The 70842-nt window shown below is 34.6% G+C and overlaps 6 protein-coding genes, 1 long non-coding RNA gene and 1 other non-coding gene across 13 annotated transcripts; 6 read left to right on the top strand and 2 right to left on the bottom strand.

The window, feature by feature from the left end:
* Nucleotides 1–11827: 11827 nt before the first annotated feature.
* On the top strand, nucleotides 11828–14697 carry LOC116028347 (annexin D4). The gene is made up of 6 exons (XM_031270036.1): nucleotides 11828–11963; nucleotides 12080–12252; nucleotides 13199–13414; nucleotides 13567–13791; nucleotides 14174–14242; nucleotides 14317–14697. Exons 1-6 carry the CDS (start codon nucleotides 11867–11869, stop codon nucleotides 14524–14526), a joined length of 990 nt encoding a protein of 329 aa, XP_031125896.1. The 5' UTR covers nucleotides 11828–11866; the 3' UTR covers nucleotides 14527–14697.
* A 17130-nt stretch (nucleotides 14698–31827) lies between these two features.
* LOC116029066 (protein LNK2-like) lies at nucleotides 31828–35593 on the top strand. Of its 2 annotated transcripts, XR_004100271.1 has the most exons (7): nucleotides 31828–32086; nucleotides 32444–32750; nucleotides 32835–32934; nucleotides 33054–33204; nucleotides 33352–34107; nucleotides 34184–35003; nucleotides 35210–35593. XR_004100271.1 is itself a non-coding variant. In XM_031270950.1 (6 exons), exons 1-6 carry the CDS (start codon nucleotides 31907–31909, stop codon nucleotides 34448–34450), a joined length of 1761 nt encoding a protein of 586 aa, XP_031126810.1. In that variant the 5' UTR covers nucleotides 31828–31906; the 3' UTR covers nucleotides 34451–35593. The 2 variants fall into 2 exon arrangements, 1 of the variants encoding a protein (XP_031126810.1); XM_031270950.1 differs by having other exon boundaries at nucleotides 34184–35593.
* Nucleotides 33178–33650, bottom strand: LOC116029068. Its single transcript, XR_004100272.1, has 2 exons — nucleotides 33566–33650; nucleotides 33178–33460 (listed from the first exon to the last, which is right to left on the bottom strand). It is a non-coding gene; the product is annotated as an uncharacterized LOC116029068 (long non-coding RNA).
* LOC116029067 (DNA-directed RNA polymerase V subunit 5C) lies at nucleotides 34764–37650 on the bottom strand. Its single transcript, XM_031270951.1, has 4 exons — nucleotides 37382–37650; nucleotides 36588–36764; nucleotides 35180–35293; nucleotides 34764–35081 (listed from the first exon to the last, which is right to left on the bottom strand). The coding sequence occupies exons 1-4, from the start codon at nucleotides 37640–37642 to the stop codon at nucleotides 34956–34958; spliced, it is 678 nt and encodes a 225-aa protein (XP_031126811.1). The 5' UTR covers nucleotides 37643–37650; the 3' UTR covers nucleotides 34764–34955.
* Nucleotides 37651–47566: 9916 nt separating this feature from the next.
* Nucleotides 47567–50783, top strand: LOC116028552 (60S ribosomal protein L17-2). 2 transcript variants are annotated; one of them, XM_031270287.1, is made up of 8 exons: nucleotides 47567–47668; nucleotides 48613–48667; nucleotides 48776–48812; nucleotides 48954–48994; nucleotides 49807–50037; nucleotides 50140–50242; nucleotides 50328–50395; nucleotides 50539–50783. In XM_031270287.1, exons 2-8 carry the CDS (start codon nucleotides 48665–48667, stop codon nucleotides 50578–50580), a joined length of 525 nt encoding a protein of 174 aa, XP_031126147.1. In that variant the 5' UTR covers nucleotides 47567–47668; nucleotides 48613–48664; the 3' UTR covers nucleotides 50581–50783. The 2 variants fall into 2 exon arrangements, with proteins under 2 accessions (XP_031126147.1, XP_031126148.1); XM_031270288.1 differs by having other exon boundaries at nucleotides 47623–47682.
* On the top strand, nucleotides 49529–49663 carry LOC116031102. Its single transcript, XR_004100535.1, has one exon. It is a non-coding gene; the product is annotated as a small nucleolar RNA snoR135 (small nucleolar RNA).
* Nucleotides 50784–57468: 6685 nt separating the features above from the next.
* LOC116030541 (probable ADP-ribosylation factor GTPase-activating protein AGD11) lies at nucleotides 57469–62043 on the top strand. 4 transcript variants are annotated; one of them, XM_031272823.1, is made up of 10 exons: nucleotides 57469–57693; nucleotides 57800–57955; nucleotides 58588–58674; nucleotides 59062–59146; nucleotides 59587–59662; nucleotides 60206–60369; nucleotides 60446–60644; nucleotides 61038–61154; nucleotides 61243–61338; nucleotides 61473–61749. In XM_031272823.1, exons 2-10 carry the CDS (start codon nucleotides 57889–57891, stop codon nucleotides 61617–61619), a joined length of 1038 nt encoding a protein of 345 aa, XP_031128683.1. In that variant the 5' UTR covers nucleotides 57469–57693; nucleotides 57800–57888; the 3' UTR covers nucleotides 61620–61749. The 4 variants fall into 4 exon arrangements, with proteins under 4 accessions (XP_031128683.1, XP_031128680.1, XP_031128681.1 ...); XM_031272820.1 differs by having other exon boundaries at nucleotides 57471–57693; nucleotides 57805–57955; nucleotides 61442–61738; XM_031272821.1 differs by having other exon boundaries at nucleotides 57473–57693; nucleotides 61442–62043.
* Nucleotides 62044–64958: 2915 nt separating this feature from the next.
* Nucleotides 64959–69144, top strand: LOC116030579 (3-phosphoshikimate 1-carboxyvinyltransferase 2-like). The gene is made up of 8 exons (XM_031272880.1): nucleotides 64959–65445; nucleotides 65912–66156; nucleotides 66359–66512; nucleotides 66668–66882; nucleotides 67400–67517; nucleotides 67651–67861; nucleotides 68505–68566; nucleotides 68659–69144. Exons 1-8 carry the CDS (start codon nucleotides 65125–65127, stop codon nucleotides 68875–68877), a joined length of 1545 nt encoding a protein of 514 aa, XP_031128740.1. The 5' UTR covers nucleotides 64959–65124; the 3' UTR covers nucleotides 68878–69144.
* Nucleotides 69145–70842: the final 1698 nt, after the last annotated feature.

Genomic DNA, 70842 nt, shown 5'->3' with positions numbered 1-70842 from the left:
CTCCCCTTTTGTAGTTGTGTTCATACACAACAATTTTTTTCACATGTTTGCGAGAGAGATTGTATTTAATGACTGAAGGACAATATGAGAGTAAAATAGTGTTGTTTTCAAAAGCTAATTGACAACGCTGAATCGCTGATATTTGTAGCATTTTTAAAATTGGCCATTTGTGGCAAATTACTTAACAAACATGTGTGTTTGGAAATTTGAAAAATAATTTCTAAAAATTATTTATTTTTTATTTTTTATTTTTTATTTTTTTTAATTTTTATTTCAAAAAAAAATTATTTTTTTTTAAAGTTTTTAGTGTTTGACAAGACTTAAAAAATTAAAGTAATGAAAAATCAATTCTAGTCAAAGAGGAAAATACCTTGTTTCCTAGAAAACAACTTTTCCATTTTTTTGAGGGGAAGTCATTTACCAGGCCTCTTTCGCTTCTCCGGACATTCTTCCTCGGTGACAATCTAATAAACTCTGAATACAAAATTGATGACAATCTAGTCAATTTTGAATACAAAATCTAGTCAATTCTGAATACAAAATCGGCGACTGCCGATGGCTCGATCGCCAATCGCTTTCTACAAGAGAAGGTGACTAGTTGGTCGCTTTTTTCGACGGAAGGTGACCAACTGGTCACCTACCATTGGAGAAGGCGAACAGTTGGTCACCTTCTCCGATGGAAGGCGACCCGTTGGTCGCTTTTCGCTGGAGAAGGATGGAAGGCGATCCGTTGGTCGCTTTTTACTGGAGAAGGCGACCAGTTGGTGGCCTTCCATTAGAGAAGGCGAACAGTTCGTCTTCTCTAATGGAAGGTGACCAACCGGTCACGTTCTATCTCTGGTAGAACGCGACTAATGACGGTTTAGCCGTCGCTGGTCGTCGATTTTTTCTTCAGAGTTGACCGGATAAAGTTTAGGGTATTTAACCCTTTTTTCTGCTCATTTTCTGAAAAATGAACCAAATACACCAAGACAGTTTTCTAGAATGCAACCAAACACTAGAAATGAAAATGTTTTTTGAAAAATAACTTATTTTCTAAAAGTCATTTTCTTGGTTTCCAAACAAACCCCAAGTCAAATAGTTAAAATTGTCAAATAACTACAAATTATTCTCAATAGTTGTTTACTAATTAAATGAGCCTAAAATTTGGATTGACTTTGTGTGAAACCGACTTATGTGAAATGAATTTCAAATATATAATACTTTTTATTGAAATATAATACTTTGCTATAAGTCAATGTGCATCACATTTTTGTTAAAAAGGTATTACTTTTTTTTTTTGAAAAATATTAATAAAAATGTAATATTTATTAATCATTAAAAGTTTTAGATTTTTTCTAAAAAAATTACATATTCGAGACTTATTTCATGTAAAAAGGTATCACACAAATTTTTGTATAATAATTTTATTTAATGTTTATATTTTAAATTAATATTACCAAGACCAAATTAATCAATTTTATAATATATGAAGTAAATAATTTTTTTTACAATTATATATATATATATATATATATATATATATATATATATATATATATATAAAAGGACCAGTGAAAGACTAAACCTAATATTAATTCGAAATTTATGAACAATGCACATTGAATTTTAAAATGTTACATACTAAGTTGAATATTACACATTTAGTTTGTGAATAGCGAGGATTATGTATTTATTTATAAATATTTGTTGTTTTTTGTTATTCTTAAGAAACACAATTTTACCAATAACACATTTTTAAATTCAGTTTTGGACTTTCAATTATTATCCTTTAAAAAAAATCTGGTCTACGCCTTTTTAATTGGGACAAATTCGGTCCAATCATGTGTGGACCAAAAATAAAAAGTACATTATTTTTGTATTGAATGTACATTATTTTTGTACTGAAAGTACATTATACCTACAGTACAAAAATAATGTACTTTTTATTTTTGGTCTACAGAGCTGTGTGGACCATGATCCATGCAATAATTTGCCAATTCGGTCCCTCAATTGTTTAAAGTATTGTTAATTCAACTCTTCATATAGTATAATACACCCGAACTCTATTAGTATATAAGTGTTTGAATTTATTCTTGATTATAAATATGGTTACTAACAAAATATGAAAGTATGATGCCATATGGGACATAATTTACAATATTTTGGACAACTAAGAATCTCATTATCCCTATAATATTCTCTCACTTTCAAAAATTTCACATTATCAAATTTATAATTCTTTTACTATTTTTTTACACCCCTGCAATGCTCTATATATTTCTTTAAAAAAGGGTTACACTTTCGCATCACATCAAAAAAAATATTTAAAAAATAAACAATATTAAAAAATAAAAGTACAAAAGGCTACTGTAATCGTTGCAGCAGCCTTTTGTCAGGTTTAGTAAACTTGTTGCAGTAGCAAGTTTACTAACCATGGCATCGTATAAAAAATTACTTTTTTAATGTGTCACATCATCTAGCAAGAAAAAAATTGACTGAGATAAGTATATCCTAAGAAATCAAATTTATCCAAATCGAAATACATGAATCAAAATTTATCACTGTCACCAATTAAAAAAAAATACGGAGTAATAAAAAGTGCATTTTACCTCGTATTTTGTTAGATTAATATTTTATTACTTTCATGTTTCATGCCAATCATGCACTAGGTCATAGCTAGCAAACACTTTTGTACGTCAAATTGAACTGAAAAATTATTTAAAATTAATAAATTCACACATTTTTTTATGAAAAAGAAAATTGGCTGTTGAGCTATCAATTGATAATATTGTCTGATCTAATAATGGTACGATGCCACTATATTTTGCCCTATAATATCGCGACACATGAAATCTAATTTTCTCCTACTATACGACCGATCACATAAAACTACAATGTTTATTAGTTGGATCATAGTCCACACACGGCTATTTAGAACATGCGTATGATATATTATTTATATATAAAATGTTAATTATTTATATTCATAACGTTCATTATTTGAGACGGTACAAAATGATTGAAAATTGATTATTTAAGCATGTATATTATAGTCTTATTTATGTTGCACATGAGATTTATTATTTGTAGAACATAGCAGAGCTTATTCAGCACACCTCACCCCTTTACTTAGAAATCTAATATTCGTTTGCACGATCTTAGCTTAGTGGTTTAATATACAGTTTTGGGAGAAGAAATCAAAGTTTGAAACACGACAACTACAATGTGGGGAGTGGGACCATGCCCAAAGTGGACAGATCCCTTGTACGCATAAGCATTTGACATTGTTTGCTGAGCCACTAAGTTACCACGATTTACTTCCTCACGCATGCTTTGTTAAGCTAGAGCGTGAGGGTCCTTAAGATTAAGAATTCAACCTTTGGAAGAAGAAGAAATTTAATATTCAATAAATTAAAATTTATTATTTGTATTCATAAAGTGTACTATTTTTGTGAATGGATATTGATGCATGTTACACAATAAAATTTGTCATAAAATGATTTTTTTTTTTTAATGCGATTGCCACATACGCATAATGTTTGTTAATTATTAGTAGGTCAAAACAGTGGCATTTCGATCTCCCACATTGATGATATACGAGGAGTTGGTACGCTTGTCTGCCCATTTCTTCTTTTACGGTCTCACGCCTATTCCCACTCAACACCTAAACAGTCATAAAGTAAGTACTCCGTAACTCCTAATTAATTTTTAAGGACACGGGTTTCACGTTTCTGACCAGCAACCAAATTCTTTTTAATTTACGAAAAAATTCAATAAGGTCCCAGGCCCGTTGCTATTTGAAAATGTACTTTAGATGAAACTCGTTTTTATAATTTTAGTCGGTAATAATCATAAAGAGATAATTTAATTTAATTTATGTATAATTGATCGGTTCAAATTAAGCATGACATTCTGACCAACCTAATTTTGGATTGCTCTGAATTCTACTACATAGACTCCTAATTATGACTCCCTCTTTTTTTTTTTTCGTATGATGTGACAATAAATGATAAGTTATCTTCATCATGTGGAGCACAAGGAAGATATTGGTCATGCTTGATAACACAGTTAGCTTATTAGTCAATTTTGACTTGTTTGACCACTATTGGTTGTTTTACTTGGTTAAACAATTAATATGAGTGTTTGATTAATTAGCTTTTTGTAACAACTTATTGCTCCAAAACGCTAAATTTCAAAAAGTTGCTCAAAACAACTTTTTTGATAAGCTTTTTGATAAAGTTATTTGTATGTAATCATCTATCAACTAATAACTAATTTATCAAACATCTTTCTACAATTAGTTAATGCTATTAACTAGTCAAACCCATTAAAACAATCATCTAACAATTATTTATCAAACATTTCATTATCAAAATTTTAAATGGAAAATATAAGTAATAAGTTGAGGATATAATTTGAGAGTACCTTTAAATATTACGGAGTGAAAAGCAACTTTAAAAAGGTAACTTGTGTACGACATGCATACAAACCAAGGGAAAATGAGGCCAACATATCCCAACCTACAAAACGTTTGTCTCTATTTCTTTATTAATAAAGCAAATATAATGATTAGGTATGAATTTAATTTTTCGTGATATCATTAAACAGTCAATTTTGTTTTATTTTATTTTTCTAGTTGATTTCGTTCTTATATTAACAATATTTTCAGTTAATATGATTATTTTGTTATCAAGATGAACCATTTATATATAGAAATTTAACTTATTTATTTATTTAGTTTAACTCTTCAATATAATATGATGTAACCATTTTAACATGCAACATTTAAATATATAAAATGAAAAAAAAAAAAAAACTACTTTCAACTTTGTGAGAGGTAAAAGAAATGCAATGGATTGTGTGTTGGATCAAATGAGAACAACTCCTTAGAAGAGAAATAGAACCAATCTCAGCCTTACATATGAAAAATCGAATGGATCAATCATTTTTTTTAAATGCGGTGACATTTTCATAATTATCACTAACTTTACTATGCAAGCTTGAACACTAAAATATGCAATTTTCAGACTTTTTCAAGTTTGCACATTTAGTATTAACATTTTGCATATTTACTATTTAGTATTAAAATATTGCACCTGCAAAAATGCGAAAGTACATTATATTGCACTTAGGGTTTCAATTTTAGAGTGTATGACTGAGTTTTTAATTTTATTTGGTTTAGTGGTTCACTTTTTATTGTTAAAGGTCTTTTTAGATTTAAAATTTAGCTTTTTGTTGATTTTATAAAATTTACCACATTTGCATATTTAGTTGCTAAAGATTGCATATGTATGTAAGTATTTAAGTTTGAATAGTGAAGCTGATGATATATAATTATGAAAATGCTACCATATTTTTTTTAATCTGATCAGATCCGTCAAATTTTGATAGATGTAATTGAGATTGGTTCATATTTATCTCTTATTGGTAAATGACTTTTCTTAGCAGTGAAATTTGAAGATCATAACTAAGGGTGTGTTTGGTTGAAATGTTTAGCTATTATGAATGGATATCAAAGTTATTGTTATTGTTTGGTTGACAGGTTTTTAGAACACTACTATGAGGTTTGATTATCCCCTTAATTGCAAAAATCATTCACTAGTAAAATAAGGGTTTCACCCCTTCCTCCTCCGCTTCCCCAACTATTAATAATCATTCTCACTACATCCTACTACCAAACATGCAAACTACTTTCACCAAAACCCATTACAAGGTCATTACCAAGTATTTGATACATATTCCGATTCCCATGTATGTGCGAACCAAACACACCCTAAATTTATAGTCAAACATTCATCAGGTGAGAAGATTATTTAGGTTACTTTTAACCGTTTCTGTTGGGCGGAGGCCGATAAAGGGCCAAGTGCCCAAGTCTATCAATTGTGCTTACGGGGATTGTTGGGTGGAGGTCGATAAAGGGTCAAGTGCAATACCATGCCTTGTCTCTAAAAAATGTAATAACGGTTTATAAAGAAATAAAATTACTTCTTCATTACTAGCTATAACTTTTGACGTAGTGATAAACACTTATCGTAACAAGTGGTAACAAATTCAGCTCAAAACTACATTTGAATCCCAACAATAGCTTTTTGCGTAATAGTACTAACAATTTCAATTTCAACAACTGAATAGAAGATTAATATCTCAAATACCATGCTTGTAAATGTATAATTTTATTTTTTTAAAAAAATTTGTGTTAAAAAATTATATTAGAAAATTGTAGGATATGATGCATGTGTACAAATGTCACTTTTCCCCTTTTACTCGTAACAAAGTGAAAGACATAATAAGTAAAAACGAGTCAAGCTATATCTTAAAAAAAAAAATAATAATAATAATAATAATAAAATGAGTCAAAGTTATTACCCGTAACAAAGCGAGAACATAATAAGTAAAAATAAGTCAAATTATACAAGGAAACCCTAATGCTGCCTCCCTTTTCTCTCTAAAACAAAAAGCTTTTCTCTGCTGCTCAACTTCGGCTTCCACCGACGGCCTCTGGCCGGAGCTCTAATGGAGCTTTGAGCCGGCGGTTTTGGTCACCTTCTACGTTTACTCTCGCTCTTCTTCCGCTCCGACCACCGTCGCAGCTCCGTCCGCCTCCGACCACCGCTACAGATCTTCTTCTTCCGTTTTCTTTCCCTTTGAATAAAATAATAGTAGGTAGGTATTGGGGTTTGTGTTGGTAGTCTTGAACTCCCAACCCTACTTTGGCTTTACCACTTTTTATTTTCTCTATTATTGTGTTTTCCTCTCGTTACTTTCACGGGCTTTTTTCTCTCGTTACTTTCACGAGCTTTTCATTATCATTAGCATAAATCGTTTAGTTTGGTTTCGGCAAGTGTTGATCTTATCCTGGGCGAGCAAAAAAGAATGATGATGAAGACCCAGATCTTTGATGAAGCTTTAAGCTCCTTGAAGGAACATAGCTTCCTAGTTATGAAACAGTCTGCGATTCAAGTTTTCTATAGCATAGTTAGAAAAGTTGTTTCTATGTCTGACGGTAAGAAATGGTTTACCATTTCATTGATCGTTGATGTAAACGTTTTATGTTATGAATTAATGGAATAGCTACGTTTATCTTTAAAAAAAAATCAGATTATTGGTCTAAAAAAACAAATTATACTATACAACTTCATACTGTTAGGGATAAGATTTAGACATAGCTAGCATGCCAGGTCAGTTATCACATGATATAATTTTGTTAAGGAACATATCATACCCCACAGCGTATTCACACTCAACAGCTTTGTTAAATAAAAACAATTGAAAGAAACATATGATGATATGGATAGTCCAAATTTAAATCATTTGGACCTAGATTGATATGATGTTGATTAAATGATTAAGACGTGCTTTATCTGGACCAGAGAAAAAAAAAATCTTCTTTTTTCAAATCAAGGATGTGAACAAAATAAATTGAAATTATTTAATAATAGATTATGATATCATAAAAATATTAAAAATCATTATATATTATTGGACTTAGTGACAGTGTGAGAATTATATCCAAAGTCAGCTAAGCTCATGCAATGATTCAACGTTTTGGGAGCGGCAACGGGAGCGTGGAAATTATGCTCAAAATCATTATTATTATTATATATAATATCTTCTTCTTGTTCTTCTTTTTTCAAATCAAGATTCGAATCTCGACAGTGGCAGTGTGAGAATTATGCCCAAAGTGAGCAGATCCCCCGTGCGCACATGGATTTGGCCATGTCTACTCAGTCATTGAGTCATCGTGATTTACATCATTCCAAATACTTTGTTAGGCCAGGGTGTGGGACCATTGGGATTGGAGATTCAACATTTTGGGAGAAGGAATTATATTTTTAATATTCTATTAATGAAAAAATTAAATATTAAGTTCTTAATTTTAAAATAATTAAGATCGATTTCATTGAATCCTCAATGACAACCAAAATGACAAATACAAAATGCAAATAATATTTAAGCAAATAAGAACACAAATACATAATTACAAAATATCAACACATCCGATCCCATATTTGAATACCGTACCATAAATAGTAATGACAACAATTATATTTTAAAAGAAAAAAAAAATCAAGGGCACCGTTCTCGTTGAGGTTGAGACCAGAGAACTCTATTAAATTAGATAAAGATTTTATTTATCTAAAATATTCCTTTTAATTGTTTTTAAGATATCAAATCAACAATTGTGTGTTTATGACTTTAAACAATCAAAATTTTTAGTTAAATATTACCTAAGTGATACTATATTGTAAATTAGGACTATAAAACAATAATTATAGTTCAAAAGTAAACGATAACAATAGATTTATTAAACACACTTTGCCACGATCTTCACGTACAAGATCAGAGCATCAATTTACAATGCCACGTTGAAGAGATTGATTAAACTACAAGAACTTTATCTTTTAAAATAATCATAATTTTCTTGTTATTTAAGTAATAGATAAGGCCATATACATGAAAAACGTGGTTAATTTAATAGAGATGTCGCGTCATTTTCTTGTCCAATCTTATCTTCTAACATGATGACAGGGACCCATGGCCATAATGACAGCTTGATTAGTTGTAGCCTGCAGTCCTGCATGGCTTAATTCACCGATTTAGTAAGGCTCTGATTGGTAGAGCTTATTTAGGAGCTTATAGCTTATTTTAAGCTACTAATAAGCTATAAGTTCTGTTTGGTAATGTCCCTAAAATAAGCTAATAGCTTAAAATAAGAGCTTATTTTTTAACGCTACGTTAGGTAACTTTTTAAAATAAGCTAGTAGCTTCCTAACATTTTTTCCATATTTAACCTTATTATTTTAAAGAAATGACATCATTTACTCTTCCCAATTAAAACATTTTTGGTTAAACCTTTTTTTACTCTTTCTCTTCAATATGTTTGGTTGTAATTTCAATTTGACATTTGTGTTTGAACATTGATTTTTGTATGAAATAATCTTATGAATTATAAGCATTTTGTTTTACTTTATATGTTTTCAAATATATGTTATTAATTTATATTTTATTAAAATATATTGATTTCACTATTTTATATTTTAATATATAAACAAACCTATTTAAATTGTATGAAGATGTCCCATTTAGTCTTTCTACATTTATCAGCTTATCAAAAAGTTAATTTTACCAAACACTTTTAAGCATAACACAGCTAGCTTAACAGCTTTTCAGATTTCAGCTTCGAGCTTATAGCTTTTCAGTTTTCAGCTACTTTTCAGCTTTCAGCTACCTTTTTAGCTAGGTTTGCCAAACATAGCCTAAGTAGTATTTAGGAGAAAAAATTAAAGTCCGAATTTCAACAGCAACAATATGAGAATTATGTTTAAAGTAAGCAAATTTCTTGTGAGCACCAGTATTTGGCCATGACTGTTGAGTTATTGAGTCACTGTGATTTATATCTTTCCAAATGTTCTATCAAGTCATGATATGAAGGGCCATTGAAATCAGGTATTCAATCTTTTGGGAGAAGCTTGGTTAGTTGTAACGTTTGAAGTATGTACAAAAATCATAGAGAGAATTTTTACAATAGCATTTACTGTTTGCCAAAAAATAAAATGTGAGATATTTTTGTTGCATGCTGTGCTTTTTGTTTGGACCTAATTAATATTATCAAAATACAATCTTTTTTCATCATTTTAGAATTTCCAATGTTATTTTATTGAAATGGTGAGTATATAATTTAGGAAAAATATTATTTTTGGTCTCTGAATTATTTCAATTTTGAAATTTTGATCCTTGTAAATTTATTCAAACAAATTTACTCCCTTAATTGTTTAAAATGTTGCACTTTTAACCCCTAATGTTATATAATTGTCATTTGTCAAACTTCATTAATATATGTGGTTGTTTTTTTTTGTTTTTTTTTATAAAAAATTTAGACTTAATATTCACTATTAAAAATAATGTTCCCATAGAGAGAGAGTAAAACTTTGACCATTGATATTGATTCTAGCTAAATGGTAAAATTAACTTCATAAAAAAGAGTTTGCTAATGGAATTTGATAATTGTATAACAATAGGGATTTAAAAGTGTAACATAATCAACAATTAAGGGACTAAATATGTTCAAATCAATTAATAGTGACCAAATTTTCAAAAGTGAAATAATTCAAGGACCAAAAATGTTGTTTTCCCTATAATTTTTTATAATTATAATATCAACTAGTAACAAATATGACCTCCAATGCATTAATACAACTACTTCATAATATTTTTGTTGGGTGCCACCGAGAGACCTTAAAAGGTGACCCTTACAATTTTATCATCTGTGACAAAGTGGCAATAGCATCAAGAGGGAGAAGGTTCTTCATATTATCTGAAGATTGATCAATCTCAATTCTCAACAATCCCCAAACTGTTAGTTTGATCAAGATTAGCTAGGAAATCAACACATTTATTTTCTCCTCTCAAGACTAGTGGAACCTTTGTAATTCTCATTTGATATCAAATATCTTTACAATTCACTTCATAATATAATTTCACATATTATATTGTGAAACTTTTACTACCTAGGGTTTTCCCCTATTAGACTATTCTTTTAGGATGAATTCTTCTTTTTGACTCAATGGAAATATCAACTATTGTATATCAAAAAAGAATTACTTGAAAGAGAATTATTTAGTGAAAAGAATGCCCAAAATGAAAATTACCTAGAATATTTTTCAATTAATAAGAACTTAAAATGATCATCCAATATAATTTGTTTGTTTAATTTGTTTTTTTTTAATGTACTAAAAATGTACTAAAAACATATAAAATCACAGAAACCCAAGAAAAGCCATCGACAAAAACCAAAACCTTGGAACGACCACATGGAAACTTTACTAGTTGGCATTGACTACCAAATTAGACCATCTTGTACTTTAATAATATTTTTTTAAAAAAATACAATGTAATCACTAGTCCAGCTGTTATAAATTATTTATTTATAGATACAATTTATAAAATACATAAAATCAAATTTGGCTATGAAGAAATTAATTAGATAATAGAATCATTTATTGATGTCAACTATAGATGAATCATGCGTATTTATTTTTTTATTAAGGCAAATCCCATCCAGACATCCATCCACACATGATAATTATCACATTTATAGTGATTTTTATTGTCTTTTAATTATTATTTCTTTATCATATGTTGTAAAGTAACAGTTGCATTGTTATTAGAATATATATATATATATATATATATATATATAGTTAAAATTGAAATAATAAAAAGTTTATACGCATTAAATATTATGGACTCCAAGCAACACGTGGACTATAGACTTTTTTGTACGGATGACGCAGAGTTTTGAACCCCATGACCTTTTGCATGGCTCTAATACCAAATTAAAGCATGTGCTCCATCTCAACTAAAAGCCTAAGTTGATAGTTGGACTGCACATTTATGTTTATATTATATTTATGCTCACACTTATGACCAATTTATGGGATTATGATATAGTCCAACGCAACTAGAAAATGTGGGTTATAAAACAAAAAGGAAAAAGAAGAAAAGAAAAGAATGATGTTAGATATACTTACAGTATGTTACATACAATATCATCCTTTATCACGGTTTCAAAAAGAGAATTAATTATAAATAATGAAAGACGAATAAACTGACATAATTTTCATTTAATTAAACATGCCCTTTTTCCAGTTCATCAAGAAAAAAAAAAATTATATACACCGAACTTATTAAATTCATTGATTGAAAGAGGACGCAGGTGTCAGTTTCGGTTTTCATAGGGCTATTACAGTCATTCCGTCGATTTAAAAAAACGGTATTGTTAATTATAGCGAGTCAAATGACGGGAATACCCTTACCATGATTGTATATATACAGCGGGGCTTTGAATGGTCTCTCCCCACAAAGGCGTTCTCGACAGCCATATATGTCTGTATCTATCACTGCCCCCACTAAAAACTCCGCGAACGGTTTAACAATGGCTGTCTCTGATGACCAAAAAATTCTCACAAAAGCTTTCTCAGGTGGATTTCGTTTTCTTTTCTAAGCGTATCCTTGTTTATGATCCGAGGTTGTTCGTTTGAGATTGGAATGAAAATTGTATTTGTTTATAATCCGAGGTTGTCTGTGGTGTTTTCAGGGCTGGGTGTGGATGAGAAGGCGTTTGTGTCGGTGCTGGCGAAATGGAATCCGAAGCACAGGCAATCCTACAGGAAGAGCACTCATCAATTCTTCAGGGATGATGAGAGGCAATTCGAGAGGTGGGATGATCATCATGTCCTCCAGCTCCGACAAGAGTTCTTACGTCTCAAGGTACCGGGATTTCTACCTTGAAAAGTTTAAGGTTGTGAGTAAATCTAGCACTCAAGTTGTTTGTTCTTATGCCAGAATGTGAATTCCACAGTTGTTATGTCTGCAAGTTTTAGGCGACCACTTACTTGTCAACATTTGCCTGTCTCAATTCACTTTACTTGCTAAGTTTAGAATTGAAGGTGTTTGTTCTTATGCAAATGTGTTGGGCGGAGTCTGGGGCCAAGTACATCACCATGTGACTAGGGAATTGTTGGGTGAAGGCGGGTAAAGAGTCAAGTCCAGCTTGATTAGCGAGTCCCAACAAGAGCAATTAAATTTGACTGGGCTGGGAGGGATTTGTTGGGCGGAGGCCAGTAAAAGCCAAGTCCAGCATCATGTGGCTAGGGGATTATTGGGTCGAGGCAGGGGATTGTTGCCCCGAAACCGGTAAGAGCCAAATCCAACACCATGTGACTAGGGGATTGTTGTGTGGAGGCCGGTAAGGGCCAAGTCCAGCACCATGTAGCTAGGGGATTGTTGGGCTGAGGTCAATAAAGGGTCAAATCTAGCACCCTGGCCTGGAAAATGTGTGGCGGTATAAGGAAATAAAATTGTGCCGTCCCTACAAGTTATAATTTTGGTGTAGTGGTAAGCACTTGACCTTAACAAAATGCGAATTCATGAGTTTCACCTAGATTAGGTTACAAGATTTTTCTTGCAGAAATCGAAACATGTTACCACTAGTCATCTTGTGTATTGAGTTCAGGGCATTTCTTCTATCAGCATATGCATTAAATTTGGCAGTTAATTTCTGTAAATCAACCACTGCACACTAATAATGTTGGATCCTTAGTAAACAAGACCATCTTAGCTTTTGACTTAGTACTTTGTCTGCCTGTGTTTCTTGTTGCGAGATCAACTGTATTAGTACAGTGTAATTAGTTATGTGATTGATTGATCATTTCAGGATGCAGTGGTGCTATATATGATGCACCCCTGGGAACGCGATGCACGCTTATTCAAGGAAGCATTGCTGAAAGAACCTCAATTCGATTTGCTTATAGAGACGGCCTGCACTAGGCCATCTGAGGAGCTCTTGGGAGCAAGAAGAGCCTATCATTCCCTGTTTGATCACTCCATTGAGGAAGATATAGCCTTCCACATCCAAACCCCTGAAAGAAAGGTATTAATTGTCTGATCTGACACAGACATTGTTTAGTATTAGTACTAGTACTAGGTTTGTGTGTGTCAATTTCAGTAGCTTATACTTTGCAGGCTTTGGGATTGATTTGTGTTTTGGTAACAATTAATCAGCTCTGGTTTATGCATTAACAGCTTCTGGTTGCACTTGTGAGCTCGTATCGCTATGAGGGACCAAAGGTACACGAAGACGTCGCAAAGTCTGAGGCTAAGGCCCTGGCTAATGCCATAAAACATGCTGGTAACAAGAATCTTGTTGATGATGAGGAGATTGTGAGAATACTGTCAACAAGAAGCAAGTTGCATCTCATGGCACTGTACAAACATTACAAGGAAATCACTGGCAAATTCTTGGATGAGGTAACATAACCAATGCTGTAGAAGGTGTCAGGCGCTAGTCGGGCACCGCCTGGGCGGACAAGTAATAATAGTAATAAAAACACATCAGTGTAAACATTGCACACCTAAAGAAAAAAAAATGCTAGGCCGAGTTGGGCACCGAGTTGACCGACTCGGGCTCCTAGTTAGCTGACTCGAGCGCCTAGACTGCCTAGTCAGCAGGCCGACTAATGTCCACCTAAGGGTAAAATCTCCTCAGCTTAGGGGCACCTAGGCAGCCGCCTTAGCTGATTTTTGCAACAGTGATCATAACGCACAACTTCAACATTGATTAAACAAACAAACAAACAAACAAAACCAACAACGTTTGCACTTCATCATACCTCTGTCTCACTGTCTGCAGGATCTTCATGCTCCCCTTTTGAAGCAAACCGTGCAATGCCTTTGCATGCCACAAGTGTATTTCAGCAAGGTCAGATACAACTGTTAAGCATATAATATATAAAATATAAACACGTAGTCTCACTATCAGCTTTTTATATACAGATTTTGGATGCGTCGTTGAGACTGGGGGTGGACGAGGCGGCTAGAGATTCGGTGACTCGGGTGATTGTTACCCGAGCAGATGAGGACATGAAACACATCAAACATGAATTTAAGACCAAGTACGGAGTTGCTCTGTCCGACAGGATTGGAGAAGTTGCCAATGGCAGCTACAAGGAACTGCTGCTCACTTTAGTTGCAAAGTCCGAATGATTCAGTGAACATTTTGAATTGAGTTTGGCCATTAATCTGATTTCCTCCATATATGTTTTTCTTTTCCCTGATAATCCACCTTCCTACTTTAATTTGCGGCTTTTGTATGATTTCTGTACTTTCAATTTAATGATCAATAAATAATAAATAATATTGATGAGTTATTACTAATTTACTTTTTTTTTTAGTCCTTCTAAATGGTGTAGAGCATCTCTATTAGTTTAGTTTTTACACAACTTTTCAAGTGCCAACTAGATGGGTAAAGTGGAAGGAAAAAAATGAAAAGCGAAAAAACGAAAAGGAAAACAATTAACAACAAGCGACCATTGGGCGTTGTTGGTGCACTTTTTTTTTCTTCTTTTTTTTCTTTTGAGCCCACAATAGGAGACAAGAATCAGTTCCTCCTGCACCATTTTTTTTTCTCTCCTCACACTCTTTCCTTAACATAAGCTTGACTTCCTCAAAGTCCACACCTAAAATCACATTTGGGGATGCACTTATTACTTTTGAATTTTGATTGATACTCAATATAGTTATCAATCAAATTAGAGATTTTTATTTAGGGTGTGTTTGGAAGCCCGGAAAATGACTTCCAGAAATCATTTTCCGGACATTGGCTGTTTGGCTACCATTGGAAAACCCAGTCAACGAAAATTGACTAGGGAAAATCACCCCAAAAGGACGGAAAATGACTTCCGCCCAATCATTTTCCGCCCTTTCACTGCACTTTGTTTACGTATGGTATGGTTTCCGCCGGAAACCAGAAAAATGCTCTGGTTTCCGGCGGACGGAAACCAGTCCTGCTAGGCATGCGGAAACCATATTTGGTTTCCGCCGGAAACGGGGGGAGGGGGGAGTTTTTTTTTTTTTTTTTTAAATAAATATTTATAATTAAAATATTATTTTTAATAATATTATAAATATTTTAATATTTTAAATAAAATAATAAAAATATATAATTCTAAAATTCTATTCATTTTCCAGAAAATGAACCAAACACATAAAAGACAGTTTTCCAGAATACATCCAAACACCGGAAATGAACCTATTTTCTGGAAAATGACTCATTTTCCAGAAAACATTTTCCAGAAGTCATTTTCTTGTTTTCCAAAGACACCCTTAGGTAAATCTTAATGTATTAAGTAGATGTGGTTAACTGGTTACCGTCTAAGTCAAATTTTTACCCCCAAGTTAATGGAAACTAAAATATGTTGATTTATATCTATGTAATTTTACTAGGTTGCAATTTAATCTTGATATATAACGTATTAAGTAAAGGTAGTTGAAGGTAAAAACAATTTGGTCCCTAAGGGAAGATCAGGACCAACCATGTACCCTATATCAATTCAGGACAAGTTTGGTGTTGTCATAACTCATAAAGCAAGCGTTTTTTTTTTTTTTAATCGTACAATTTCTACCAATAGCTATTTTATAAATCATAACAGAAGTTTTCAAAAAAAAAATAATAATAAATCATAACAGAAAAATAAAAACACTCAAGTCCAAGAATGAAATCGACATAGCATATATAGGCAAATTATTGTGTGGACACAGTGTTGTGTCGATCATAACAAAAAAAAAATATTTTTAATATAATAACAGTACATTATTCATATATTGTACTTCCCTAAATATAATGTACATTTTTAATATACTTAAAGTACATTATTTGTGTATTCAATGCACATTGTTTGATAATATGGTTCACATAGCTGTGTGAACCATGTTCCACACAATAATGATTGACATATATAGGAGTCCATCATTATTCCATGGACCATGGTCTATACATTTGTGTGAATCATAAATAAAAAGTACGGAGTACATTTTTAGTATACTAAAAGTACATTGTTTGTTTTCAAAACGTACATTATTTACAAATATATAATTTTTTTATATACTATCAAATAATGTACATTCAGTACACAAATAATGTATTTTTAGTATATTAAAAATATATATTACATTCATGACCCACAGAGCTATGTGGACCGTGATCCACACAATAATTTGCCTTATAGGAGTTAGCTAAACTTATTGATAGCTACGTGGACTGTGATTCACACAATAATTTGCAGGTTGGTTGTGAAATTAATTATTCTAATTATGATAATTAGATTAACATTTGATTAATTGGGTCAATTAAATAATCCAATAAAAGTGGTCTAATTATTTAATTAAATGTAATTACATCTACGATTAGCCCAAATGGTATTGATGTAGTTCATTAATTAAAGCCCAATTATTTAATTAATGGTTGATTACGATTTCTTGATTACCAAGGTCTTGATGTAAGTAAACTTAGACTTGGTGATTAGTGGGCTAATTAAGCTTAGAGTTTTTATTAGTGATAATGATGTGGATCCAACAAGGTAATTAGCAAAGGAAAATGCTTCTTACTGCTTCAATGTTTCTCCTCCCATATTTTCCCTCCTGATTTTGTTCTCAATCATTGGGTCATTTGGTGACATAAATATGCTAACTAACCACTAATTTTAAAAATATTAAACAGTTTTAATAGTGCTCCTGATATGGTTCCCAATCTGAGAAACGTGGCATTCACAGACACCCTATCAATCTGATTGAGGGTTTTAACAGTGCTCTGGAGGACTGTCAACTCTTCGATTTAGGAATGAAAGACAAGCCATTTACATAAGAACGGAGTAGAGGCACAACTAACTGGATTGAAGAGTGACTTGATAGGGCTGTAGCAGGTGCAGACGGGTGTATTCATTATGAGCATGTAGTAGTGTGGAATAAGGAAATCCTCACATATGATCATACGACATTGTTCATTGATGTTGAGAAGCCTAGAGTTAGAGCTCAGCGCCGGAGATTTATGTTTGAGAATGCATGGCTTCAAGTTATTGGATGCAGGGATGTAGTGAAAGAACCATGGGATTATTCTATAAGGGGATGATTTGCCAAGCCGATTAGATTATTGTGGAACTCATCTGAAGAGGTGGGGAGGTGACTTACGGACGCGTTTGACGAAAAATATTGAGTCTCTTCAGGCTCAATTAAATATGCTTCGTGGGAAGGCTGACTCGGCTTCCTTAGCAAAGGTGCATGATTTGGATAAGCAAATTTCTTTTTTACATGACCAATAAAATGTGTTTTGGCACTAGCGTGCAAAAGAACATTGGTTGTTACAAGGTGACCGTAATACAAAATTCTTTCACTGCTATGCTACATCAAGAAGAGGAAAAACACCATATCTAGATTATGTGACGAAACTGGCAGTTGGATAGAGGGAGAACAGTTAGTTGGGCTGGCAAAAAATTACTTCAGCTATATTTTTACAACAGCCAGTGTTAGTTTGGGTTCTTCTCTTGATAATTTTAGTCCGAGGGTGACTGCTCCTCAAAATGATACTCTACTGCTGCCTTTTACTCATGAGGAATTTAAGGAAGTTGTCTTTTCTATGGCACCAGATAAATCACCCGGGCCAGATGGTTTTAATCCTTCATTTTTCCTAACATTTTTGGGTGGACATTGGATGTGATGTATCTAATTTTATCATTGAGTGCCTTCATTCGAGATCTATGCCTGTGGGAATGAATGATGCCATAATTGCTTTAATTCTTAAGAAAGCTATGCCTCTTAATATGGGTGGCTTGAGACCGATAGCTCTTTGTAATGTCATTTACAAGATCATGGCCAAAATGGTTGCAAATCGCCTAAAGGGTGTGCTTGAGTGTGTTGTATATGAATCTTAAATAGGAAATGAGAATGCTCCACAGCCGTCCACGTGTCCAGATCAACGAATCAGATGCAATTTTTTAAAAAAATGACGTTGTGGCATTTTCGTAAATAATTGGAACTTTGGTGCACATAGTTGCTCTTACAAGTGCACCTAGTTTCACTTACAAGTGCACCTATTTTCGCACATATTTTCACTTACAAGTGCAAGTAATTTATCTTGTTAATATTTATGCACCTATTTTCGCAAATATTTTCATTTACAAATGCAAGTAATTTACCTTGTTAATATTCATGCACCTGGTGCAACCTAGGTGCACCTAGTTATAACATTAGGTGCACCTAGTTATAACATTATGTGCACTTAGTATTGACGCTCAGTGTACAATTCACTTGCACCTGTAATACATTTTACTTGCATCTGCAATACAGTTTACTTACACTTGTGCAAGTAATTTACTTTGTTAACATTCATGCATCTGGGTGCAACCTATGTGCACCTAGTTATAACATTAGGTGCACTTAGTATTGATGCTCATTGTACAATTTACTTGCACTTGTAATACATTTTACTTGCACGTGTGCACCTATTTTCACTTACAGGTGCAAGTAATTTACCTTGTTAACATTTATGCACTTGGTGCACCTAGTTATAACATTACGTGCACCTAGTTATAACGTTAGATGCAACTATATTCTGGACACGTGGCGCGCTGTGATTCGTCCGCAGTTCTCTCCTCGGCGGCCAGTATGCACCTGAACGCAATCCTATATATATATATATATATATATATATATATATATATATATATATATATATAAACTCTATCTATGGTGTTGACTTGAAAACTATTTTACAAGAGTTGTGTTTATTACGTGGTTGTCGCTACTTAGTGTTGTAGCCAGCGTCTCAAAGTTGTATTTTAAAAAAATCATATCTTTACATCGGTGAGGGGTATTTTGGGAAGATAGTCTTTTTTTTTTATTTAAAGAACACTTAGCTTTATTTCATGAAAACAAAATGTCATACAAAGGCCCTAAAGTGACCCTTCTCAACACAATATACAAATCTTTCTAGCTAACCAAATTCCCTAAACGGGTAACAACTCCCAAAACGTAGCTAATAGCCAAAGTATCCTATCTAACTTGCTAAGGGAGGAGATACCATGTGCCTTCATTTCCCTCCCTCCCCATAGTCAAATCACATGCACATTTTCACTCACGCAAGCAAGAGGATCATCGCCCCATACAAGTGGTGGGATCGATGCCCATTAAACATCAAACACCATCCTTTCAAAATCATTCCTTTCCACCTAAAGTGCCCCTACCCTTAGACTGCAAGCCAACCTACCCCGTACAGAGCTCTGTATTTTGACCGAGGCAAGCTATATAACTCACAATCTAAGCAATAGGACGCACCCTTAGGGCACATGCAAACTAAACTCGATACAGAGCCCTGTATTTTACCCTGAGCCAGCTCCATGCACATACCCTAAGCAATGCTAACACTACCCCCCACCCTCTTGATATGCACCAACCTCCCGGGTACAGAGCTCTGTATTTTACCCCGGGAAGCCTCCCAGCACACACCAAGAGCAATGAGGCCACCATCACAACTATTCCATTCCCTTTCACAATCCTTTTTCCTTTTTCTTTTCTTTCTTTCTTTTCTTTGCTTTCTTATTTTTTCTCATTTTTTTTATCATACACTTGCTCCAAATAATGAGGCACTCCCACCTCTAAGTATGTGTTATGCCATGTTCCCCTCCTCACTTGAAATGATTTACACACAAGCACGCAATCCCTGAATCAAAGAAAATCAAAGTTACAAGAAGAAACCCCATAGTATCCCCCTCTTAGCTCTTTAGATAAAACATTCAGCTACCTACCATTCTGAGAGCTTCTTCCCATTTCAGCATCAACCTAGCTCATCTGTGATCCTTCAATCTCAAAGTTCCCCTAGCTCAGAAACTCCACAGCCAGCCTTCTGCCCTTCTGCCATTTGCATTCTACCTCCAGGCCCTTCAAGCCAAGTGCTCCAGCTTATCAGCTCCTCCCAAAACTTGCAATACACTCAGCAAACTATTTGTAAGATATACAATTGCTACTGTCATCTACCTTTGTAGACAACAGCAACAAGCCACCTGTTCACACCCTTACTTCATAGAGCATTACCAAGCCTCATGCCTTTATGCCCCAAAAAGACAATCATCATCCCACCTATTCAGCATTCATCCATTCTTCCAGCCTCATGCCAACCAGAAGGACACTCATCAGCTTTCATCCTTGATCAATAATAGCCTAGAGGGATCCAAGCCTCATGTTCATCCCTCCCCATGAACACTCATCAGCCCACCTTCATCACCAGTTCCTGCACAACTAAACCAGAGCTGCAACAAGCCTCATGCCCTATAGCTCCTTAGGGCAATCATCAGCCAACTGTTATTTGTAACCTGCATTAGGAGATAAAACAAAGTGAGGCAGTCCCTCAAGGTCCAATAGTCTCCTAAAGGCCCTGGGAATTGCCTCAACAGACAGAAAGATCATGCTACCCCCTCTACAACTTTTCACCAAACTTTCCACCATACAATTCACACCCTCCCTGCATTTCTCCAATCTCACACCCTACTGACCACCTGCTTGACCCAGTAAATCCTCATTGTCAGACTTAATCACCACTCTCCCCAGCCTCTTGACTTCACACCACTTCAGACCATCCCTAAGCATACCATTCAAACCCCTAGCCAGCTCATCAAATCCATTGTAGACCCCAGCAATGCAAAACCTTCCATCAGCATTTCTAATAAAAAAAACCACCACTCCTTCCATCCTCACCAACAACACAATTCATCTTAACCCAACATGGTTGTGGCTTACACCAGCAGACACTCTCCACCACCATTCTCCCTCTTCCTGCTTCTGCCCTTTTGAGTATGAGCCAGTTGGGTGGGTAAGGTTCCCACTTAGGCCATCTCTTTGATATACACTTTGCTACAACTTTAGCCACCCTGAATAGAATCCTAGCTATTGAAGGCTTCCCCCCACCATACTTACAATGAGTGAAATGCCCCCATCGCTCCCAAAGAATGATCACAGGCAGCCTGACTGCAATAAACCCAATTACCTTGCTCTTTGGACACTTCCCCCACCAATCATAGCACACCTGCCTTACCCCTCTTACCTGAATTCCCAACCCTAAAGATTTCTGAAAGAATAACCACACCTTGCTTGTTGTTTCACCTGTACAGAAAACATGCTGCAAATCACAAATATTAGAGTTAGTGCAGCAATCACATTTTGAGACTAGATTATATCCAAACCTTCTTAACACATTATCAACTGACACTCTTTTCCTAAAGATTCTCCAAGCCATTAGTGACATTTTCCATGGAACATGCTATTCTCATGACCCCACCTCATTTCATCCTTCACTCCCTCCCTTATCACTATTCCTCTAGCTAAACTCCCAACCTGTGCCAACTCCCCTTCAAATTCCCATGCCCCATCTCTCCAATACTCCCTCAGTTTATTTTTTGCTTGCCTTTTTCCTCTTATGTTGAGATTCTCAACCACAACACCCTCCCCAGTCCAGTTATCCCACCAGACATTCAAATCCCCTACACCTATCTGCTATTTTATCTCCTTCTCAGCCCATACTCTCACTTCCATCATCCTTCTCCAAACATGGGAGTCCCCATACTGCCATGTCTTGCAGATTAGGTGCACCCTTTTGCAATATTTAGCCTTCATAAATTTGCTCCAGCTAGAATTCCCTTGTCTAAAGTTCCACCACAACCTAGGCCCAGCAGCTGCCACCACCTCCTCCAATCTAGTGAAACCAACCCCTCCCTGCTCAGTAGGTTTAGCCAATGACATCCAAGATCCCCCAATGATATTTAGCCTTCCCCTCCACCATACCCCAAAAGAAATCAGTTAGTATCTTTTCCACCTTTTTTATCACTATTTTTGGTGGATTCATTGCAGAAAACAAGTGCACAAGCATAGATTGAAGAACATATTTTATTAACACTGCCTTACCCCCCTTTGTCAGCATCCTATTTTGCCATCCACTACATTTCCTTGCCATTTTTGATATCAGATTTGCAAACAAAGCTACCCTCTTTCTTCCCACATAAATTTGACATCCCAAGTACATAAAAGGAAATTTTTTATTCTGATAACCAATAAGCCTCCCAACTTTCCTAACCACCTCCCTTGATATCTTTTCATGAACATAGAATGCACTCTTGTTTTTATTTACTAACTGCCCAGAAACACTCTCATAATCCTCTATTGCCCTCATTGTTCCTTGTATTGCCTCACCCTTCCCAGATGTAAACACAATTAGATCATCAGCAAAAGCCAAATGGTGAATCTGAGGTCCTCCCTCAGGTTGAGTGAAGGAGGCCTCCTTTTGTCTAAGTAGAGCAGAAAGTAATTCAGCAGCAACTACAAACAGGCTTGGGGATAGTGGATCCCCTTGCCTCAAACCTCTAGATAAATGAAAAAATCCTTGTTGCTCTCCATTAGCTATCACTGAATACCAAATATTATTAATTGTCCTATCAACCAAAACCACCCATTTTTCACAAAAACCAAACTTTTTCAAAACAGCCAAGACACAACTCCAAGACATCCTATCGTAAGCTTTAGTCATATCTAATTTTAAGATCACATCCTCATTCTTAGCCCTCATCCCATGACACATCTCCTATGTTAACAATACATTTTCTATGATACTCCTATCTTTGACAAAACCAGATTGAAAAGGTGAAACAATTCTGGCCAAAACATCAGCCATCCTTATTACCAAAATTTTTGTTATGATCTTGTTGCAGAAATTACTAAGACTGATGGGCCTAAAATCAAAAAAATTCTCAGGATTAAGTACCTTAGGCACCAGCACTATTGAAGTATGAGTTATAAATTGTGTGAGTGTTTTACCCCTGAAAAAACTTGCAATCATTTTGCAGAAATCCTCCTTAATAACTCCCCAGTAGTGTTGATAAAAGCCACCCCCAAATCCATCAGGGCCAGCAGCACTTGCAGAACTCATGCTGAACACACTATCTCTGATTTCTTCCTCAGATGGTATTGCAATTAACTTTTTGTTCTCCTCATCAGTCACAGCTCCCTCCAGGCATTCTAACAATTCCTCCATGTTTTCAACATCTCCAGCAGTGTACAGATTATGAAAGTAGTCTACTACCATTGCAGCTATTTGTGCCTAATCATTCACCCATTCACCTTCAACATTTTTTATTTTGTGTATGAATTGTCTCCTCCTTCTTTCTTTTACTAGAGCATGAAAATATTTTGAATTTCTATCCCCCTCCACCACCCACTGTTGGTGAGCTTTCTGTTGCCAGAATTTTTCCTCCCTCACCAATTACTTTTGATACTCTGCTTGCACCCTTTTGTACTCCATCATCCTCTCATCTGTAGTTTGAACTTGCAATTGCTCCTCCAGGCTTCTCACTCTTTCTTCCAGTTCTTTAATCTTCTCAAAGATATACTTTTGATGAAAAAAATAATACTTTTACATCAAAATGCAAAATTATTACTATACATTTTTCTTCAAAATTATTGCATTTTCCCTTATAAATGACAAAAATTTTATTTCTGATTAGTATTGCATTTGAGTATATAAGTATGGTATTTGCATGTTGATTCAACCCGACTCGACCTGTCTCACAAATAAGGATCCGTGAGACGGACTCACACAAGTGTGACTTATAACTCTAAAGTCCAAACTAATGAAATTAGGAAAAAAAAATTAATTTTAAAAATTGGGTATGTGTCAGGCTAGCGACTATTCTAACCAAAATGAACTAAAGAATTTTTTTTTTAAAAAGAAAATTAATATTAAAAAAAAAAGAAAAAAAAAGGCTATGAGTTTGCTCAATAGTAATACCATGAATTCAAGTCCACCTTGCAAAGTAGATCCATCACAATTTACATACTGAATGTTCACAACTCAAATTGTGAACATCTAATTGTGAATATTCAATATATAAATTGTAAACATTTAGTATGTAAATTGTGTATTTTGAACCATGGTCTATCTTGCGACGTAGACCAGGGTCAACAAAATAATTTCCCGAGCTTGCCAAGCCTATGTTTTATCATTTGGTTCGATCCAAACTAATGAATTGAAAACGAAAACTTTATTTAGATTTTTTTCGAGATTATGGCCAGGCAATGCCTAGAATTGTGTTATTTCGACTTAGCAAATTCCTTTTTTTTTAGTCCTTGACGCATTGTCACATTTAATCTTATTTTTTAATTTTTTCATATTACATCTATCCCTGACTTTGAACAGTTTCCACTTTTAGTCCTCGACTATTGTAGCACTGTCACATTTATTCCTATTCTTTTAATTTTGTCATATTACATCCATGACTTTCTCTTAAAAATTCCATTATTTTACCGTTAGAATTAACAAAAAACAAAGAAATAAATCATTACACATATCGTAACTCATATTTCAAACACATTAGAAATATCGTAAATATCAAAAGATCTAATATCGTAACTCATAGAAATATGAATTACGATAGGTAAACTGATTTTTTTTTCCTTTGTTATATGTCAATTTAAGGATATCATTGTATTTGAATATCGTAATTCATATTTATAACGGTAAAATAATGGATTTTTTAACGGAATATTAATGGTGGAAATCAAATGAAAGTCATGGATGTAATATGACAACATTAAAAGAATAAGACTAAATGTGGAAATGTCATAATAGTCGATGACTAAAAGTGCAAGTTGCTCAAAGTCATTGATGTAATATGTCAAAATTAAAAAAAATATGAATAAATGTGGCAATGCCACAATAGTCAAGGACTAAAAGTGAAAATTATTCAAAGTCGGAGATGTAATATGACAAAATTAAAAGAATATGACTAAATGTGACAATGTCACAATAGTCGAGGACTAAAAGTGAAATTTGCTCTATTTTGACTAGTCCATGACCATCTTGAATCAAACGAACTAAAGAACAACTATAGTTTCATTATAATATAACTACAATTTCATTTGATAATTAAAAACAAATGTGAGACACTATCATTTGAGATAAACTGTACTTTCATTTACGGAGTTCCGTTAAGATATGACGGCAGCCGTTTCTTTAAGTAAAGAAACGGTGTCGTTTTTGGACCAGGGTCCACGATATAACAAATAACCTTTTTTAAGTCTAAATACTAATTGGACATGTGGTGGATCGTCCTAATGATTTGGCACCAATACGAGATAGATAAAAAGAGAAAGACAAGTATGTGAGTTTGAGAGAGATCTGAAAAGTGTCTTCCAAGTAAAAATTTTGAAACACATTTTTCATCAAAATAAATATTTTTTTCTTATGCTGAGAATGTTTTTCTTTTCAAGAAATTTATTTGTGGAGTTTCTAAACTAACCCCATAATAACTTTGAATTGAGTATAGTACAATGATGAGTACTTACACTTTTTAGTTCGAATCGCATCATCATATCGCTATCTCCATTAAAAATGCCAAACATAGCATTCAATAAATGTTTGATGCGTTCAACAAATATGATGTGATTAAAATTGGGAAAATTTTTATTTTGATTTTTGTGGACAAAATTTCACAAAGAATATGGTAAGTGTGACACAGTAGGAAACTGAAAATTGCACCTCGGTGGACTCGACAACCTTACTCAATGCTATCTGTTCATTTTGGTAAAAATTTAATTTAATTTACTCATTTTTAACGTCTATGGAATTAGCGGCCCAAATTCGGTCTGTATTAATGTGTCTATAATGCTTGACGCCTAGACCACACATTATTTGGATGACTTGTTCCAACCATCCATGAATTAAATAAAAGGATTGTTAGGATTGTTTCCTTATTTAAATTCTCCTAAAATTTTATATTTGAATCTTACAAAGAAAGTAATATGCGTAAATGAATATTTCCTAATATAATTCTAATATTGATCTTCCAATACTTGTGGATTTTTCACTTGTAATTATCAAATTTAAAATTGATTAAATTATGTATCCAACTATTAAAAATGGAAGATAAAAGTTGATACATTTGATGAGACAGTTTTAATGAGTGATTATTAAGTCTAATCGATTTTTGAATTCGATTAAAAAAATTATAATAGTCAAAGAACTAAAATAAAAGTGTAACGTCATTAGAAGTGGATGTTAGGACAAAAATTTACAAATGAAGTGCAATAAAACTCTTACAATTTGAGTAATAAATGTTGAGAGAACTCAACTCAAACAAAAATTGACTTGGGAAATAATTAATGTAGAATGTTTGCACCTAAGAGCATCACTAATTCACTATTAGTTTAAAAAGTGAGAATTTTTGCAAGTTTTTTTTTTCAAGTGGAAAAGAGATGAGAGAGGGGTGGGGTTTTCTGCAAGAGAAGTTTTGGACATAGTTATTGAGAGTTTAAAGAAAAAGGAGAAAAAAAAAAGGTGTTTGCATTCACGAAACATGCACGCCCACTGGGTGTGTTTAGAGGGTGGACATTTCGGTTTGGTTCAATTTTTTCGATTTTAAAAAAATGAAACTATTTGATTCAATTTGAGAACTCGAACATTCTCTATGTCTCTTGCACACATAATTATTTATTTATTTTCACTAATAAATTAAATTTTAAAATCTAAATAATAAATCAGCAATGCATATTTCACAATTCTCAATATAAAATAAGTCCAAATCGAACCTATCCCTTCACATGCGTCAAGCATCTGACAACAACTTTGCATATTCGGCGACTATCTGAGAAAAATTAAGAACAAAGAAAAATTGTAAAAATTTGGGGGGAATTGGGGATTATATATATATATAGATCAATTTTCAGTTCGATTTATAAAATATATAAGAATTCAATTTTTAATAATAAACTAAAATCAAACCAAAATACCATCCCTAGATATAGGTCGGTTGATAATAACTTCTCTCTTTCTCCCCCTTTGTTGGCTATGTTTTTTCTTAACAAAACTTCAAAGAAAAACAAACATCTTCAAAGGAGTTTAATGGGTGATGTGTGACATGCCACCCACAAAACACCTTATCGCCTCCACTGAGACTTAAACTCATGAATTCCCATTTGGGAGAACCACTACTCTACCATCTGAGCACAAAGTGCTTAGCAAATCCATAAATATTTAGTTGACTTATGTTTTTTTTTTCTTTTTGGTAAAAGGGAGGAGCCCCGAGGCCCCAGAAAGCTAACGAAGACTACTAATAGCTAAACTCAAGGCATCATGACGAAGAAGATCTTCAATTCCTTCAGGAGGTTGAGTCAGCATCTTTGTGCTCTATGGAGAACTCTGGCCTAAATTGGTCAGGAAGTCTGCACTTTTATTGCCTTTTCGAAAAACATGGTTGATCTTGAAAACCTGGAATTATTCCATAAGGAACTTGCAATCGGTGATTAAAATATTCGTATCCATGACCGAGTCTGTGCCATTGGTAAGGACCTGCTGAACCATAGCCTTGGAGTCGGTTTACGCCATGACTTATGTTTGTGATAGGAAAACAATGTTTTGTGCATACATAAAATATTAAAAAAAAAGTATTATAAATACACTCTGTAAATATTCTTATAAACACTCTTACTTTTCACCACTCAAAACTGCTATTCCTTACCACATAAAATCTTAGTTGACCAACTCAAACTAAGAATACTTATAAGTCGCCGCTCTCACTAAGAATGAGATGTGAAAGGGAATTGAAGCTATTGCAGCTTGGGGGGCCTTAAGCTAGATCAAGGATAATGGGTGGCAACCTGTTATTCTTGAGACTGATGTTCAGGTGGTTCAGAAAGCCATTGAAAAGGGAGGGGATCTTTTGCCTTTCGGAGCTCTTATTCATGATATTCGTGTTTTTTTGCATCAATTACCTTATGTTTCTTTTGTTTTTATTAATCGTGATAGTAATGTATTAGCCTATGTCCCGGCTAAAAAAGCTTTTATGTTTTTCGGGGGAAGGAAGGGTTGATTGTTCTTATTCAATCCCTGCTTTTCTTTCTGGTTTTATGTGTAATTCTGGCAGTTGATTAATATAAGTCTTTTTTATTTTTAAAAAAAAAAAAAAAAAAGAATGAGATGTGAAAAGTAGCTCACTAAAAGTGAAACGTAAAACCTTAAATACTTCGTTCTCAAAAAAAAAAAAAAAAGTGAAACTTAAAAACTTATATTTATATAGTGAAAGTTCTAACTAAATTTACAAGGGTTACATTTAACATCCTTATGTACACTTATATGCTATGAATACTCTAATGCTTACAATAGGGTCTTATGCGCCCATGCTATAATGTTAAATCTCTTTTGTGGTCACAAATCATTGATTTCGGTTTTGGGACCCCATGAAAACGACCATCTCCCGCCATACCCGCTCCAACCCGATTTAACTTCCAACTTTTAAATTTTACGTCCTTCGTTTTTTGAATAATCACACAAATTGCCCAAGAGATGCAAGACATTGATATATGCCTATCCATGTGTAATTTGAACGGTTATGGTTCCATCCTTTAATGCTTTATTGCTTTACTCATCAAACAAACATGTATACTCAGTACTTAGGTATATCAATCCTTTGTCAAAGACCTTGTGGTCTAGTGGCACCCGGTGTTTCAGTTTACACTCTCACGGGTCTTAATCTGTGAGACGGGACGAATCTTTGTATGTCGATTAATTCTGGCCCTGTTTGGTAAATAATTAGTCTATCATCCAATTTTGGCCTATTTGACCTTTATTAGTTGTTTGACTTGGTTAAAAAATCAATATAAGTATTTGCTTAAGCTTTTTGTAACTTCAAAATACTATATTTCAAAAGGCTACTCAAAGCAATCTTTTCAATTAGCCATTTGAGAAAATAAATTATATCAAACAGCTATCAGCTAACAACTAATTTACCAAACACTTTTCTACAATCAAATAATATTATCAATTAATTATACTCTCTAACTCAATCAGCTAACAGCATCAGCTAACATTCATTTACCAAACAGGGTCTCTATTATAAGTTAATAAAGTGTTTATGAAATAATCGAATATATATACTGGTTCAAATGCAGATAGGACTTCTCGTGTGGCCGGTGCAGATTGCACCATTAGGTATATATAAATGCACCAGAATGAAATGCACATATGCACCACACCTAATGATGCATTTCAGAACACTTTGTGATGCATCTATACGTACCTAATGGTGAGTGACTGCACGGCAGTACAGGAAGACACTTTAGAAATCAGTTTTAGTAAGATAATGTAATATGAATATCTTCCAAAAAAAAAAAAAAAAAAGATAATGTAATATGAATATATACAAATGTCATTACTGTAATTTATAAAATATATTTCCTATTTCTAACAATGCTAATGATGCACTTAGTAAAAAATTTTCATAATTTTCTTCTTTTTTTTATTTTTTATTTTTTATTTTTTTAGACTAGAGTAATGAGGAAACTCTTATATTTATATAATTTTCACATAAGAGAAATGGAGTATATAATCAAGGAAAATAACAAAATCCACGTATGTTAATACAACTAGACCATAAATTATCTAAATGAATACATCCGTTACATGGAACAAAAATGAAAAAAAAAATCTATTTAATTCCCTTAGCAAAACTTACGAACAATAATTTAGAATTAATTCCGAGTTATTTATGACTAACTAATTTAAATAAATTTAAAGCAATTGTAGAAACTATAAATATATTCTTAAATATTTTCTAAACATGTAAGATATTGATTAATTAATTTATAGCAACAATTGCTTGATTTAATGAATGCTTGCTTTCAAGAATCAAGCAAATCGCACACTTTCCAAGTATAAAAAAGTTAAGGTGGGTGGAAATGTATTAAAGAAAAAGTTGAAGGGTTTATAAATAAAATTGACATAGTATGACACCTCAGCAATTGAACCGGCAGTTATCAGCCACGAAAAACACTTGAAGGGTCTGTAAATAATTTTGACAAATTTGACAGCTCAGCTATTTAACCGACACTTGTTAGCCACTAAAATCACTATACACATTTCAAAGCCTTTACGTAACTGTAACGGAAAATGCTAACTTCTCCTAAATTTATTACTCACAACAAAAATTACTGCATGGTAATTTTTAATAAGTTTTTTTTTTTTTAAATCAAATGTCAAAATATCAACATATTAAAACTTGTCAAAAAGCCTTATGGTCAAGCGGCATAACTGTAGCCCTTCTAAGTGAGAGGTCACAAGTTTGATCCCCAGTGGGGTACCATTACCATGATTTACATTTTTTCAGAGCAGGGAACAGAATATGTAATTGGTTTCACTTGTATATGATTAATAAGTATTTTTTCCATAGTGAGTTGCTGTTTCCATTTGGTTATTTCTTCCTCGTTGTTGATACCGGCAAGACCCAACCAGATGATGTCTGCTGGTTGGTAGTGAGAGGACTCTTAGTACCTGCATACCCAAAAGAGGGCGCTGGTTAAAAAACAATAATTTTTTTTCTTGCTTTCCCTTAGCAGCGGGAAAGGAGTCTATCTATCTACCTAGCTTTGGTAGATTTCCCCGAGTGATAAGAGAATCTCGCAATCACTACAAGAAAGCTGGTGTACACCGGATAAACTTCGTCTTATGACCCTAACTAGCAAGAATCTCGAATTTGTAACCTTGCGATTAAGAAATATATTCCCTTTTGATGCTTGTAAGTTGTAACTACTAAGAGGTGAAATAAGAAGAGGCATAACATGTTTTTAATTTTTTTTTTGTTTCAAATGACGCTTAGTTTTTGTGATAGAATAAAAAGGGAAGTATTACAATTTACAAATATATATCCACTTTTTTTTTTGAGAATATATCCACTTTTATTAGATCCAACATATCTCAAGGATCAAGATTCGTGAGAAAGTCTCACAAAAGATTTATCTCTTAAAACATTTTATTTATTTTCTTAAAACCCTTGCTATTCATTTTTTATATTTTTGGGATATAATGTGTATACAACTTAAAACTAATAATTATAAGAAATTATTAGAATAAAAGAAATTAGTAAGGCATGTAAAATAGAATAGGGGAAGTATCAAATTTGATGTTCGATTATTTCGAGTTTAACTATTGTGATTTATCTTTTTTTTTTTAAAGTCACAATTTAACTCTTATCTATATTTTCTCAAAAAAAGCGACAACTTGAATAGTTGTAATAGTTGTAAAAATTTATTATGTTTACTATCATACAATTGCATTAAAGAAAAAATGAACATTTTGCTCGTATGAGCTACTCAGTTGATTATAAGGGGAAAGTTTGAAAAAAAAAAGATCAGAGAACGAGTCTTATTAAACTTTACAGTAAGATAATTTACATTGTCGGGACAAAAATTCAACCTTTAAGGGAAGAAGAAAAAAAAAAAAAACAAAAGTAAAAATGAATCTAGCGTTACTCTTTATAAAATTCTTTCAATACGACAGGACGTTACAGAAAAAAAAAAAAAAAGTTTTTTTTTTTTTACTTGAATCACATATTTCGATAGAAAAACACTTTCAAACTTCCATAAAGCTTTTCTCACATATTTCATTTTGGTTTAGGCCCACCACTGCTACTCTTTAAACCCCACGCCACCTTAGTTTTCTCTGTACACTCTGTAATCACCCGCCAAAACTTCCCTCTGTGCTAATCTCCGGCGACGATTTTCCATGGATGATTACGGTAACTCCCTGCATTGGAGACGTTCAGTCGTTGATTCGCCGTTGAGCGGCAAAGAATCGCCGGTATTCGGTCTAGCGGCGGCGCGCCCCGGTGAAGACTTTCAATTTGCAGCTGATAATTCATTCGGCTGTTCGTTTTCGTCTCCGCTTGATTGGAACGATGAACAGGTATTCTGCTATTCCCTGTTTGCTTCGCTTTTGTTCGCTCTCCGTGAAGATCAAGGAACAACGGCAGAGCAGAGGCTCTTTAATTTGATTGTTGTAGTTTATCTTTTTTTTTTTTAATTTTTTAAATCGCTCAATTCCTTAGTCTTGTTTCGGACAAAAATCTGAATTGGATCGAAATTACGGATTATTGATTAGTCATGTTTATTGCGAGTTAATCTGATGAGGAGCAAGATGATCAGTTTGTTGCTATGGATTCTGTTTGAAATCACTACTAGAGTTTTGAATTGAGGTGTGTATCAGAAGATATTTGGGAGTTAAGCAATTGACTGTTTTTTTTTTTTTTTTTTTTTGGATCAGTTAAGAGATTTAATGGAGGGTGACAATGGTGATAGTGGGGATCATGTTGTTCCATATCCGTTTCAAAGTGAGAGAAATGTTCCATCTGCAGAGGGAGAAGTCATCATAAATCAAAATGATGCAAAAGCTTCAAATCTCAAACCTGCTGACAGGAAGAAAACATTTGATTTACATAACACTAAGCATGCTGCAAATGAAGCTCTTCCTGCATCCGCGTTCATGGACTCATGGCCCGATCTTTACATGTCAAAAACCGACCAGGATTTATCGTCTGCTTTAGAATCTGACAATGCAGCAGGAACTCTTGGTTTGTACCTCTATTTTCTGCAAATGAGATGGGATATTATATATAAACAAATTTCTGAAGTTTGTTTTACATTCACTTTGGCAGATGGAACAGGTGAACTGGACTCTGATTCGGGGTTTTTCCAGAAGCGGGATGGGAACGCATCTAATATGGAAATTCTTGATGATCTTGATATGATCCTTAGGTAATGTAAAACATTGCGTATAAAGCATTCATACTATTTTGTGGTTAATGTTACATTGGCCTACTTTGTGCGATGCTCTCTCCATTTGATCATACATCCTCACGAGTGATGTTTTGCAGCAATTATAATCCAGATTTTTGCCAGACAAGCCTTCCGAGTACTCAGCTATTACACAACCAGCTTTCGACCAGAGGCTGTGAAAACATGAATGATTTCATCACACCAAATATTTCTTCACAGGCATTTCCTGAACCCTTTATAAAGGAAAAGGTACAAAATTATGCATAATAGAGTTTCAAGCTTTTAGGTTTACAAAATGAGTAATTGTGTATGCTTTTCTTTTTAGTCATTCAAACATTTTTAAAGTTTTATCAAAGACATGATATTCTTTGTATGCTGGCTTTGATTCTTCAACAGATAGCTTTGGAGAGTGGCGGGAAAGCACCAGCATTCAGTATGGAGCTTGATACTGGTTTTGCTGCAATGCCTGATTCATCCTTGGACGAAGTATTCTTGGAAGCTCATTCTAAATCAAAAGAAGATCACGAAGCTAATCAGTTGCAGGATTTATTCAGATACCAGCCAATTTCCTTTGATAAACTTAACAGTCACTATATATCAATGAACCAACCTTGTCCATCTGTCGCCTTTCCTCAACCAGTGCAGTCTCGCTATAATTCCAAGTCTACCCCATATCCATCTGTTGTCCATCCTCAGCCAATGCAGCTTCACTACAATACTGGGTCTATGCCATATCCAGGTTCTGAGTTGGCTTCTTCTGTATCCATGGACTTTGCTAGCCAGTATAGCATGCCTGGTTTGTCACAGTTCCGTGATAAACAAGTTTACCAACAATCAGTCCCTTGCAGCAGTTATGTCTCTGCTCCTTACCGTTCAAATGCTATAAAGATGTCATCAGGTAGACCCATAGAAAGTTTGGCAATGACCCCAATGACGAGAGTTGAAAATTTAAGGAAACAGCAACAGATGAGACCAATGGTCGCAATCCAGAAGCTGCAAACCACAGACCATTCTGTGGTGGCACATGGGAATTTCTTTGTCGAAGGAAAGTCACAATTAGAACGGAATGATTCTAATATTGCTAGAATGGCAGTTGATGATCATCCAGTGAAGGACCCAATACTTTATCAGCTTCTGGAAATCATCCAAAAGGTTTGTACTGTGTTAGATATTGTGAGTTTTTCTGGTCTAAGCATTCATTACTTAACAAATGATGTTTCTTCTTCAGTTGGATACCCGCGTGAAAGTCAATATTCGAGACAGCTTCTTTCGACTTGCTCAGAATGCCGAACAGAGGCAGTATGCTAACAACACAAGCGGCATGAACACGGACAGCAACGCATCAATTGTCAACAAGGAAGACATCAACAATAAAGTGGAGACTGAAACAAATCTAATAGACCGTGGTGTTGCTCATTTGCTGTTTCATCAACAGTTATCTGAAGAGTTCTATTATGAAGGCAACCCATCTAGTTCATTGAGCTTTGCCAGGTAAGGCGTACCCCAGAGCTATGAAATCTCTCCCCCTTGTAGCTTCCTCTGTGAAAAGGCAAGAACCCAAGAATGGCCTGTGCTTAGAGACTTCCAATATGCATCAGACAATGAAACTGCAGATGGTGGAGTATTGGGATTGAATCCTCTTGATGAAGCTATCATATTTCCCAGTTTATCCAAATACGGTAACTGGCTTCTCTTCATTGCTGACAGATTTCTGTAGTAATGAAAAGCTCCTCTTACATCGCCAACCGACTAGACAACACTCATGCATGATCATAGAAGAAAAAGACGAAATGAGCAGACTCATTAAGTACAAAGCAACTATTAGGCTATTTTAAACCATCAATAAGCTGTCTTGACAATTACAGAGAGTCATTTTGGACAGTCTTCATACATATGTATTTCCCATTTAAATTTGTTGTTGTCAGGAAGGGACAATAACAGGTTTTCTCTATGAAAATGATGATAAGAGTTTACTGTTGTAACCACAGAAGATGGCGTCATCACACAACACAACGATAAGTGACAGCTGAACCAGTTGGAGGGACTTGGTGAGTAAACATCACCACCTGACCCTTCTTAAGCCCAGAGTACCTTGCAATTGCATCAGTTTGATACATCCTAGGCATCTGAACATAACATAGAAACCACGCTTCAGAACTATATACCAGTAATAGAGAGAGAGAGAGAGGGATTATTGTAAGCATCACTTGGTATGAGCTAAAACCTGATTCTCTTCAATGTTGTATGCCTTCAGGAGCTTTGTCTTCTCCTCAGCAGTCAATATCTCATGCTCTGGCTGCGCGATGTGCTTCGTGACATTGATCAGCAAGTCAGTAATCTAAACAAACAGGATAGTTGATCAGAAAACAGATATGAAGGAGCAGTGTAGTGAAGATTAGTATCAACCCTCCTTAATCTCTTGTAGACCAACCCAATCATTTATTGTACATAGTATAGCAATGGGTCAAACTTTCAAAGGTTGGTCAGTGCACACAATCCTTGTCTATAATTTGGCTTCTTAAAGTCATATTAGTCATACCTAATGTTCAACTTCAGTCAAACACAGTTTTCATTTGTTTGTACATAGGCGTTTTAAGTCCAATTTTATATGAAGCATTACCATCTTTGTCTATAAGCACATCCACAACCCTTCTCATTTTGTGAGATCAATTCATTTAGGCCCTTAACACCACTGAATAATCTCTTCCCTTATTTTCTCTCCATCCTTCTATCTTTTTCTCTCCATTTTGTGCCCTACATTCCCCTCGTCATCTATTACTTTATTCACTTATATAATTATAATTTCAAATTTCGATTTTAAATCTAAATAAGTTTAAAATAAATACATATATAACTTTCGAATGAAAAATAAATAAATTTTTAATTATTTAATTGACACAAATAAATCACATTAAATTCAATTTTGAAATACATTAAATTCAAATACGAACATAATATTTGAAAACATAAATAAATTTTAAAAAAATGCATGAAATTCACTGGGATTTTTTTGAACATTTGAATTTTCTTCTTTATTCGAAGACATATTGAGATGAAATAGAAATGTATGAGAAATTTTGAGAGCAAATAGAACTGCTGAGAAAATTTGAGAATTAGAGTATATATAGAGATAAATATTTAAAAAAAAAAAAAAAACAAATCTTCAACGGTCGAGTGACCTTTGAGGAGGAAATAATTTTAATTTATTCATTTTTTCCTCCACAATGGTCATATGACGGTTAAGTAGAGAGTTAATTTTATTTTTTTTTTAAGATAAAGGTGGGAGACAACTGTCCCTTACTCAAATCCTTACTCAAATGGAGTGTGCATGTATATCAGTAGTGTGTGCGTGCTTGCACGCGTTACATGCCTATGACATTTATTTTTCAGAGAATAAATATTCTCTCCCCCAACCCTTTTCCCTCTTTCTTCCACATTGGAGATGCCCTAAATGGCATAGAACAAAGTCGCGCAATTAATATAGGTAATAAAAGAGGTTAATTATTTTGAAATTTTAAGAATGACTCCGTATAATTTAGATTCAATTCAGAGTTACGTACTTACGTGTGTGAATCTCGATACAAATATACATTTTATTAAAATTTTATTCCTATGAGTAGCAGCTCACTTACTTGAAAGGTCTCAACTTTGACAGGATACTCATCCACAACCTTCTTAGCATAGAAATTCATCTTGCTTTGCAAGACCAAGACCACCTTTTCCAAGCTCTCTTTGTTCACAATTTGAAGCAAAATACCAAGAATAACTTTCTTCCGGATCTCCTCTGTTCCACAAAAAATAACCAATATCTACAAGAAAACAGACCAATTCAAGATGGAGATTTAATTTATAGCACAATCACACAAAAACAAAAAATAATTGCATTTAAATTTTCAAAAACTTGCAGATATAGTGATAGATAATTGGACAAGGTATTGAATTCAACTCGGCCGGTGTGTCTAACCCATCAAAACAGTCAAACAACGGTAAGGAGCAGAATGCAGGTGGAACGGCTACAAGAGCCCACGCATTAAGAACACGGCCTCTTAAAATATACGAGTTATGGATAACAGGGTCACTTCTTAGGAGGCTTGTAACCGTTACAAGCCTATAGTATAAAGGTCTAACCCATGTAGCAAGGGGATACACTTTGTTTCTTGTACACAAACCATAAGAGTACAATTGTCTCTGCTTACTACATAAAATATATCTGTAAAAAATATCCTATTTTCATTTTTATTTCCTTTTTTTTTTTCTACAAATTTCCAAAATTTGCCGGTAGTTGAACATGCCCTAAGATTTTTACACCAAAACAACACACAAAATCAGAGAATTAGACTCTCAAATCGCAACTAAGATATATATAAAGAGTGATATACATATACATATACATTCTGGTGGGACACGAAGGAGGCTGTGTACGTACCTTTTTAGTTGGGGAAGTTGTGCGATGAGTGGAGAAACGGAGGCGATCAGGTGCCGGCCGGTCGCCAAAGGAGGAGCGGAAGTCGGAGAGGGAGCGACAGAGCTCGGAGTCGGGAACAGCGTAGCCTCGGTCCCTGAGCATTTCAAGCAATGTGCGGCGGGCAAGGAAGTAGCGATGGCTCTCCACCGAACCCCTGTCGATGAAGCTGGTTATGCAGCTTCCTCCATAAATGTTATCGGCCGGCGCCGATTTCGTCTCCATTTTGTCTCTGTGTGGATGGTGGTGTGAGAGAGCTGGGTTGGGTAAATGCGTTAAGTATGGAGTGCAGGGACTGTACGGATAGAGTATGGAGGAGAATCAACGTTGATTTGGCAAAGACAAAAGTATTCCGTATAAAGCAACCTCTTTCGCCTGACTCATCATTTTTAATGGAGAAAATTATTTTTATTATTTCTTTTTTTTTTTATTTAAACTTAGGTGATACTAAATTTTTCGGATTAATCCTAAACCATAGGACCTCGTCCCTAGAGTCTCTGTAAAGTTAAATCGCGAGTCGTCTGATCAATGCACCTGTCAAATCTTAGTCTCTATGTGCGCACAAAGGATCCAATCTAGACTTTCAAACCATAGGACCTCGTCCCTAGAGTCTCTGTAAAGTTAAATCGCGAGTCGTCTAATCAATGCACCTGTCAAATCTTAGTCTCTATGTGCGCACAAAAGATCCAATCTAGACTTTCTAGCATCCTCTGGACCTTTTTCGTGCATTTTTCTCATACATGCTTCCAGTGAGATTCGACTCCTACACTGCGGCCTTCAGTCATGGCCTTTTAAGTCAACCTACATTAAATTTTTTATTTTTATTTGTTTAATAACCCAAGTCTCTTAAATTGATCATTTTGTGATGTAATTTTCAATTGATCTACTCCGGATTTTGAATGTGTAATTTGATATATTATACGCACAAAATGAAAATGAGGGAATAAGAGTGGATGTGAGTTTGCACCCGTATATATACAATTTATTTATTTGGGTAAATTTTGAATTGTATAACATAGAGACTTTAATCTTATATGATATTTATGTTATATTTTTCCACCGAATAAAAATCAACTTAACCTTTATAAATTAATCAGTTTCATCAGTCATGTACAGAGACAATTAATATGAAAATTTTTATTTCTAACAAATGTGGACAAATGTATTTGCCATAAAGAGGTGAAGGTTATCTATGGTTTTCTATTATACAACTGTACCAATCAAATTTCTTTGAAAAAATAGTCAAATTGACCTCTAAATCAACCAGATAATGCAACATTACATCTTTCGCTATCAACATTGCATGTTGCAAATCAATTGCATGTTCATGGCCTAATGTTTTTTTTTTTTTTGAGAGCAAAAACCACGAGATATATTATGGTAGCGAAATGAAGTTAATGAATGAGCTAGCATATTAGCAGAACGTGGAATTAAAAGAACTGAACAATCCTCAAACTCTAACATTAGGTTCCTACATTCGCGAATATAAATGCAAACATAGGACCTATCAACAACCGATGTAGTGTTCAGATCATGCGAAGGGACCCCATAATCCTTGAGTCAAGACAGAGCCTCCTTGCTTGCGAGAGTTTCGGCCATCATAGGACTAGTACACCTCATCAATAGTCCATTAATAGCTGCTACAAAATCCCCTGCCAAAGTTAAGATGATTGCACCATAAGAGGCCTTGCCCGTACGTACATGAATCAAACCATGTGTCTACGTACATGAATCAAACCATGAATCAGTTTAACCAATCATGTATAGAGAGAATTAATATGAAAAGTTTTACTGAAAATCACACTTTTCGTCCTTTGAATTATAAAGTAATTGTAAAATTCGTACCTAAATGAATTTGTGAGATCACACACTTAGAACATCACTCAAAATCATACAGAGAAAAGAGGATGTGAGAGAAAGCAATAGGAACAGAAAAATGCAGAAACTCTAGAGGATTTTCCATCTTATTAATCAATGTCTCATATATACATATATACAAATATAACTATTACAGATTATAGAGTTTATTAACTTGATTTATTGATGTAAACTTGAGCAGCTATAAATAGTGTACAGATGAGAAAAGATAGCAATGAGTTATAACAACTAGTCTAACACATACAACTATTCAACAGGAGCTAAACTAGAACAAATACACAGATGGAATATGTCAGCCGCATATGTCCTTAATACAGATTGTGGGGATAATGGCTGTAACCCCTCGGTTTTTCCGACAAAGTTAAGATTCGAGAATATCGATATAATTTTTTTTTAAGCTATGACATTTAAGAGAAGGCTTCTCGGTGCTCGAAAGAATTTTTTTTTTTAAAGATTAGTTATCGATAAGCTGCGAACTATGTACCGGTCACGAACCGAGAAATTTTTAAGGATATAGATTCAGTTCGAATTTTCCTAGCAATTGGATTATTAAGTATCATACGATTAAGCTTGAACTTCTAGTTAGTTCAAGAAAATTTTAAATGGACTATAAGGGGTAAATTGTTATGAACTCTGTACCTATATTTCGCGAGATACCGAAAAATTCTCAATTTTGGTGATTTGCGACGGGATTATTTTTAGGATAATTTTGGTATTAGAATTTTCCCGAATTAAGTTATAATCCTCCGAACTTTCATCTGATTTAACCATAAACTGGCCACTTAAGTTGTGATCTTCTTAAGGACTCCATGGGGTGTTGACAAGTGGCAAGGCAAATCTAAGACTAAGATTGGGCATTAAATGTGACATTTATGAGGTATGGCCTAGTTGCACTTGTTACTTGATCTTCAAGAACTAAATCTACACTAAGCACATGATCATCTCTCTCACTCTTCCACTCTCACTTTAGAAAAACACACTTAGGGAAGGAAGAAGGGAAATTATCTTAGTCTTCTATTGTGACCCAAGAACACCCTAGGCAATTCCTCAAATCCAAGAACTCTACTCTAGGTAAGAACTTCGGTTTTTGTTCGGTTATATCCCTTTTTAAGACTTAAGCTTGAATTTAAGTGTTAATGTTTAGTGCATGAAAAATATTGTTATTGTGGTGATGTTTTTAGGGACTTTGAATTCAAGGAAAAGATCTAACGCTTCTTGGGTTAAGAATCTTCTATTGAGGTAATGAATCCCTTAAGTTGGTTCAATCACTTGGAGGTGAACAAATGCTAGTAAATTATATGACTAGGAATTTTTACGTGAAATTATGTGTTAAGTTGTGGATCTACAAGTTAGCCTAAGAAACTACACTTTGGATTTTTGGTAATTTTTGTATACATGTTCATAGCTAATTTATGCATGTATATGTTGAATTTATGCCCATATAGGCTTATACTTGTGAAAATAGTGAAAAGAAATCAGGATAGATTCTGGCAGTAACTTCCGAGATTTATTGGGAAAAATTGGTAAGGTATTTTGATCCTATTTTTTTTAGGCATGTAGTCCTATAAGTGTAGAACCCGCATATAAAATTTCATAATGATCGGAGTAGTATAAGTATGGTTTTCGAATTTTTTTCCAAAACTGGTCCAGAGAGAAAAATATTCTGGACAGCACACTACCAAGGGCAAAAATGGAATTTTCTGTGTTTATTCGCAGATCAAAATGACCAAAACTTTTTATGGACATCAAGTACTATAAGTTGGGGTTCTACCATAAAAATTTCAAGTGAAAAAGAGTTCGGGAACTATTTTTACCGGCTCAATCTTTCGGACTGCGCCAACTGAAATTTCGGGCAGATTTGACGCGGACTCGTTTTCGACATGTTTTTGACCCGGTNTACATGTTCATAGCTAATTTATGCATGTATATGTTGAATTTATGCCCATATAGGCTTATACTTGTGAAAATAGTGAAAAGAAATCAGGATAGATTCTGGCAGTAACTTCCGAGATTTATTGGGAAAAATTGGTAAGGTATTTTGATCCTATTTTTTTTAGGCATGTAGTCCTATAAGTGTAGAACCCGCATATAAAATTTCATAATGATCGGAGTAGTATAAGTATGGTTTTCGAATTTTTTTCCAAAACTGGTCCAGAGAGAAAAATATTCTGGACAGCACACTACCAAGGGCAAAAATGGAATTTTCTGTGTTTATTCGCAGATCAAAATGACCAAAACTTTTTATGGACATCAAGTACTATAAGTTGGGGTTCTACCATAAAAATTTCAAGTGAAAAAGAGTTCGGGAACTATTTTTACCGGCTCAATCTTTCGGACTGCGCCAACTGAAATTTCGGGCAGATTTGACGCGGACTCGTTTTCGACATGTTTTTGACCCCCTGACTCTCATTTTTAATGGAGAAAATTATTTTTTATTATTTCTTTTTTTTTTTTATTTAAACTTAGGTGATACTAAATTTTTCGATTAATCCTAAACCATAGGACCTCGTCCCTAGAGTCTCTGTAAAGTTAAATCGCGAGTCGTCTGATCAATGCACCTGTCAAATCTTAGTCTCTATGTGCGCACAAAGGATCCAATCTAGACTTTCAAACCCATAGGCCTCGTCCCTAGAGTCTCTGTAAAGTTAAAATCGCGAGTCGTCTAATCAATGCACCTGTCAAATCTTAGTCTCTATGTGCGCACAAAAAGATCCAATCTAGACTTTCTAGCATCCTCTGGACCTTTTTCGTGCATTTTTCTCATACATGCTTCCAGTGAGATTCGACTCCTACACTGCGGCCTTCAGTCATGGCCTTTTAAGTCAACCTACATTAAATTTTTTTATTTTTATTTGTTTAATAACCCAAGTCTCTTAAATTGATCATTTTGTGATGTAATTTTCAATTGATCTACTCCGGATTTTGAATGTGTAATTTGATATATTATACGCACAAAATGAAATGGGGAATAAGAGTGGATGTGAGTTTGCACCCGTATATATACAATTTATTTATTTGGGTAAATTTTGAATTGTATAACATAGAGACTTAATCTTATATGATATTTATGTTATATTTTTCCACCGAATAAAAATCAACTTAACCTTTATAAATTAATCAGTTTCATCAGTCATGTACAGAGACAATTAATATGAAAATTTTTATTTCTAACAAATGTGGACAAATGATTTGCCATAAAGAGGTGAAGGTTATCTATGGTTTTCTATTAATACAACTGTACCAATCAAATTTCTTTGAAAAAATAGTCAAATTGACCTCTAAATCAACCAGATAATGCAACATTACATCTTTCGCTATCAACATTGCATGTTGCAAATCAATTGCATGTTCATGGCCTAATGTTTTTTTTTTTTTGAGAGCAAAAACCACGAGATATATTATGGTAGCGAAATGAAGTTAATGAATGAGCTAGCATATTAGCAGAACGTGGAATTAAAAGAACTGAACAATCCTCAAACTCTAACATTAGGTTCCTACATTCGCGAATATAAATGCAAACATAGGACCTATCAACAACCGATGTAGTGTTCAGATCATGCGAAGGGACCCCATAATCCTTGAGTCAAGACAGAGCCTCCTTGCTTGCGAGAGTTTCGGCCATCATAGGACTAGTACACCTCATCAATAGTCCATTAATAGCTGCTACAAAATCCCCTGCCAAAGTTAAGATGATTGCACCATAAGAGGCCTTGCCCGTACGTACATGATCAAACCATGTGTCTACGTACATGAATCAAACCATGAATCAGTTTAACCAATCATGTATAGAGAGAATTAATATGAAAAGTTTTACTGAAAATCACACTTTTCGTCCTTTGAATTATAAAGTAATTGTAAAATTCGTACCTAAATGAATTTGTGAGATCACACACTTAGAACATCACTCAAAATCATACAGAGAAAAGAGGATGTGAGAGAAAGCAATAGGAACAGAAAATGCAGAAACTCTAGAGGATTTTCCATCTTATTAATCAATGTCTCATATATACATATATACAAATATAACTATTACAGATTATAGAGTTTATTAACTTGATTTATTGATGTAAACTTGAGCAGCTATAAATAGTGTACAGATGAGAAAGATAGCAATGAGTTATAACAACTAGTCTAACACATACAACTATTCAACAGGAGCTAAACTAGAACAAATACACAGATGGAATATGTCAGCCGCATATGTCTTATACAGATTGTGGGGATAATGGCTGTAACCCCTCGGTTTTTCCGACAAAGTTAAGATTCGAGAATATCGATATAATTTTTTTTAAGCTATGACATTTAAGAGAAGGCTTCTCGGTGCTCGAAAGAATTTTTTTTAAAGATTAGTTATCGATAAGCTGCGAACTACGTACCGGTCACGAACCGAGAAATTTTTAAGGATATAGATTCAGTTCGAATTTTCCTAGAATTGGATTATTAAGTATCATACGATTAAGCCTGAACTTCTAGTTAGTTCAAGAAAATTTTAAATGGACTGTAAGGGGTAAATTGTTACGAACTCTGTACCTATATTTCGCGAGATACCGAAAAATTCCCAATTTTGGTGATTTGCGACGGGATTATTTTTAGGATAATTTTGGTATTAGAATTTTCCCGAATTAAGTTATAATCCTCCGAGCTTTCATCTGATTTAACCATAAACTGGCCAATTAAGTTGTGATCTTCTTAAGGACTCCATGGGTGTTGACAAGTGGCAACAAATCTAGCTAAGATTGGGCATTAATGCATTATGAGGTATGGAGTTGCACTTGTTACTTGATCTTCAAGAACAAATCTACACTAACACATGATCATCTCTCTCACTCTCCACTCCATTTTCGAAAAACACACTTAGGAAGAAGAAGGAAATTATCTTAGTCTTCCATTGTGATCAAGAGGCATTCTTCAACTCCAAGAACTCTACTCTAGGTAAGAACTTCGGTTTTTGTTCGGTTAGACTTAAGCTTGAACTTAAGTGTTAATGTTTAGTGCATGAAAATATTGTTATTGTGGTGATTTTTTAGGGACTTTGAATTCAAAGGAAAATCTAGCACTTCTTTTTGAAATCTTCCATCAGGTAAGGAATCCCTTAAGTTGGTTCAATCACTTGAGGTGAACAAATGCTAGTAAATTATATGACTAGGAATTTTTACGTGAAATTATGTGTTAAGTTGTGGATCTACAAGTTGCTAAGAAACTACACTTTGGATTTTTGGTAATTTTTATACATGTTCATAGCTAATTTATGCATGTATATGTTGAATTTATGCCCATATAGGCTTATACTTGTGAAAATAGTGAAAAGAAATCAGGATAGATTCTGGCAGTAACTTCCGAGATTTATTGGGAAAAATTGGTAAGGTATTTTGATCCTATTTTTTTTAGGCATGTAGTTCTATAAGTGTAGAACCCGCATATAAAATTTCATAATGATCGGAGTAGTATAAGTATGGTTTTCGAATTTTTTTCCAAAACTGGTCCAGAGAGAAAAATATTCTGGACAGCACACTGCCAAGGGCAAAAAGGAATTTTCTGTGTTTATTCGTGGATCAAAATGACCAAAACTTTTTATGGACATCAAGTACTATAAGTTGGGGTTCTACCATAAAAATTTCAAGTGAAAAAGAGTTCGGGAACTATTTTTACCGGCTCAATCTTTCGGACTGCGCCAACTGAAATTTCTGGCAGATTTGACGCGGACTCGTTTTCGACTGTTTTTGACCCGGTTTTTCCCCGATGTTTTTAACCCTGAGTGTTGCGATGTTTTGAAAGCCTACGGGCATCCGGGTGAATTTTTGAAGGCCCAAATATTATTTTTGTGCATTATATTTATTAACTTGGAAAGTACTTGTGTTTGAAAATTATTGTGTCTCCTGTACTTGAATTTCCATAACGAGACTAACACTAACCAAAGTGTGTATTTTGGGGAAATATATTTGCAAGTGTGATGGTTATGGAGTCGTGTGATAATAATGAATGGTGAGGGAGTCTGTATGATTAATCTATACTGCAGAGCGAAGTTTCTTCGCTGAGTGAATGGTGAGGGGTCTGTATGATTAATCTATACTGCAGAGCGAAGTCTATTCGCTGAGTGAATGGTGAGATTTTTGTATGATTGATTCATACTGCAGAGCGAAGTCTATTCGCTGAGTGATGTGTGAGATTTTGTATGATTGATTCATACTGCAGAGCGAAGTCTATTCGCTGAGTGGAGTTGTGAGAACTAACTGTCGGGTGTCTCGAACAGTAGTGTGGGTGTTGTGTTTCTCACGTGTGAATTAATGGCTGTGTTATGTGCCGAAGTTACTTATATAATGTGGTATTGCTTGTTGTTAGAATGATTGCAGGTAGACTGCGACTGTTGGGTAACGTTTATCTTACCCTATTTATTATTAATTGTTGTTTTTGAAAACCTTTGTTTACTTTCGAGTGACAATGGATTTCCTTACTTAGCCGTCGCGCTAACTACACTTCATTGTGTCCTTTATTAGATGCAGTCTAGCGTGGGCCCCTATGGCCGATGAGCTCTAAATAGGATGGGAGTCGAGGTTGAAGATTACTCTATCCTAGAATAGACACCCTGGAGGGATTATTTCCATATGTACATATCTGGATATTGATATGGTTATTTGAGGTTGTAAGTTTAGCCTTAGCGTTTAGGTATAGGAAAGATACCTAAGCGTGGCGGTAACACCCAGTTTTCTGCTGGTTAGACGCTTCCGCAATGTATTATATTTTAAGGATTTTGTAATAAATCCAAAATGTGAAAATTGGGGTGTTACAATGGCCATAATAAATATTTATAACACATTATTGTAATTTGTAAGTATATAATTATTTGTTCAAATTTCACTTGAAACTTGAGATCATTGAAAGACCTTGACTGATTAGACTCATTGAGGGTGTTTGGCAAATAACTGTTAGTTGATAGAACAACGAATTGACTTAGCTGATATCATTAGCTGGTTGTGTAGAAAAATATTTGGTAAACTAGCTGTCAGCTGATAGTTGATTACATGCAAAATGACTTTTAAGGGTATGAATGTATTACTCCGTATGTTATTTTAACCTATAATAATAATAATAATAATAATAATAATAATAATAATAAGGAAAAAGTGTCAAATAGGCCACTGAACTTATCGCTTTTGTGCAATTGGGCCATTGAACTTAAAAAGTGTGCAATTCAACCATCAAATAAGCAAAATTTGTGCAATTGAACCATTTTTACAAAAATTTTCTGGTAAAATCCAATTATATTACTAACATATATGTATTAAGAGTGGCATTTTCTTCTACCATACTAGTTGGGAGTCAATATTGAAATGTTTTTAACTCAAATTGAATTAAAAATTTTTGAAAAAATGGTCCAATTGCACAAATTTTCCTTGTTTGATGGTTGAATTGCACACTTTTTAAGTTCAATGGCTTAATTGCACAAAAGCGACAAGTTCAGTGGCCTATTTGACACTTTTTCCTAATAATAATAATAATGGGAAAATTGCATATTTAATTCCTAAGTTATAGGATAATTGTAGAATTCGTACCTGAGTGTTGGTCATGCTCACTTTTCGTCCTTAAGTTATTATTGGCGTTGCACTTTTCCTCATTTCGTGTCCACTTTTCGTCACTGAGTTATACTAAAATTATAAATTTCGTCCCTAATGTTTTATTACTAAAGGGATGAAAAGTGCAACATAATGATAACTTTGGGACGAAAAGTGAGTATGACCAACTCTTAAGGATGAATTCTACAATTACCTTGTAATTTAGGAACGAAAAGTGTAACTTTTGCTAATAATAATAATAATAATTAATAATAATAATAATAATTATTATTATTATTATTATAGAATTTAAATAAACATATGTTCACGGGAGCCCGTGAACACTACTCAATAATCACATGTTCCGTTGTTAATTACATTCACAATACTAGGCAATGGGTTTATGAGCCCCGTCGAAGGGCTCAAGCACCCCGTTGCTTAGTATCGTGAAGAGACAACGAGAATAACGGGATTGAGAGACATGATTGCTGAACTTGTCTACATAATCTTAGTTTAAAATAAAATATTATTTGGCGGTGATTTGGAGAAAATAATTTTTTTACATTTTATACCATTTTTCATTATAGGACAAAAATTGAAAATAACTCCACAAAAAAAGAAAAATTATTTGCATTTTATACAATTTTCCATAATATTACAATCTAATCCTAAATTTTGTTATATTTATAAAATGACCTCAAAGTCAAACCCTAAAGCCCAAGTACACATCACTATAATACTATATCACTCCTCTTTCTCTGCATTGCGAGCCGCCCATCGCCTCCAGATCACAGCGGATTCCGGCATCGCTTAACCTCTTCAGGTTCCTCACGCCCTGTATATATTCATCTCTATATTTGTATGTCGATGTATATATACATCTCAGTGCTAGCTAGGCTTTTGATTAATTTGTGAAAAAGACTTCGTTGATTTATATGAATGTTTACAACATTTGAAACATAGGCTAAGTAGGGAGTATAGGGGAAATGTTTAATCAATTAAGGAAGATAATGTTAGCGCTTTAAGCTCTATTTGCTAAAATTTGATTGATTGCGGCGAGGTTAATTTGCATTAGGTTATGGGGGCATATAAGTTTGTTGGGGGCGAAAGAGGATGCTTCTGCTGAAGGGATGAATAAGAAAATTGGAAGAGACGCCCGTGATTTCTTTTTGTATCTGAAGTCACAATATATTTGTGATCAATGTATCATTAAGGCATGTTGTTTAGTGGGGCAAATTACAGATATGAAATCATTGTGACTTTAGCACATCTTATACTTCATATATATGTAGAATTATAGAATTCATATACACATTGATGTAACACCATTTAGTATGACAGAATTGATATAATTTTAGTTTGCTCTTTGTAATTGAAAATGCATTTTGGCTATGGAAAAATTTAGCCTAATTCTTGTACTGGAATGGTCTTTTGTACACTGCATTCTTTTAAGCATTCAGGCTCTTTAGGTTTGGTGTGATTTGTATTAATGTTGTTTGTTCACTTTGTCATGATATTTGATTACATAATGTGTATTATTACAATTTTTTTTGGTATATGGAGATGTAAACAAAATTTCTAGTCTCTATCCGCCGGACTTGAATAGTTCGAAGCTTGAGCTAAAAAAATAGAGCTCTATCAAGCTTTAGCTGAGCTTTTATATTCTAGCTTGACTTGACTGAATTACTACCCTAAATATCATCTAGGGCTTTATTCACATTGCTTATAAAACTTCCTGCTTTATTAACATTGCCTCTCTCCCCCAAGGCACCAAGCTGTACTTCTGCTCCAAATTGCAGCCGAAGCAACTGCCAGCGCTATGGTATTTATCTTTCCATATGTTTTCCTTCATTCCACGCTCCTCTAAGGTTGTTTCTTTTGTTGATTTGATCCCATGAACTTCTAAAATGTATTGCTCCTAAACTTTCAGGTGAAGTACTCAAGAGAGCCCGACAATCCCACCAAGTGTAAGATCTTACAATATACAGAGTACTCTTTTCGTTATGTTCTGCTTAGTGTTTGTATAATTTATTAGAAGTCTCATTTGTTTTTAATGTATGTTAGTATTCAATTCTCTTGTGTATTTTTCTATTTCTTGTACATTGCAGCCTGCAAAGCCAGGGGCTCAGATCTCAGGGTTCATTTCAAGGTACATTTTTTTTTCTCCTTAAAATGGGATGATTTATTAGTCTGATAATTGTTTTTTAATATTTCTTTTTGTTAAGTTATGATTCATTTTTGTATTTCATTTGTTTGATTCTGTGTTATAATCATTACCTGATGAAAAGCAGATGGTTCAGTAAATGGTGTTCAGTAAATTTGCATTGTTATTGGGTGAGCCTCTTCAGTCCTTTGTGGATTATGACAGATGGTTCAGTAAATGGTGTTACAACTATATATAATTATCATTTTAATTGCTTGTTTCTAATTATAAAACTTAAAGTGACTAGAAGATTTGCTTTGTGCAATTCTCATTTATAGATTTCCAAGAAGGATCTGCCCTCTTAACCAGAATGAACCCTAGATCTTTTATTTTATTAGTCTCAGACTGGCTCAGTTTGGACTCCCATTTCTTGCAAACCCATATTGCCCTTTATTGCTGAATGTGTTTCCTTTGAATCCGTTGCGATGTCTATAATAAGGAAATGATCATATTTTAAAGTATATTATTGTAGGAATTAGGAAAGCAGGGATTGTGTGTATTGGTGTTGTGCTAGTTTTGAGTGCATTTTGCTTGAAAGATTTCTCTGCAAGTAGATATAGAATTGTGTTTCATCTTCTTAGTTGAAAGATTTCAACAATCATCTTCCCCAAATTCTTATACATGCTCAGCTGTTATCCTTTATTGATGATTTTTGTGATTCACTATTGATTTTTGTTTTTTGCTCTTTCCTTTTTGGCATATTATTCTGCCATCCAGTGGATATAGACATTTTGTTTAAACATTCTATGCCCTTTCAGAACACTAGGGAAACCGCTCATGCTATCAGGAAGTTGCCTTTAGACAAGGCTAAAAGGTATTTGGAAGATGTTTTGGTCCACAAGCAAGCCATTCCCTTCACCCGTTTCTGTCGAGGTGTGGGGCGAACTGCACAGGCAAAGAACAGACATCCTAATGGACAAGGACGTTGGCCTGTGAAATCTGCTAGGTTTATTCTTGATTTACTCAAGAATGCTGAAAGCAATGCTGAGGTATAATCAATCATAGACCTCAATGTGTGAAGTGTATTTTTATTACATTTTCTCTGTTAATTTTGTTCTTATTAGTTGATTTTTTCTTTTCCAACTCTTCAGGTGAAAGGATTGGATGTGGATTCACTATTCATTTCCCACATTCAAGTTAACCAAGCACAGAAGCAAAGGCGTCGCACATACCGTGCTCATGGAAGAATTAACCGTATGCCCCATGCCCTACTTTATTCTTCTTATTTGCACGGTACTTGTATCTCAAAATGTTTTATGCTTAACGTATTTGGTTGCAGCTTACATGTCATCCCCCTGCCATATCGAATTGATCTTGTCTGAAAAGGAAGAGCCTGTCAAAAAAGAGGTTAGTTGTCTTCAAGTTGGAGGATCACACTTATTGTAATTTTGTTTTGTGTTGTTGGTTTTTTTTTTTTTTTTTAAATAAATAAATATAATGGAGATTCCCCACAACATCTTAATATATGTTTTTGTTCTACTTTTTTGCAGCCCGAAACCCAGTTAGCAACCAGCAAATCTCGGAAGGCTTAGGTTTGCAGTCATACAATAGAGGATTTGAATCCATTTTGCGCATTCCATCTGAACTAGTTTCTTAGTTTTTTCCTTATGAATGGATTTTATGCATTGCCCTTAATTGCATTTTTGTTTCTATTATCAAGATTCTAGACTGCTGTTATATGACTATGGCCAAAACTTTTTCTATCCTTTTTGGACTTTACATTCTTAACCTTTTATCCACATGTGTTTATTCTCTAAAACACCAACAAACAAAATATTTCCTTCCAATCGGTATGAGAATTGAGAAGCTATATTTGAGTTAGCCGGTAGCATTAGATTCCGGTTCACCTTGCAAGTTAGATCTAGGTAATTAAAATACGCAATTTATATATTCAATAGTCATAATTAAATGTTCACAATTTATATATTGAATGTTTATAATTTTGTAAATTGTGATGAGTCCATTTTGCAAGATGGATTTGAGTCTATAGTATTAACTATTACACAATTTATATCATGGAGTTCATATAGCATTATGGACCATGGATTTAAACAACGAAGTAACACAAAATCACAACACAAGAAGCATAACATAACATAGCATTATGGACCCAATTGTATTGAATAGATAAGGTACATAACTTATACTCGTAAGATATACAATTTTACAACACAAACAAAAAATCATAATACAAAAAATCATAATACAAGATACATATACATGTATATATTTAATTATTTTTCAAATCTGATTTAGGTACATAATTCTTTTATAAGCACAAAATTTCATAACACAAAATACAAAAATTCATAACATAAAACATAATTACGAATTTGTTCTAGGTACATAATTTATACTCATAAGTTACAAAACATAATAATGCAAAACACAAAAAATCATAACACAACACAAACACGTAAATCAGAATCCATAATGCAGTGTGAATTTTGGCCCATGGTATAACGATTGACCCCATAGTGAGGAAAGTTAAGGCCACAACAATTGAGGAAATTATACCGTGCACATAGCAATGTGCACAACGTACGTAAACGACGTCGTTTTGAGCATTGTAAACTAACCGTCCGTTTTTTGGAAAATCATGTTTCCCATTTCGACCGATCTCTGTATTTATGTTAATATTCTGTGTATTTCAGGCAATCATTCTGTGTATTCTAGGCAACCGTTCTGTGTATTCGAGGCAATCGTTCTGTTTATTCATATTAGTAACACATGTTGTGATGTGATTGTGCATTCGAATGTTTAGGAGGATGAATTCTGTGTATTTTGTGTCAATATTCTGTGTATTCGTGTTATTAACACAGGTTGTGATGTGTTTGTGCATTCGAATGTTAGGAGGATGAGTTCTGTGTATTTTGTGTCAATATTCTGTGTATTCTGGGCAAACATTCTGTGTATTCTAGGCAAACGTTCTGTGTATTCTAGATAATGATTATGTGTATTATAGATAATGAATTCACTGGAGTCATTCGCGTCCGCGTCCACTAACATCTGTGCATTTTGTGTCAATATTCTGTGTATTCTGGACAAACATTCTGTGTATTCTAGGCAAACGTTCTGTGTATTCTAGATAATGATTATGTGTATTATAGATAATAAATTCTCTATAGTTATTCGTGTTCGCGTCCACTAACATCGAAACAACGTCGTTTACGTACGTGGTGCACATCGCTATGTGCACCGTGGTGCAGGGTATAACGATTGAACAATTGTCGATTGCAAAAATGTAGGCATAACGGGCTCGGCCCGCATAAGCTTGCAACCCGCAGGCTATGATCTTTTTATATAAAACATTATATGTTATTAATTTTATTCTTATAATATATTTATTGTTATTTTATTTTTCTTATTGTATTTTTTTATTTTTATATTTATTCAGAATCATGATTTTAATTGTTAATTATAATTTCTTTTAAAAAATTTGTTAAAATAAAAAAATAAAAAAATCTTGAAGCATGTTTTCTCAACCTGCGTGGGGTGAGTTAGAGTTACTTGAACTTTAACCCGCTGGCATTGTGACCTGCTCCGTAGTGGCAAATTATTGTGTCTGTGTGGGCCGCGGTCCAAAACAACGTCATTTTGATGTTAAAAAAATTTCTTACTCCGCGTGTGTGTTAGAATAATGAACATTTTGGATAAGATAATGTATTTTATATAGATTATGCAAGGAGAGACTTGAAATAACCAAAATTCCTCTAAAAATATGTCAATAAATTACAATGTAGTATCTGTTCATAACTAATTTATCAACCAAATGAAACACAAAGAGCCAATATCGCCTCCACTAAGGCGAGAACCTACCCCTTCCCAAGTAGGGGTTCAACCGGGTGCCACTAGACCACAAGGTCTTTAGCCAAAGAACCCTAGGTTAAGATCGAATTATATCATTTATGCAATAATCAATAATAAAGCATCGAAATAGATAATACAATTATAACCCAAGCCTAAACATAAAAACACAAGAATAAAGCATTAACAACATAATGGAAAGAGAAATACAAGAAATAAAATTTATATATTGAAATGGAAATGAAATCAATAATTCAAGTGTAAATTCTTGATTATAAGTTTTCAAAAAGTTAAAAAAAAAAATGTAAGTGTAATCTAACATAAAAATATGAAGAGAAAAGAGTTAGCTAGGGTTTGTTTAGGTGTCGGAATCAAGAAAATAACTTCATTTTGCGCTTAAATACTAAAAAAGGGTGTGCGCGCATGGCCAGATGCATGACCATGCAACTCTAGGAAGAAATTTTGCCTCGGGTGTAAGGGCGAACGCATGGTTGTGTGCTTTCACCGTCATAACTTAAGAATTAGGCTAAATAATCTTCATGAATATGATCAAAACATTAAGTAATGGTCATTTTGAGTGAGAATTCCAACTTCACACTTTTTTGCTACACTTTTGTCTTGATTTGATATATAGATCTTAGACATCTCAACAACCTTTAGTTCTCACCTTCAACAAGATGGGGGTAAAGCACGACCATGTGACCTTTGATGAGAGGGTCGTGAAGGCTACATGACCATCTTAGAAAGACATTTATGTTTGTCTGTATTGTTTAATAGACAGTTGTGCAGTTGCCCACTGATAAAAAGATAGTCATTGATCGTCGGAGAAGATGACCGGTGATTTTTTTAATAAAATAAAAAATAGTTTATTAAAAATAAAATAATAAATAATTTTTATATGATTAAAAATAAAAATTATCTTTTTTACTTTTTTTTCTTGAAGAAATCTTTTTTACTAAATTATATTTTTGTCAAAAATTTAAAATATTTTTTATTTATTAAAACAAATAAAATAATAAATGGTACACTTAGAAGCCTAGAATGTCATGTGTTAACTTGGTCAGTGTTACATTAGAGATAATATGATGAGTAGGTCATATTAGTGTCTAATTGCACAATTTTGCCGATTTAAGAAGCCTCATTGGAGATTTTGTTTTATCCTGTTTTTGTTTTTATTTTTGTTTTGTTTTTTGTTTTTTGTTTTGTTTTGTTTTGTTTTGTTTTTTTTTTTTGTTTTCACTTACGGAAGCTAATTTGGACTATTCATTATACTTAAACCACCAATTTGACATTTTTCCTATAATCTTTCATAATAGCGCACTTATAAAACTATGAAATAAAAAAATATACTCCGTATTTTTAGTTCTTTAGTTATGTATCTCTAATTATTTTGAAGATTTACAAAATAAATTACGTACTATTTTCATCCTTTAAGCAATAAAACCAAAATCAATCGGGTGTGTGCGTGCTTTTTTCTTTTTATGGAGGCTCATGGATTCATTGGTGTGTATTATGCAAAGGCTAAATAATAGGAACTAAAAAAACTATATAATCAAGAGAGTAAATAATACGGAGTACAATTTTGTTATTGTTGTTGTAGTATAATTCGTATATTGATTGCTTGGTAAAGTACGTAGACAGGTAGGCACATGACAAGCAAACATTTTTCCCACCCATATGTGTCACATGATAAACACCCCATTGAACCTACTTTTTGTATATATTTTCAAAATTTTTTGGGAGGTAGATCATTGTCCATATATAGGTATACCAAAACAACCATTCTCCTACTTATGCTGCCTCACTGCCCTATCATCTTCAAATTCTTGAGCAATATAATATAATTTAATAAAATGTGTATCCTAACAAAAGTGTGTAACTTGTACAACATACAATACTACCTAAAGAGAATATGTAGAAACCGGAAATAAAATTGAGAAGTGTACTTTTTTTTTTTTTTTTTTTTTTTGGAAATCTTTCTAATTAATAAATACTAAATAGTATAAAGCTTCAATGTAAGATTCTTTTTAAGTTATACGGACTTTCTAAAAAAAATGCCACACGGAGCGTAATTGCTCTCAGAAACATACTTCATAGCTCATTCATATCTTGTCTTTTATACAAGTAAATGATGATGATTAATAGGAAACAAACTACCTCTCATTATTACACATGCATGGANTTTTTTTTTTTTTTTTTTTGTCTTGGAAATCTTTCTAATTAATAAATACTAAATAGTATAAAGCTTCAATGTAAGATTCTTTTTAAGTTATACGGACTTTCTAAAAAAAATGCCACACGGAGCGTAATTGCTCTCAGAAACATACTTCATAGCTCATTCATATCTTGTCTTTTATACAAGTAAATGATGATGATTAATAGGAAACAAACTACCTCTCATTATTACACATGCATGGACACAAGTTTCTAAATTTTGAGGTATCGTGGAATATGTCTATGTAAGACTATTTACACATTTACAATCTTCTCTCATTATTTTCAAAATGTCATATCAATAAATTTATAATTAATCAATATTTATATTTTCATCCATGCAATTCTTTTTCCTCTTTCAAAAGTAAAAATTATTTCTTTAATAATAATATTAAAAAATTGAAAAGTGAATTTTGCACTTCTGTTTGTCAGAATTGCATTACTTGGTTTTAATTTTTTATTAAAAAAAAAAAAAAAGGTTTCACGTTGGATTGCAAGTACTAGTATTTCAGCATTGCGACAAATGGCCCAATCTCCACATAATTGTCCTTGATTGCCTTTAGGCCTTCCCCAACATCACTATGGTTAAAAACTTGTTCTTTGTGTTTTACTATTCTAAAACTCTCCACAACATTATTATTGGGAAGGCCTTATCTAACTGGCCTTTAGATCTTGGCTGCCCTTCCCAACCAGAGAAGGTGACCACTAGGCGCCTATCTAACTGGTCTCTTTTTCTGTGATAGGCGATCGATGCTTGAAAATTCGTTGGAGAGCGGTCGGATCCCTAATGACATGTAACAAGTTTTTGGGCTTCATTGCATCAAAAAGAATTGTTGATAGGTATAATTGCACATTTAAAAAGTTGAGAGGGCTAATTGACTTTCAACTAAAGTTCAAGTGTCTATTTGATCCCCCCTCCACCTTTTTTTCTTATTTTTTATTTGGATGACCCATATTTGATTTCCTAAGGTGACATGGATTTTTTTTTTTTTTTTTGGTTTTGTTTTGTTTTGTTAAAGTAGGGACAGTGATGTCTTTTCTATTTTTTTTTTTTTAAGTGTGCACACATTGGTAATCCTTGGTCAAATTGGTTTCCTATGTTTTGGATAATCACCGTTGTTGTTTGGAGCCGTGATTTATTCATCATCGATCGAGTGTTCGTCCATGCAAAATGATCAGTATTTTTTTTTTCGCTTGTTCTTTTGAGTATAATATTACCTATATTTGGATGTTGGTGTATATGTACACATGTCTGGGTAGTACGATTGTGCGTTCTGGTGTTCTGGTTGTGAAACCCAGTGTTGTGAGTTGTGCATCGTAGGCTGGGGAGATGTGCATTAGTGTACTTAGTGCGGTGCATCGTAGGATATTGGGATGTCTATTGTAGAATTTTTTTTATGGTGTTTGAATGCACAATCAGAGAGTTACCGATGCACAACATTCGACATAAGAATGCACGATATTCTGTATAGGAAAGCACAGCTTCTAATAAGACTGATTTACCTCTAACAGTATATTTTCTAATATTTTAAAGGGATTTATTTTCTTAATTTGTGCCATTTGTTCTTTTTAATCTCAGCGGTGCATCATTAGTCCTCACGTTCTCACCTAGGATTAGGGGTGTTAGCGAACAGAGCTTTCGACAAACTACTAAGGTAAACGAATATTAACAAACAAAATTTAGAGCTAGGTTAATAAACGAACAGAGTTTAACAGTGGTAAGCTCGTTTGCTAAGAGATTGTGAGCTATCTCGTTTGTCTTTGTTTAGTAATGTTCGCAAACTAGCTCGTTTATGTTCATTTAGTAATGTTCGCGAACAAGCTCGTTAAGTGTTCGTTTAATAATGTTCGTGAACATGTTCACAAACATATATAGTTGTGTTGTTTGTTTGGTTATTGCTCGTGAACGTAGATTATGTCTTGTTCACGAACGAATTGTGTTCATGAACATGTGTAGGTGTTAAGTGTTCACGGACCTCTTCATGAACGTACACAAACATGTTTGTGAACGTGTTCACTAGCGTTAACAAACACGTTCGTGAACATGCTCGTTAACGTTAACGAACACATTCGTGGACATGTTCGGGATCGTTAACAAACACTAATGAACGCTTAACAAACGAACATGAACAGAATTTTCAAAAATCTTAACACACGAACAAGAACACGAACAATTCGAAATTCTTAATAAAGAACACGAACAACCTCCGTTCGTTGGTTAACAGCCCTACCTAGGATAGGTTCTCATGTGAACCGGATGCGAACCGGACCGAAGGAACATAAACCAAAATGAGAAATACTATGTCGGCCAAAAAAAGGATAAGGAAAACGAAAACTAGAACAGTGAATAGGCGCCACAATTGCACCCGTGTGGGACTGAGAAGTTATCCAGTAATTCTGTAACCAACCACCCAACAACAATTGACTTTTCTTCTTTTATTTTTTTCCCCAATTAAAAAAAAAAAGTTCGTACAACCCAAAGAGAATCTTTTTATGAAAATTTAGTTGATTTTGATGAATGTAGATATATGTTCATGTATGGAATATATCCTGTAACTCTGAATGCAATTTGATATACAAGTATATTTGTGATACACAAATTCTGGTGGAATTCAATTGAGAATGTAAGTCTCCTGTCTTTGCATTATCTGTTTCTAATTTCCTTGCATTCTGATAAGAAAACATTTAATTTTTGGGTATTGGTCTTTGTGACCCTTAATTTCAATGCAGAATAGGTGCCAAAGAAATGGATTCATTAGGGTTGTAGTGCTGTGCATTTAGCCTTTGTGATCTCGGTCCTTCATTTCAGAGGCTGAAAAATGTCTGTTCAACAGGACAATACACAGGACAATACAGAGGGCAATACAGAGGGCAATAATGTCTCTGGTAGTTTCTTTTCTTTATTTTATCCAGAAATCAATTAAATTATTCTTTAGTTCTGCATTTATTATTGAATTGTTCTTGGGTACTTTTATGGACACCATCATGCTTGGATTTTATTTAAAATCTTGCCCTTGCCAAAGTTTCCTAACCCTAGCAACAAAATTTGCAGAGGGAGAGGATTTAAAAGAGGAAAAACAAAAGGAATATTTGCTTTGCAATGCATTTACATAATTGGTATGTTGGAGAGATGGTTAATGTGCTTAGAACTGTCACCTCTGTGAGGGAGTAGTCAATTCGTTTAGTTTGTGGCGTATTTCACATTCTTTTAGGTGGCAATTGATAATCTGTCAAATGCTTGGTATGTGTTTCCTATATTATAATTTGTCCACATGGACTCGTAGAATCATTGCAGTTTTAGTAAATTCGTCGTTCGTTTGATGTTTACTCTATGCCTTTGATTGTGCTTGGATTTTAAATTTGTATATTTTTGTTTTCTTTTCATTTATCTGTGTTTCTTGATCACGGAGATCAACCTTATTTTGATGAGATGCTTATTAATATAAAAAGCAAAGACTGTTCTTTTGTTACTTGATATTTATAGATATCTGTAACCTTTTTTAATCCATTTTGTTAAGGTGCCCGCCTCTATGACCTTCTACAAATGGACACTTCTCCAAGTGATAGTGATCAGATGGAACCGCAAGTGCAAGACTATTCTTTGAGTACGTGATCCTTGCTTATCAAGTTCTAATTTTGGAACTAGAATGTTGTTTACGAGTTTCTACTACAGTTTAATTTGTTCATCATCTGCACGCCACTTGGTTTCTTATTCGCTCCCTTGTTTCTGCTTAGTGCTTGGATTTGTTCTTATAAGCCTATTGTGCTTGCCCTTCCTAGCTTATATAATTGGCCAAAAAAACACATTTAAATGGATAAAACTCCTTCCTGGATTATATGCTCAAAATAAGTAACGCATCATTCTCTTTTCTTGTTCTTTATCTCCTCATATTCCATTTTGCATAATTTCACACGTTTGATTCTCTTGCTTCTCTGCCCATGTTAACAAAATAGGCTCCTTTTGAGTGTCTTAATTACTTTGTTTCTGTCAGGTCCTCGATGTAGACTAGAGGCTCTAATGACAGAGTCTGGCAATAGTTTTTGTGCAGACTGTGGATCTCCCGATCCAAAATGGGTGTAAGTGTCAATGCACTCGGTTATGCTGCTTATTTTTGCTTACCCACTAAATCTTGTTACTGAAGTCCGTTTTTCACACCTAGTAACTAAACCATACTTTAACTGTTTAACATTTGACATTCTATGATCACTGCGCCTTTCTAGAGTAAAGTCCAACTTTGTTTTTATGCCATCTGATTGTCTGGTTTCATACGCTGATACATTCTGTGTAACACTTTATTTTACACTTGGGCTGCAAAACAAACACTCAGAGAAAGTGTTGGACAAGAATGTATGAAATTTGCGCCAATGAACAGTTATTTTTGTCTCTTTCTAGTTCCTTGTTATGTTCGTATTTTCATACCGGCACCTTGACTAAGAAGATACTTGGTCTCTTTATAAGATGGTCTTTTCACCCTGCTTTTATACTGTTACATATATGTTCATTTGATGATTTCCAGGTCTATAAGTCTTGGAGTGTTTATATGTATCAAGTGCTCGGGTGTACATAGAAGCCTTGGAGTGCATATATCGAAGGTAGGGTACTAATCCTCTTCTTTATTTAGAAGAGGGACAATATCATATCACTTGTAGCGTTTTTGGGCATGCAAGTACCAAGAACAATGCATTTGATTGCTTCGGGGCCTAGTTTTCCATGGGTTGGACTTGTGTCATGGAAATAGACAATGCAAACTATAGACTCGAGGTAGAAGTGAATTTAGGATGGAAATGAGGGAGAAGTTCGGTAGACAATTTAGTGGAGTGCTAAACTTTAGTTTTTTTTAAGGAAGCCAATTGATGAGATAAGCTGCATTTTAATGGCTTCTCCCGTTCGACATGAGTAGTTAAGCATAAGGGTGTGACTTTGTGAGCATCTTCTACCGCAAGTCTTTAGTTGCATTGTCGGTTTCCATGTTAAATCCAAGAAAAGAATAAGCATGGCACGTGTTCCCACTATGCTACTCTGATTCTCCCCTCCCGGAAGTGCAATATTTGATCTCAACGTCTAGTGATTTCATCACTTGATGAGATAATTTGGTAGTCTTTGTTGCACACATCCAATATCGAATTTTTCTCCAGGTGTTTTCAGTGAAACTAGATGAGTGGACGCATGAGCAAGTTGATATGTTAACTGAGATGGGCGGAAATAATGTTGCAAACTTGAAGTATGAAGCTGCCTTTCCAGAAAATTATAAAAAGCTAAAGCCAGATTCGTCCAACGAAGAGCGCAATGACTTTATCAGGTAATAATATTTCAATCTCATCATTCGTATGTAATATATATTTCTATGCTGAAAAATTCTCGTATTCAATGCTCAGGAGAAAATACGAGCTGCAACAGTTTGTGAATTCCGATTTACAGTTGATGTGCCCGATTACAACAACTTCTTCTAGTTCGACCTCAGAGAAGAAACATTCGACTGGCCATCGAATCCATGGTCTGGGATTTGCGTTTCGCAACAGCTGGAGAAAGAAAGAGTCCGAAACCCAGAAGGCGACTAGGAAACTTAACTCAATGGTATGTTATTATGCTGCAAGGATTTGTGTTTAATGTTTTAATTACAGGAAGCACAGAAGTATCTTGTACTCCTTCTCTTTCTAGTTGTTGCCTATCCGTTTTTTTTTTTTTTTTGAGGAATAGGAATGGAACTGATTCCTATTCCTGTTTTACTTCTCTTCTACGGAGTAAGCCTTTTATTTCAAAAGTGAACTCACCAAATATGCTATAATTCATCGAGATGTCCATTTCTAATGTAGTTGAGGTTTTATAACTAAGATTGTTCGAGGAACATAAAGAACGTTCATTGTTACATTAAATATACAGAGTTTTAGGCTAAAATATTTGATCTAATATCTCAGTTCAAGAAAAACAAATGAACAGCTCGATATTATTGTGGGCATTTTTCTATAGGCAGGTATGGTTGAATTCATCGGACTGATCAAAGTGAATGTGGTAAGGGGCACCAACCTAGCTATCCGTGATATGGTATCCAGCGATCCGTATGTTATTCTAACCTTGGGAAGCCAGGTAAATCTCTCGGTTGCATTTCATATCAGCGAGGGAGGGCTACATTATTGTATTCTTTCAAGTCGTGACATCTTTTTTTGCGTTGCAGTCAGTGAAGACGCGCGTCATAAAAAACAATTTGAACCCGGTCTGGAACGAGCAACTAATGTTGTCAATTCCAGAGAACGTTCCTCCTTTAAAAGTGGTAGGCTCATTTAATCCCGCGATTTTTCATCTTTCTGAAATAGATATAGATAGGGTGCTGCTGTACTTCAAGTCACCAACTAGTGTTGAAATGATTTTTGCAGCATGTGTTTGATAAGGATACATTTACGACAGATGATTTTATGGGGGAGGCGGAGATTGACATCCAACCTCTCGTCGTGGCTGCGAGAGCATCTGAGAATTTCACCAAGAACGATCCGCTGCAGCAGCTCGGGACGACATGGAAAGTGGACACAGAAAACGCCAATCCCCCGCTTGTAGCAGATGGCGCTATATACCTCATAGAAGGTACGGTGAAGCAGGAAATAGCCTTAAAGCTGCAGAATGTTGAGAGGGGAGTGTTGGAGGTTGAGCTTGAATGTGTTTCTCTCACACAATAGTGTTCACAAAATTAAACTGAAAACAAAAAGATCCATTTGCATTTGCACTACAGATATCATAGCTTATCTTGGTTCAGAAACAGTTAGGGAAAAATTTTGCAGCCTTTGCTGAGTTGAGTTGTTGCTTCTAAGCTGCAGTTTTGATCTCAGAGATACTGAGGGGAGGGATACCTTTGACCTAGAAACAGTGTGCAATGATGTTTGGTCCTTTAGTTGTATGTAAATACTTACATTGGTCTCTTGACTATTATGCAAATATTATTCTTATTTTATGTATAAAAGAATAGTAAACTCGATCTTTGATATGATTATGTTCGATTTCTGTAAAAATTAATCCTAACTTTTTATCAAACAAATAAAGTTACAATCTAAGTCTATAATGTTTAGGATTGAAAACTAGTCATTATTGTTGTGAAACTAAACGAATTAGTCAAATCAATTCTTAAACAAATACTATCATAATAAAGGGTAAAACTACTCACTGTACTCAGGCCATTTACACACATTCTTTCCCCTTCTACAGCAACCATATCGATGGTTTATTTGAAGTCTTTGGTACAAGTAAATTGTGAGGTAGAGGTGAGAGAAGGTAAAAGAGAGAGAGAGTTTGGGTTCAACTGTAAAATAGGAGTTATTGGAATATTAAACCTGTCGCACGGAATACCAAGGCAAGCGCGCCACGCTGCGTGGGCTGCAACAATGGCACTGCACGCCACGCTGCGTGGGCTGCAACAATGGCGCTGCACGCCTGACAACACTGATTTTTTTTTTAATTAGTTTTGTTTTGTTTGTTTTTTCATCATCTCCAATTTTCTCTTTTCTAATCACATTTACAAAAACTCCTCAAAAACCACAAAAAAAAAAAAAACCCTACTACTAAGGACGCTCTTAAATGTTATATTTGGGCTGGAAAATGACATGACTTGTTTAGTAAAAAAGTAAGGGTTGAGCTTATTTTAAAGTTTATTAAACTAAACATGTTAGACTTCGGTTGTTATGTCATAGACTCGGGTCCATGTTCACAATTTTAGAATTCTATGTTCATAATTTTAAAACTCTATATTCACAATTACAGAACTCTATATTCAACAGTATAACACAATTTTTTTTAACAAAATTGTGAATGTAAAGTTAAAAAATTCTGAATATTAAGTAATATGTAATTTTGTATATTAAATTATTGAGATCTAAAATTGTGAATATAGAGTTCTAAAATTGTGAACATGGACGCGGGTCCATCTTGTAAGGTGGATTCGGGTCCATAACATAATTTGCCGTCAGACTTATAAATACTAGATTGGCCCATATATATATATATACACACACACACACACACACATATTTCTATTAGTATTTTGTGCATGCTCCAAGTGAGAATTTGTGGATAAATTCAAACCATTAGGCCCTGTTTGGTAAATGACTGTTATCTGATTGGGTTAGAGAGTATAACTAATTGATAATATTAGCTTATTATAGAAAGATGTTTGGCAAATTAGTTGTTAACTGATAGCTGTTTGGTATAATTTCTTTTCTCAAAAAGCTAATTGAAAAAGTTGTTTTGAGTAGCTTTTTTAATTTTAACATTTTGGAGTTATAAAAAGATGATTAACCAAAAACTTATATTGATTTTTTAACAAAGTCAACTAATTAATAGTAGTCAAATAAGTCAAAATTAGATTAGGCGAACTATTTTACCAAACAGGACCTTAATCTAGTAGATCTAACGGTTGAAAATAAACAAAATTTTGTAATATTTATGAAAATGACCCGCTCATTTTTTACTTGATTTTCCATCCACCATATCTTACAAATCAATGGTTTAAATTTGTTCACAAGTTCTAACTTGGAGAGTAGTTCCCATATGATTAGGATTATATATATATATATATATATATATATATATATATATANTATATATATATATATATATATATATATATATATATATATATATATATATATAAATGGGTTTCCGTGCGGTTGGCCTTATCAGATGCGATTGTGCGGTTGCTTAGGTGTGTAGTTTTCCTTCTTAAGGTGCGTGGTTTGTGTGCTTAAGGTGTATTAGTGTCGAAACTTAAGAAGGAAAACTAAAGCTGTGCGTGATTTTTCTTCTTAAGGTGCGAGGTTTGTGTGTTTAAGGTGCGTTAGTGTTGAAGCTTAATGTGCGTCAACGTAAAGCTTTAGGTGTATGATTTTCCTTCTTAAGTTGCGTTGTTTTCCTTCTTAAGGTTCGTGTTTTGTATGGTTAAGGTGGGTCAGTGTTGAAACTTTAGGTGAGTGATTTGTGTTCTTAAGGTGTTTTGTTTGTGTGCTTACGGTGCATCATTTTAATGCTTAATATGTGTGTGTCACTTCGACTTGCGACGGCATACGAGACTGCGTAGAGCGGACAGTGGAGTAGCGGACGAGATGTCGACTGGCGGCGGCCGACAAGTGAGGAGGCAGTGATAGGTTAGTTCTTCTTACTCTGCTAGTCTAGCACTGGTGTAGATAGGTATGTCTTCACTCTTCTAGTCCGGTGACTGGCAAGGACTGAGGAGGAAGACTGCCAATGCAACCTGTGGAGCAGTGGTGGTGGTGCTGCGGCCTGTGGAAGCGGCGGCGACTGTTGCTACCTCGGACGATGGAGGCTTCTGCTGCTGCTTGAACCGTGGTGGCGACTGCTGCTGCTCGGACGGTGGCGGCGGCTGCTACCGCGTGGGAAAATGCTTCTTTCTTTTTTTTGGCAGAACATTTTCTCTTTATATATGTATAGATATATAGATTTTTTTGTATGTATTCTATTGTTGAAATTATAATATGCATATAATATATATATATATATATATATATATATATATATATATATATATATATATATTATATTATATTACAGTAATTTTTTTTTGGTCATATTGTTATTAGGGCATTGTCAATTTTAGTCTACTTCATTAATTTTTGTCACATTGCGTCTAGTCTTATTTAGCTCTGGCTATTTTTGGCCCATCGTTAAAATTTTCTTTCAGTTGACCGTCCAACACTTTCGTCTTTTCACGGTATGATTGTCTCCTTTACCCCTTGCACTGTTTTCCTTAGGTCTCCCCGGTCTCCGTATATCTTTAGTAATTTAACATCTTATAACATTATCAAAATCTTGATTATTTTTTTAATTGAAATTAGTAATTAAATAAGATGATGTTCGCAAAGATATCCTTACGTACTTTCTTGTTGGTAGGGAAAAAACGAGTCCACCTGCTCAACCAGAAGTTGGGTTGTTGAGAGGGATTGTACTAATACAAGTTCTTGTCTCCAAGCCACTCTCCGATTCACCCCTTTCAATCTACCCACTTACCAAATTCAATTGAAAGGTCTCAAGCTCTGCACAGTGGGAGGATATAGCGCACATGATGCAGGGTCTGCGTTTGAATCCCACCAATCTATCTAAACCTCAGACCCCTCTGCCTTCGCAGTCGCTTTTGTTGGGGTCCAGCAGCCTGAAGAATTCACCTGTTTCTGTTAAGTTCTTGAAGAGTAATAAAGATTCGATTTTTACTGCCACCCGGTTGCCGTTACAGGTCCGGGCAACGGTGGCCACCGCCAAAAAGCCATCGATGGTGCCGGAGGAGATTGTGCTGCAGCCCATCAAAGAGATCTCCGGCACCGTCAAGTTGCCCGGCTCTAAATCCCTCTCCAATCGCATTCTCCTCCTTGCTGCTCTTTCTCAGGTATACCTCCTGCTTCTCTCCCCCCCTTCTCTCTCATCCTATATATATACAGTTGATATATGCACGCATAATTTTTTAACTTCACTATATATGAGGTCTTGTTTAGGAGGATTCTGAGGTTTCAATTGGGTTGTATTAGTTGAAAGGTTTCAGCTTTTTGCTGGATGTCTTGTTTAAGAGGATTCTGAGGTTTCTATTGGGCTGTATTAGTTGAAAGATTTCAGCTTTATAATAGTAGTTTGAGCAATCACAAAGAGGTTTTTGAATTTCATACTGTAAACATCATAGGATCAGACATGGCTGTTTTTCCTAGGGGTATAAGGTTGTTTGATCAGACATGATACATTTACTGTTATTACCTATCAGTGATCATTAAAGATTATGCTTTCATTCTTTGTTCTGTTCTATATGCTTTTCCATTAATTTACCTTGTGCATTATTGTCTGATTCTGCATAATGAACTCAGGGAACAACTGTGATAGACAATTTACTAAGCAGTGATGATATTCATTATATGCTCGGTGCATTGAGAACACTTGGTCTTCGTGTTGAAGAAGATAGCGCAATCCAGCGAGCAACTATAGAAGGTTCGGGTGGTCTCTTCCCTGCCAGTAAGGAATCCACAGATGAAATTCAACTTTTCCTGGGAAATGCTGGAACAGCAATGCGACCATTGACTGCTGCAGTTGTTGCTGCCGGTGGAAATGCAAGGTTTTAAAACATTCTTCTTCTCGTATATACTCGATCTTGATTGAAGCAATTTAGTTTAGAATGTGCTCTTTTAGAGTTTTGCATGGTTGATTGCTCAAAGGGTTGCTATCGTAAAATTTGGCATTGTTAACAGAACAATTTTCTTCATTAGCGTCGGGTCTTATCTGATTGCTAATTCTTTTGGTTTACTTATTGTCATTAGATACGTCCTTGATGGAGTTCCTAGGATGAGAGAGAGACCAATTGGTGATCTTATTGAAGGTCTAAAGCAGCTTGGAGCAGATGTTGATTGTTTCCTTGGGACAAACTGTCCCCCGGTTCGTGTAATTGGAAAGGGTGGCCTTCCAGGAGGGAAGGTGAGACTTATGTTCCATTATAATATAATTTTGGTCTATATAAGGAACGTGTCCTTAATTATCGTTGCATTTGACTGCATAATCTGCCACTATAATTGTAGCCCAGAACTTGTAAGTTGTCTAATTCCGACTAATCCTATGGCCTTTGTTAACAGGTGAAGCTCTCAGGATCAGTTAGCAGTCAATATTTGACTGCTTTGCTGATGGCTGCTCCCCTGGCTTTAGGAGATGTGGAAATTGAAATCGTTGATAAGCTAATTTCTGTTCCTTACGTTGAAATGACTATTAAGTTGATGGAGCGGTTTGGGGTCAGTGTAGAGCATAGTGATAGCTGGGACAGGTTCTTGATCCACGGAGGTCAGAAATATAAGTAAGTTTTGCATTACTGCCATTGTTGCAAAAATCGCCCGCCTGGGCCACTTAGGCACCGCCTAGGCACTAGGCGCCCCAAGGCCGAGGCGAATTGCTCTCTAGGCGGCCGCCTAGGTGGCCGACCGCCTAAATGGCCGCCTGGGCTGAGTTAGCGGGAGTTAACTCGCCCAACTCGGCAGAGTTAGCCGAGTTAATTCGGGTGAGTCGGTCTTGTTAATTTTTTATTATATTTATATATATTTATTTATATAAATATGAGAAGTAAGATATATATATATATATATATATATATATATATATATATATATATATATATATAAAATATGACATACACCCTCACACGCACTATTTTTTTGTTTTCATAGGTCGCCACCTAGACCGCCTAGGTGCTAGGCGCTAGTGGCGCTAGTCTACCGCCAGACTAGCGCCTAGCGCCTACTGCAACCACTTACTACTTATAGTTACAACTTCATTTTTCAAATTTGAAATTTACGATGTACGAAATTTTTCATCAGGTCTCCCGGAAATGCTTTCGTGGAAGGTGATGCTTCGAGTGCGAGTTATTTCTTAGCCGGTGCAGCTGTTACTGGGGGTACCATTACCGTTGAAGGTTGTGGAACAAGCAGTTTACAGGTATTGCTATTCGCTAACCATTATGATATGATGATATTGAAATGATTTATGTACGTAATGCTTTGTTCTCTTTCTATTCTCGAGAGAATTGAAGAATTGAATCGGTTTATATTTGTTTTTTCTTTTCATTTAGGGGGATGTTAAGTTTGCTGAGGTTCTCGAGAAGATGGGAGCCGAAGTTTCCTGGACAGAGAACAGTGTTACCGTGAAAGGACCACCACGTGCCCCTTCGGGAAGAAAACACTTACGTGCCATTGATGTCAACATGAACAAAATGCCAGATGTTGCCATGACTCTTGCTGTAGTTGCGCTATTTGCCGATGGTCCGACAGCCATAAGAGACGGTATGTAATCTTCTAATATTCATATTGATATATACATACAGATATCATGGTTGCAGTAGGCGCTAGGAGCTAGTCGGGCGGTAGACTAACACCTAGGCGACGCCTAGGCGGTGCCTAAGCGGCGACCTATAAAAACAAAAAAATAGTGCATGTGTGTGGGTGTATGTCATATATTATATTATACTACGTATATATTATACATATATCTCTTACTTTTCTTATTTATATAAATAAATAAATTTGAATATATATAAATATAATATAAAAACTAACCAGGCCGACTTGCCCGAGTTAACTCGACTTACTCTGCCGCGTTGGGCTAGTTAACTCGGCTGAATTCTCGGTCGCCAACTTGGCCCAGTCTGCCGAGTTAGGCGCTAGGCGGCCGGCCACCTAGGCAGACGCCTAGGGAGCAATTCGCCTCGGCGTAGGGGTGCCTAGCGCCTAGGCGGCCGATTTGTGCAATAGTGACAGATATATTAGGTAGGTAATATTCCATGAACTTCTAATGAAAGTGGAACTTAATGCGATTTAACTTACTTGAGTTCCATTTGATTTATGGTTACGCTGTTCTTACTTCGCTACATACAGTTATCTGCCTGATTTCAGAAGTTCATAATCTTGTTTCTTTCACCGTTCATAGTTGCTAGCTGGAGAGTTAAGGAAACCGAGCGGATGATTGCTATATGCACTGAACTTAGAAAGGTTGACTTCCGATCCAATCCTAGTTATGTTTGTTCTGTTATCCCTTCTTCTTTTTATGTGTTCCTTACACGTCCAATTTGGTTGGAATCCAGCTGGGAGCAACAGTCGAGGAAGGGCCGGACTACTGTATAATCAATCCACCCGAGAAACTAAACGTGACAGAAATTGACACATACGACGATCACAGAATGGCCATGGCGTTTTCTCTTGCTGCTTGTGCAGAGGTACCGGTCACCATTAAAGATCCTGGCTGTACCCGCAAGACTTTCCCAGATTATTTCGAGGTCCTTCAGAAGTTCTCCAAGCATTAAAGGTTTCCTTTTCATCCATTTTGGAAGGCTGAGATCCGGTGTTAGTTGAAATAGTTACTCCCAACAACCATGTTCCTCTTAGTTATGGTTAAACATCAAGAATGTGTACTGTGTTCTTTATTCATGTTTCCAGATCTGTTATAACTGGTCTAAACAAAGACCATTTTGTATCTCAATATTCTATTTGGAGTTATGGTTCTTGTATTATACTGATTGAATGGAAAGTTAATCTTAGTGTGATAGTTTCTCGACTATTGCATTTTCCTACTTTTGGATCTCGAGTTCAAATCATCTAGGTTGTAAAATATAGCGTGTAGAGACAGTTCAATTAGGTTTAGCCCGTCACTAGAAACTAACTGGAGAAGCGGCCTAAGTTTCTAGTCCACACTCGAGCTTTGGTTAGCTGCTAAACTAACTCCAAAATTTGGGCAGACATTAACTAGCCGTTGGATCAAGCTTAATTTGTGCAGATATGAGATGAAAATGGTAGTTTTTTTTTCTATGCTAACTGATTCTTTATCCTTTTGTTTTTTTGTTATTGAAATTTTCAGATATCTTCTCAAGGCTCTACACTCATTTTCATTCTAAAATGGACTTTTATAATGCTTCTTAGGGTGTATTTGATTCGCACATGGGAATCGGAATCAAATACTTGAATTTTGGTGAAAGTATTTTGCATGTTTAGTACTCAGATGAAGATAGAATTGGAATGATTACCAATATTGATGTTTGGTAAACTTGCATTCCATTTCCCCTTACCTCCATTTGCGACGAGAGCAACTCAGAGCGGAAGAAGAAAAGATATTCTAGTTTGCTGTAAAAAATCTTAGTACAAAAATTATGTTATTATTATTATTATTATTATTATTATTTTGTTTGGTTTTCTGTGTATTTCCGTGGCTCTCATTGCTCCATTTTGCAGCAGAACACCTCAATACAAAAAATTGCATATTTTTCTGTTTCATTTTTGGGTTTAAATCTCTGTGTTTTATGCTTACACCACTCAATTTTGTAATAAAAATCTCAATACAAAAATGATTTTCATGTCTTTTGTCTTGAGTTTGATTTTCTATGTTATTTGGGGCTTCCACTGCTCAATCTTTGTTGTAGAAAATCTCAGTAAAAATAGATTTTCATAGCACTGTGGTGGAGCTACAATAAGGACAGATTAGTGTTAAAAGTAAAAAGATCAAGAAGCTGAATAGAAATGCTGCTAAAAGTAGCATTTCTAATTTCAGTTGTTTGGGGCAATTAGCTTAAAAGAAAAGCTATTTTACCAAACACTCATTTTAGTTGATTGACTAAGTCAAACAATCAACGTTGATCAAATAAGCTAAAAATGATTGATCAGTCAGTATCCAAACACCCCATAGTATAGTATATTATATATTTGCTTTAGCTGCATGTATTTACAAGGTTGTTCCTGGAGTCAAAGACTACTAAACCTGATACTATGGCATGTACTCATGAATCAACCCTATCAATATCACATATTAACTACTCTCAACATGAATGATATTCAAACCCAATAAGAGTTTAAGAAACACAACAATCATCACATATTTCTAAGGGTATCTCCAATAGTAGCTTTTGCATTAATTTTGGAATAGTAAAAACTTGGTGGGTGGTGTTTTTATAAATGGGAGGAAGGTGTTTTAGTGGGGTCTTTCTCCTACAAAACAAAGGATTTGGCAGTTTTGGTGGGCCCCATTAGGGGGAATGTCACTGTGCCTTACGTGCATGAGGCACAATGCACGCGCCAGCCTGGGCGTGTAAATATATATATATATATATATATATATTTTTTTTTTTAATTTTTGTTTTGTTTTCTTCTTTTTTCCTTTTCTTTTTTCCTCCACTCTCATTCTCTCCTAATCACACCTGCAAAATCCCCTAAAAGTCACTACTATTGAGGAAGGCCTAAAACATGCATAAACCTATCATTGAGACAAAACATACATATCC

This window comes from Ipomoea triloba, chromosome 9 (assembly GCF_003576645.1).
Source record: "Ipomoea triloba cultivar NCNSP0323 chromosome 9, ASM357664v1".
NCBI lineage: Eukaryota > Viridiplantae > Streptophyta > Magnoliopsida > Solanales > Convolvulaceae > Ipomoea > Ipomoea triloba.
This window is presented reverse-complemented; position numbering and strand designations above follow the sequence as displayed.

What these genes read in the sequence shown, in the direction of transcription:
- LOC116030579 (XM_031272880.1), top strand. Translation starts at nt 65,125, where the DNA reads ATGATGCAGGGTCTGCGTTTGAATCCCACCAATCTATCTAAACCTCAG. An exon ending in GTGGCCTTCCAGGAGGGAAG is followed by an intron (nt 66,513 to 66,667) that starts GTGAGACTTATG and finishes CTTTGTTAACAG; the next exon opens with GTGAAGCTCTCAGGATCAGT. An exon ending in TATGCACTGAACTTAGAAAG is followed by an intron (nt 68,567 to 68,658) that starts GTTGACTTCCGA and finishes GTTGGAATCCAG; the next exon opens with CTGGGAGCAACAGTCGAGGA.
- LOC116028347 (XM_031270036.1), top strand. Translation starts at nt 11,867, where the DNA reads ATGTCTGTATCTATCACTGCCCCCACTAAAAACTCCGCGAACGGTTTA. An exon ending in TCCAAACCCCTGAAAGAAAG is followed by an intron (nt 13,415 to 13,566) that starts GTATTAATTGTC and finishes ATGCATTAACAG; the next exon opens with CTTCTGGTTGCACTTGTGAG. An exon ending in CACAAGTGTATTTCAGCAAG is followed by an intron (nt 14,243 to 14,316) that starts GTCAGATACAAC and finishes TTTTATATACAG; the next exon opens with ATTTTGGATGCGTCGTTGAG.
- LOC116028552 (XM_031270287.1), top strand. An exon ending in GCCCGACAATCCCACCAAGT is followed by an intron (nt 48,813 to 48,953) that starts GTAAGATCTTAC and finishes TGTACATTGCAG; the next exon opens with CCTGCAAAGCCAGGGGCTCA. An exon ending in AAGAGCCTGTCAAAAAAGAG is followed by an intron (nt 50,396 to 50,538) that starts GTTAGTTGTCTT and finishes ACTTTTTTGCAG; the next exon opens with CCCGAAACCCAGTTAGCAAC.
- LOC116029066 (XM_031270950.1), top strand. Translation starts at nt 31,907, where the DNA reads ATGGATGATTACGGTAACTCCCTGCATTGGAGACGTTCAGTCGTTGAT. An exon ending in TTGATTGGAACGATGAACAG is followed by an intron (nt 32,087 to 32,443) that starts GTATTCTGCTAT and finishes TTTTTGGATCAG; the next exon opens with TTAAGAGATTTAATGGAGGG. An exon ending in CAATGCAGCAGGAACTCTTG is followed by an intron (nt 32,751 to 32,834) that starts GTTTGTACCTCT and finishes TCACTTTGGCAG; the next exon opens with ATGGAACAGGTGAACTGGAC.
- LOC116030541 (XM_031272821.1), top strand. Translation starts at nt 57,889, where the DNA reads ATGTCTGTTCAACAGGACAATACACAGGACAATACAGAGGGCAATACA. An exon ending in AGTGCAAGACTATTCTTTGA is followed by an intron (nt 58,675 to 59,061) that starts GTACGTGATCCT and finishes TGTTTCTGTCAG; the next exon opens with GTCCTCGATGTAGACTAGAG. An exon ending in TTGGAGTGCATATATCGAAG is followed by an intron (nt 59,663 to 60,205) that starts GTAGGGTACTAA and finishes ATTTTTCTCCAG; the next exon opens with GTGTTTTCAGTGAAACTAGA.
- LOC116029067 (XM_031270951.1), bottom strand. Translation starts at nt 37,642, where the DNA reads ATGGAGACGAAATCGGCGCCGGCCGATAACATTTATGGAGGAAGCTGC. An exon ending in TCAAAGTTGAGACCTTTCAA is followed by an intron (nt 35,294 to 36,587) that starts GTAAGTGAGCTG and finishes CTGTTTGTTTAG; the next exon opens with ATTACTGACTTGCTGATCAA. An exon ending in ACAACATTGAAGAGAATCAG is followed by an intron (nt 35,082 to 35,179) that starts GTTTTAGCTCAT and finishes TGTTATGTTCAG; the next exon opens with ATGCCTAGGATGTATCAAAC.